The sequence below is a fragment of the Oncorhynchus keta genome, chromosome 25 (genome assembly GCF_023373465.1).
Source record: "Oncorhynchus keta strain PuntledgeMale-10-30-2019 chromosome 25, Oket_V2, whole genome shotgun sequence".
NCBI classification, from domain to species: domain Eukaryota; kingdom Metazoa; phylum Chordata; class Actinopteri; order Salmoniformes; family Salmonidae; genus Oncorhynchus; species Oncorhynchus keta.
In genome coordinates, this window is record NC_068445.1 from 45,315,549 (window position 1) to 45,387,637 (window position 72,089).

The following is a 72,089-nucleotide window of genomic DNA, read 5'->3' on the forward strand; positions in this document are numbered from 1 at the left end:
CCAGTCCCCTCCTTTAACCAGTCTCCTCCTTTAACCAGTCTCCTCCTTTAACCAGTCTCCTTTAACCAGTCTCCTCCTTTAACCAGTCTCCTCCTTTAACCAGTCTCCTCCTTTAACCAGTCTCCTCCTTTAACCAGTCCCCTCCTTTAACCAGTCTCCTTTAACCAGTCCCCTCCTTTAACCAGTCTCCTCCTTTAACCAGTCTCCTCCTTTAACCAGTCCCCTCCTTTAACCAGTCCCCTCCTTTAACCAGTCTCCTCCTTTAACCAGTCTCCTTTAACCAGTCTCCTCCTTTAACCAGTCTCCTCCTTTAACCAGTCTCCTCCTTTAACCAGTCTCCTCCTTTAACCAGTCTCCTCCTTTAACCAGTCCCCTCCTTTAACCAGTCTCCTCCTTTAACCAGTCCCCTCCTTTAACCAGTCCCCTCCTTTAACCAGTCTCCTCCTTTAACCAGTCTCCTTTAACCAGTCTCCTCCTTTAACCAGTCTCCTCCTTTAACCAGTCTCCTCCTTTAACCAGTCCCCTCCTTTAACCAGTCTCCTCCTTTAACCAGTCTCCTTTAACCAGTCTCCTTTAACCAGTCCCCTCCTTTAACCAGTCTCCTCCTTTAACCAGTCTCCTCCTTTAACCAGTCTCCTCCTTTAACCAGTCTCCTTTAACCAGTCTCCTTTAACCAGTCTCCTTTAACCAGTCTCCTTTAACCAGTCTCCTCCTTTAACCAGTCTCCTCCTTTAACCAGTCTCCTTTAACCAGTCTCCTCCTTTAACCAGTCCCCTCCTTTAACCAGTCCCCTCCTTTAACCAGTCTCCTTTAACCAGTCTCTCCAACCATAGGTAATTAATTAATTGTTTATGTGGCTGTAAATCTTTAAAATGTGCCATTAAATCTCCCTGTAAACCAGAGTAGTGTGTTGTGTTTGATGTTGCTGTGTCGGCGTGAGGCCAGAGACTCTGTAGGTGGATTAGTTCATTGAATCCAAACAGTTTACAGTGAAAAGCAACTCTGATGACGACACTATGTGGGCAGCTTGCAGCGCTCAGAACACAAACGTTTCGTGTGAAAAGAGAATGAGAGAAATAAGCAACTGGTTCACAGTCACCTTCTAGTAAACAAATGGGAGAGACATTTTCAGTTCAGCCATGGAACAGGGGTTTGATTTAGAGGAAGGATGTCTGGGCCATATTTGGGCAACAGCAGGAAACAGTTATAGCTGAATATAAAAATTCTGAATCACGAGAGCGAAATCTGTCCATTTATTTTCTACCTCGACTAGAACAATGACAGTTCACACCATGGTGCCATATGACACTGAATAATAAATAAACCAATGATAAATACTCAAATTAAATACAGGGTAACATTTGACATTCTCTTATTTATTTAACCTTTATTTAAATAGGCAAGTCAGTTATAAGAACAAAATATTATTTACACATTTTTTATTTATTTTACTAGGCAAGTCAGTTAAGAAAAAATTCTTATTTTCAATGACAGCCTAGTGGGTTAACTGCCTGTTCAGGGGCAGAGCGACAGATTTGTACCTTGTCAGCTTGGGGATTTGAACTTGCAACCTTCCAGTTACTAGTCCAACAATCTGACCACTAGGCTATCCTGCCGGCCCATGATGACCTACCCCGACCAAACCCTAACGATGCTGGGCCAATTGTGCACCGCCCTATGGGACTCCAAATCACGGCCGGTTGTCATACAGCCTGGAATCGAACCAGGGTCTGTAGTGACGCCTCTGCACTGAGATGCAGTGCCTTAGACCACTGCACCACTCGCGAGCTACTAGGCAACTAGTACTGCAATTACTCATTGTTTTGAAATGGCTGTTCAACTAGTTTTTAGGAATGAAGCCTCATTTACACCTGGTGCTAACATGCATTCTTGGTCCTGATCTTGTCCACATATTGACTATGCCCATATTTGGGTTTCTTATCCCTCCGTTGCGTCTGTATTCAAATCAAAATCAAATCAAATTTATTTATATAGCCCTTCGTACATCAGCTGATATCTCAAAGTGCTGTACAGAAACCCAGCCTAAAACCCCAAACAGCAAACAATGCAGGTGTAAAAGCACCTGTGGCCAGTTTCCTGGCCCCTCTCTGTATGCTCATTATTTGATAGATTGTCTTCCAAAAATAATATGTATTTATTTTAGGACATATATTGATGTCAGAAGTCAATGGTGCCAGCTGTCAATGATTTTAGAAAACAGGATAATGATGATTGAAATGGTTTTACGGTCTACACTTAAATCCAGACATAACTCCAGACATAATGTGTGATCACAATGTGTCTTTTGATCGTCTACACCTGTCTAAAAATGTGGGCACAATCAGAATGTGGGCACAATCAGGACAAAGGGCACATGTTAGCATCAGGTATAAACGGTGCTTTAGTGTGTCGTTCATGGTGATTAGGTGAGGTGGTCCATTTGAAAAACCCAGTGGGGTACTCTACTGGTGAGCGTAGCTATGTTCAAGGGAATAGGGTTAAGGTACTGTATACACAGTGTATAAAACATTAGGAACACCAAAACAGAAAGGTGTTGTCTGCGTAGAAGTGGATCAGCAGCAAGAGCGACATCATTGATATATACAGAGAAGACAGTCAGCCCGTAGAGACTGCCAAAGGTCCAGACAACAGGCCCTCCGTTTGACACACTGAACTCTCTCTGAGAAGTAGTTGGTGAACCAGGCGAGGCAGTCATTTGAGAATCCAAGGCTGTTGAGTCTGCCGATAAGAATGTGGTGATTGACAGAGTCGAAAGGCTTGGCCAGGTCGATGAAGACGGCTGCACAGTGCTGTCTTTTATCGATGGCGGTTATGATATCGTTTAGGACCTTGAGCGTGGCTGAGGTGCACCCGTGACCGGCTCGGAAACCAGATTGCATAGCGGAGAAGGTACGGTGGGATTCGAGATGGTCAGTGATCTGTTTGTTAACTTGGCTTTTGAAAACTTTACAAAAAGGCAGGGCAGGATGGATATAGGTCTGTAACAGTTTGGGTCTAGAGTGTCTCCCCCTTTGAAGAGGGACCGCGGCAGCTTTCCAATCTTTGGGGATCTCAGACGATACGAAAGAGAGTTTGAACAGGCTAGTAATAGGGGTTGCAACAATTGGCGGGGGTATGAGTAGCCAGGTGGAAAGCATGGCCAGCCATAGAAAAATAATTCATTGAAATTCTCGATTATCGTGGATTTATCGGTGGTGACAGTGTTTCCTAGCCTCAGTGCAGTGGGCAGCTGGGCAGAGGTGCTCTTATTCTCCATGGCTTTCCTCTGACACCACCTAGTTTATAGGTCCTGGATGGAAAGAAGCTTGGCCCCAATGAAGTACTGGGCCATACACACTACCCTCTGTAGCGCCTTACGGTCAGCGCCTATGTCTGAGCTCTAGTCAATGAACAGCATTCTCAAATAGGTGTTCCTTTTGTCCAGGTGGGAAAGGGCAGTGCGGAGTGCAATTGAGATTGTGTCATCTGTGGATCTGCTGGGGTGGTTTGCGAATTAGAGTGGGTCTAGGGTTTCCAGGATGATGGTGTTGATGTGAGACATGACCAGCCTTACAAAGCACTTCATGGCTACCAACGTAAGTGCTATGGAGCAGTAATCATTTAGGGAGATTACCTTCGCTTCCTTTGGCACAGGGACTATGGTGGTCTGCTTGAAACATGTAGCTATTGCAGATTTGGTCAGGGAGAGATTGAAAATGTCACTTGCCAGTTGGTCCGTGCATGCTCGGAGTACACATCCTTGTAATCCATCTGGCCCCACGGCTTTGTAAATGTTGACTTGTTTTAAGGTCTAGCTTACATCGGACATCGAGAGTGTTATCACACAGTTGTCCAGAACAGCTGGTGCTCTCGTGCATGCTTCAGTATTGCTTGCCTCGAAGCAAGCATAAAAGGCATTTAGCTCATCTGGTAGGCTTGCGTTACTGGGATCTCGGTATCCCTTTGTAGTCCGTAATAGTTTTCAAGCCCTGCGACATCCGACGAGCATCAGAGCAGAGGTGTAGCCACAGCTTTCTTTCTCCCCTTTCTTTCTTCCTTCTCTCGTAGTTTTGTCTTCCAGGAACAAACAAAAAAGGTTTGAAGTACTGGAGCTGCGGTTGTGGGCAATGTATTCCAGGGTTCTTGCAAAAGTAGGGGACTGTTGCTATGTATAGGCGGACTTGCATTTTTCCGCTGTATGGTAGCAGGGTGGAATAAAAAAAAATTGTGGTAGCAAGGGGGAGGTAACCACTCATGCGTTGGGGAAAGTGGAAGAAGCTTTTCAATCAATCCCTTGAGTGCTGTGGACACCCTTTCCTGCTGTGCACTCAGGTCATTTGTGCCCGTGTGAAATATTAAAGTGGTTGGGTGACCCTAGTTGTTCCTCAGATAGCAGATCTAGGGCGTGCTGGGTATTTGGGCACCAGAGTTTAACCTGTGGTTAGGGTCTAGAATGGGCTGTTCTGCTGGCTTTCCTGGGGGAGTGGCCAGCTCTTTCCTGGGGGAGTGGCCAGCTCTTTCCTGGGGGAGTGGCCAGCTCTTTCCTGGGGGAGTGGCCAGCTCTTTCCTGGGGGAGAGGCCAGCTCTTTCCTGGGGGAGTGGCCAGCTCTTTCCTGGGGGAGTGGCCAGCTCTTTCCTGGGGGAGTGGCCAGCTCTTTCATGGGGGAGTGGCCAGCTCTTTCATGGGGGAGTGGCCAGCTCTTTCATGGGGGAGTGGCCAGCTCTTTCCTGGGGGAGTGGCCAGCTCTTTCCTGGGGGAGTGGCCAGCTCTTTCATGGGGGAGTGGCCAGCTCTTTCATGGGGGAGTGGCCAGCTCTTTCCTGGGGGAGTGGCCAGCTCTTTCATGGGTTTTTCTGTGTCGCATCTCACCTCTCTCAACTCCTCCATCAGCTTTTCTCTCATCTTCCTTTAGTGCTCTAATTTTCTCTTTCAGCCTTCTCTTTTCCTCCATCTAGTGCTCTCATCTTCTCCTGCCACTGGGCCTCCTCCTTCCTCCATCTAGTGCTCTCATCTTCTCCTGCCACTGGGCCTCCTCCTTCCTCCATCTAGTGCTCTCATCTTCTCCTGCCACTGGGCCTCCTCCTTCCTCCATCTAGTGCTCTCATCTTCTCCTGCCACTGGGCCTCCTCCTTCCTCCATCTAGTGCTCTCATCTTCTCCTGCCACTGGGGCCTCCTCCTTTCATTCTTCCTCTTTGTCCCATTGGTGTTGTCTCACCAAAGTCCAGACACGTCTCTCTCCCCCTGCAGTTCTCTCAATCTAGTTGAGAGTGTGTTGTGCTGGACTGTTGTCTAGTTCTAGTTGAGGGGGTGTTGTGCTGGACTGTTGTCTAGTTCTAGTTGAGGGGGTGTTGTGCTGGACTGTTGTCTAGTTCTAGTTGAGGGGGTGTTGTTGTGCTGGACTGTTGTCTAGTTCTAGTTGAGGGGGTGTTGTACTGGACTGTTGTCTAGTTCTAGTTGAGGGGGTGTTGTGCTGGACTGTTGTCTAGTTCTAGTTGAGGGGGTGTTGTGCTAGACTGTTGTCTAGTTCTAGTTGAGGGGGTGTTGTTGTGCTGGACTGTTGTCTAGTTCTAGTTGAGGGGGTGTTGTTGTGCTGGACTGTTATCTAGTTCTAGTTGAGGGGGTGTTGTGCTAGACTGTTGTCTAGTTCTAGTTGAGGGGGTGTTGTTGTGCTGGACTGTTGTCTAGTTCTAGTTGAGGGGGTGTTGTTGTGCTGGACTGTTATCTAGTTCTAGTTGAGGGGGTGTTGTGCTAGACTGTTGTCTAGTTCTAGTTGAGGGGGTGTTGTTGTGCTGGACTGTTGTCTAGTTCTAGTTGAGGGGGTGTTGTGCTGGACTGTTGTCTAGTTCTAGTTGAGGGGGTGTTGTTGTGCTGGACTGTTGTCTAGTTCTAGTTGAGGGGGTGTTGTTGTGCTGGACTGTTGTCTAGTTCTAGTTGAGGGGGTGTTGTGCTGGACTGTTGAGGGTCCTCGTAAGGAAGCCATGGGGCGGAGTGTCTCAGAGACATTCTGCATTTAGGTGGTAGAGTTCCCATTATTGGGTTCAAGGGCTTTCACACCTCTCACTTCACACACTTGAGCTGGGAAGCCTGTCCTGTCCTAGCAAGCTTTGTAGCTCTGTCGCCCTCATTGACAATTTAGTCTTCATAAAGTAAAATATCTTGACTTTTACATGTTGGCTTTAAACATAGTTTCAGATTGAACATTACTCACTCACGTTTCAGGTTGGATGGTATTTTGGTGGCAAGAATCTTTCTGGATAATTTTGTCCAAAACCCAGGTTGTAGCTTTGAAGTTTTGATTTGGAGTGAAGGTTATGTTGTAGAGCGGGCCCTGGGCAAATATTTTCCATGGAGGCCCACATTAGAATATGTTTTTTTGCCATCGCAGGCCAGAATCATATTACAGGATTATACATCATGTGTATGATTGTGTTGACAGATTTATCTACTGCAAATAATGTCCAGATATGCTACTTATTTTACAATGTCCTCAACACACTGTGTCACTGTTCGTCTTGACAGGGAAACATTTTCAAACTCTTTTTTTTTGTCAGGGCAAAGTGTCTCTGAGTCAAATAAACATTCTATAACGAATTCGCCCTCAGCGAATGGCTTGCTATGTTTAGCAATTTTGTGGGACAGTTCATAGCTAGCTCTCGCAATTCCGTTGTTTGCTGAATGCAGTTTGGTGAAAAGTCCTTGCTTGCTTTTGCAACTGAGAAAGCAACTCTTTCAATGCACTTGTCCTCTGCCCAGAAGACATATTCCTGTATTTCTCTGCATGCTTCGTCTGGAAGCGTCGGGACAAGTTGTAGTCTTTCAAGACAGCGATGCTCTCTTTTCACACTAAGCACACAGCTTTCCCTGATACCAATAATAATAATAATCAATAAAGAAATATTTCAATGTCTTGCTGCAACATCCTACATTCCTTGCCTGTTGTAGTGGTTAGTATCCTTTATAGTTCTTTGTGAAAAAGTCTTAGTTTATCTAACTCTAAATCTATCATTTTGCAGAAAAGTTCAGGAAAAGTTCATGACCTCTCTGATCTCTCTTCTCCTCTCCCTCTGCTCCTCCTCCTCTGTTTATCTCCTCCTCCTCCTCCATCTCTCTCCTCCTCTGTCTCTCTCCTCCTCTGTCTCTCTGGTTGATGGTCTATACAGTGGTGGACAGACAGACAACCAGCCCGGCCGGCCTCTCCCAGTGTGGCTGTTTCACATACACAAGATTAAGTAGCAAAAGTGACATCCAAAACCAAATCGGGCCACCCAGGAGAGGCAGGGCCAGTGGAAGACCTGTCAGAGCCCCCCACCCACCCACCCACTCCCCATTAATCTTCAAGCCTCTCCGTCCCTGCCAACTCACATCTCCTTCAAATGGGACAACCAGGCAGAGAGAAGCAAAGTTTACTTTCTCTCCCTCTCCGTTTTTCTCCTTTCACAATCCGTCCCACCTATCAATGAACTCTTAGGGGGACAATTCATTGTCACGGCGACGCCCCTTGTGTGCCGAGACCAGAGCTTTAAAGAAACAACGTGATAGTTTTATGTTTCTGTTCCGTGGCTCTGTTGGTTTGGTTTAGGGATGTGACAAATTTAAAAAAAAATCTTAATGATTTAACTGAAATAGTTTTTACAGTTTAAACCAGGGTTTCCCCAAAACTCGATCCTCGGGACACGTTTTGGTTTTTGCCCTAGCACTATGCAGTGAAATCATCAAGCTTCGATCATTTACCGCTTGCTATAGACCACCTTCTGCCCCCAGCTGTGCCCTGGACACCATATGTGAACTGACTGCCCCGATCTATCTTCAGAGCTCGTGCTGTTAGATGACCTAAACTGGGACATTCTTAGCACCCCAGCCATCCTTCAATCTAAGCTTGATGCCGTCAATCTCACACAAATTATCAATTAACCTACCAGGTACAACCCCAAATCAGTAAACACGGGATCTCAGCGATCACTGCCTCATTGTCTGCGTCCGTAATGGGTCTGCGGTCAAACGTTCCCAAAAACACTTTAGTGAGCATTTTCTAATCGACCTGGCCCGGGTATGCTGGAAGGATATTTACTTCATCCCGTCAGTAGAGGATGCCTGGTCATTCTTTAAAAGTAACTTCCTCACCATTCTAGATAAGCATGCTCCGTTCAAAAAATGTAGAACCAGGAAAAGATACAGCCCTTGGTTCACTCCAGACCTGACTGCCCTCGACCAGCACAAAAACATCCTGTGGCGGACTGCAATAGCATCGAATAGCCCTCGCGATATGCAACTTTTCAGGGAAGTTAAGAACCAATATACAGTCAGTTAGGAAAGCAAAGGGTAGCTTTTTCAAACAGAAATTTGCATCCTGTAGAACAAACTCCAACCATCTCTGCAGCACTCCACCAATCAGGCCTTTACAGTAGAGTGGCCAGACGGAAGTCACTGCACAGTAAAAAGCACAACAGCCTGCTTGGAGTTTGCCAAAAGACACCTAAGGACCATCAGACCATGAGAAACAAGATTCTCTGGTCTGATGAAACCAAGATCAAACTCTTTGGCCTGAATGCCAAGCATCACGTTTAGAGGAAACCTGGCAACCATCCCTACGGTGAAGCATGGTGGTGGCAGCATCATGCTGTAGGGATATTTTTTCAGCGGCAGGGAGTGGGAGACTAGTCAGGATCGAGGGAAAGATGAACAGAGCGAAGCACAGAGAGATCCTTGATGAGGACGCTCAGGACCTGACTGGGGGCGAAGGTTCACCTTCAAACAGGACACCGACCCTAAGTACACAGCCAAGACAAAGCAGGAGTGGATTCAGGACAAGTCTCTGAATGTCCTTGAGTGGCCCAGCCAGAGCCCGGATATGAACCTGATCAAACATCTCTGGAGAGACCTGAAAATAGCTGTGCAGCGACGCTCCCCATCCAACCTGACAGAGCTTGAGAGGATCTGCTGAGAAGAAATGGGAGAAACTCTCCAAATACAGGTGTGCCAAGCTTGTAGCGTCATACCCAAGAAGATTCAAGGCTGTAATTGCTGCCAAAGGTGCTTTAACAAAGTACTGAGTAAAGGGTCTGAATACTACATAAATGTGATATTTCAGTTTAAAAAATGTTATGCATTTGCATAAATGTCTAAAAACCTGTTTTTACTTTCTCATTATGGCGTATATTGTGTGTAGATTGATGAGGGGGGAGAAAAAAAATAGACATTTAAATCAATTTTAGAATAAGGCTGTAACATAACAAAATGTGGAACATGTCAAGGCGTCTGAATAAATTCCGAATGCGCTGTGTCTACCTTAAATACCTCATACCTCCACATTGATCTGGTACTGGTTCTCCCTGTATATAGCTGCACATTGATCTGGTACTTCCTGTATATACCTCCACATTGACTTGATACTGGTTCTCCCTGTATATAGCTCCACATTGATCTGGTACTGGTACTTCCTGTATATACCTCCACATTGACTTGATACTGGTTCTCCCTGTATATAGCTCCACATTGATCTGGTACTGGTACTTCCTGTATATAGCTCCACATTGATCTGGTACTGGTTCTCCCTGTATATAGCTGCACATTGATCTGGTACTTCCTGTATATACCTCCACATTGATTTGATACTGGTTCTCCCTGTATATAGCTCCACATTGATCTGGTACTGGTACTTCCTGTATATAGCTGCACATTGATCTGGTACTGGTTCTCCCTGTATATAGCTGCACATTGATCTGGTACTGGTACTTCCTGTATATAGCTGCACATTGATCTGGTACTGGTTCTCCCTGTATATAGCTCCACATTGATCTGGTACTGGTACTTCCTGTATATACCTCCACATTGATCTGGTACTGGTTCTCCCTGTATATAGCTCCACATTGATCTGGTACTTCCTGTATATAGCTCCACATTGATCTGGTACTGGTACTCCCTGTATATAGCTGCACATTGATCTGGTACTTCCTGTATATACCTCCACATTGATTTGATACTGGTTCTCCCTGTATATAGCTCCACATTGATCTGGTACTGGTTCTCCCTGTATATAGCTGCACATTGATCTGGTACTTCCTGTATATACCTCCACATTGATTTGATACTGGTTCTCCCTGTATATAGCTCCACATTGATCTGGTACTGGTTCTCCCTGTATATAGCTCCACATTGGTACTGGTACTTCCTGTATATAGCTCCACATTGGTACTGGTACTTCCTGTATATAGCTCCACATTGATCTGGTACTGGTACTCCCTGTATATAGCTCCACATTGGTACTGGTACTTCCTGTATATAGCTCCACATTGGTCTGGTACTGGTACTTCCTGTATATAGCTCCACATTGACTTGGTACTCCCTGTATATAGCTCCACATTGATCTGGTACTTCCTGTATATAGCTCCACATTGACTTGGTACTGGTACTCCCTGTATATAGCTCCACATTGGTACTGGTACTTCTTGTATATAGCTCCACATTGATCTGGTACTCCCTGTATATAGCTCCACATTGATCTGGTACTCCCTGTATATAGCTCCACATTGAACCGAATGCGCTGTGTATTCAACCTCATGGAAATATATTAACTTCAAGACATCAAGCATCGCTCTGCTCTACTGTCAGCTCATTTCTACAAGGTGTTGGTGATTGGTGGACTGTTTGGTATAGAGTACAGTGTATGTGGATCTGAAGGTATATATCACAATGGAGCTGTCCCAAATGGCACCCTAGTGAACTACTTTTTAGAGACCTATTCCCTATATAGCGCAATACTTTAGACCAGAGCCCTATTCCCTATATAGTGCACTACTTTAGACCAGAGCCCTATTCCCTATATAGACATTTACATTTAAGTCATTTAGCAGACGCTCTTATCCAGAGCGACTTACAAATTGGTGCATTCGCGCACTACTTTTGACTAGAGCCCTATTCCCTACATAGTGCACTACTTTAGGCCAGAGCCCTATTTCCTACATCGTGCACTACTTTAGGCCAGAGGCCTATTCCCTACATAGTGCACTACTTTTGATTAGAGCCCTATTCCCTACATAGTGCACTACTTTTGACAAGGGTGCAATTTGGAATGCAGACAATGCTAAAATATGGGAATTGAGGTCTAGTGATCCAATTTGTAAGTCGCTCTGGATAAGAGCGTCTGCTAAATGACTTAAATGTTAAATGTAGTGAAAATACGTTGGAATCACCAGACAGTCACATGAAATAGGTCTCTGTAACTGCTGCTAAATGACTTAAATGTAAATGTAACTGAATCAAAGTACTGTTGTTTGGCCGATTACACTCGATCCAACTTTCCCTTCATCGTGACGATTGTAATTCCAAAAACTAATTCCACTGAAGTCATTGATGAAAAGCGTTCAATCTTTATTGTTCCAGTTTAGTATTGACAGTACAACATTTGTGTCAACTCTGCACCAGTTCCTCCCCTCGCCACCCTTAAATCTCCAAAAAGTGAGCCACATCGAAAGCAACAAACGCTGCCTGTTCAGAACATTACGCTCATATCGGAGTGGGTCGTTTGATGTTTTCGGGAGCATTGGGTTTAAATAAAGAGCGAGACACTGAAGGATTTTCAAATGCGTTAATTAGTGCTGGGTTATACCAATTAAGTGGTTTGTTGTGCGAAGAAGACGGAAGGCACAGTCACGCAGCTTAGAGGCCCACTGGACAGCAACACTATTGTTTACCGAAACACAAAAGAGCAACTGTAAAGAAACCCTGGTTGTTGTCATTGTACCCTTCTCACACTATCGTGCCAACGGTACGGCCTACTGCAATGTGTGTGTGTTTCCTGTTTGGCCTTTTCCCGGCACGGTTACAGCAACTGGTGGTGGGTCCTACAAAAGCATTCAGCGTTTAAAAGTGGGTATTGGAGAGGTCTCAGAATTGATGCAAAACTTATGGAAACCACACTATAAATACCTAGCCACAAGAGCATTAGTGAGGTCGGGCACTGATGTTGGGCAATTAGGCTCACAGTCAGTTTTCCAATTCATCGCAAAGGTGATCGATGAGGTTGAGATCAGGGCTCTGTGCAGGCCAGTCAAGTTCGTCCACACGGATCGACAAACCATTTCTGTATGGACCTCGGCTTTGTGCACGGGGGCATTGTCATGCTGAAACAGGAAAGGGCCTTCCCCAAACTGATGGCACAAAGTTGGAAGCACAGAATCATCTAGAATGTCATTGTATGCTGTAGCGTTAAGATTTCCTTTCACTGGAACTAAGGGGTCCGAACCATGAAAAACAGCCCCAGACCATTATTCCTTCTCCACCAAACTTTACAGTTGACACTATGCATTGGGACAAGTAGCGTTCTCCTGGCATCCGCTAAACCCAGATTTATTCGTCGGACTGCCAGATGGTGAAGCGTGATTCATCCCTCCAGAGAACGTGTTTCCAATGCTTTTCCCTAGCCAACGTGCATCAACACCTGCATTGCTTGCTGTTTGGGGGTTTTAGGCTGGGTTTCTGTACAGCACTTTGAAATATCTGCTGATGTAAGAAGGGTTTTATAAATACATTTGATTTGATCTTCAGTCAGGCCATTATACTGCCAATGTTTGTCTATGGAGATTGCATGGCGGTGTGCTCAATTCTATACACCCGTCGGCAACGGGTGTGGCTGAATGTGAAGGGGTGTCCACATATGTATACACACACACACACACACACACACAAAGGTATCTCATTGTTCGTCCTATATAGGGCTTCATAATGTGACCTCTCCATGTCCCTCTAATCTATACTTTCCATAGTTTAACTTAATGGCTAATTAACAATTCTTCCTATCTCCATCACCTGTACTCCAGACGGAACCCTATTCCAGATGTAGTGCACTATATAGGGAACAGGGAGACGATTCGGGTACAATCTATGCTTTCCCGTTTAACTTGATGGTAAATTAACAAGACCTCCTTTCTTTATATGATGAGGACGAGGTTTCCCTGGTTGTCCAGAGAAACCCCACTGAGGTAATGGGATGAGTTTTCCCTGGTTGTCCAGAGAAACCCTACTGAGGTTATGGGATGAGTTTTCCCTGGTTGTCCAGAGAAACCCTACTGAGGTGTTGGGATGAGTTTTCCCTGGTTGTCTAGAGAAACCCTACTGAGGTAATGGGATGAGTTTTCCCTGGTTGTCCAGAGAAACCCTACTGAGGTAATGGAATGAGTTTTCCCTGGTTGTCTAGAGAAACCCTACTGAGGTTATGGGATGAGTTTTCCCTGGTTGTCCAGAGAAACCCTACTGAGGTAATGGAATGAGTTTTCCCTGGTTGTCCAGAGAAACCCTACTGAGGTAATGGGATGAGTTTTCCCTGGTTGTCCAGAGAAACCCTACTGAGGTGTTGGGATGAGTTTTCCCTGGTTGTCCAGAGAAACCCTACTGAGGTAATGGGATGAGTTTTCCCTGGTTGTCCAGAGAAACCCTACTGAGGTAATGGGATGAGTTTTCCCTGGTTGTCCAGAGAAACCCTACTGAGGTAATGGGATGAGTTTTCCCTGGTTGTCCAGAGAAACCCTACTGAGGTAATGGGATGAGTTTTCCCTGGTTGTCCAGAGAAACCCTACTGAGGTAATGGGACGAGTTGGAAGACATCAACTAAAGGAATCCAACTTGATTTAAATAGTGTATTAGTGGTCTGTTACAGGGACGGCCCAACAGATAATGGGTATTTCCCTGAACCTGGGAGACAATGTCTTATTTGAAATGGAGTGTGATGCCGATGGTTTAAAATCCAAGATGGAACTTGTGTGTAAACATTCATTCATTTGGCTGTTGTTGTTGAAATGGTGACGGCTACCACACAATCACACTACAATAGAATTTAGTCCAACTGTAATTAGTCAAAAACAAGAAGTTAAACTTGGAGCTCATTAATTCCTAACAAATAGCTCTCCTCGGGCTACAAGCAATTTCAGGATTTTAGCTTTTTTTTTCGTCTTAAACTACAGCATAAAAAAAGGGACGAAGCAACAAACATAAAAGTACACAAACAAACGTAATACTTGGCAATACTAAAACAGGACAGAAAATCCCTTGGAACACAAATATCCATGTATTATTTATTATTTAATTATTCGAGTAGAGTATTATGGTACAAGCAAACAACAGGTGTGTGTCTTCAGACCAGGGTCAGGACAGTCCAGTTTACTTAGCAGACCTCCTAGTCCTTTTGTCCCAGGAGAAGTTGGCTCCGTACGACTTCGCTCTGGGCTTCTTCTCCATCTTCTCTGTGATGTCGTAGCTCCAACCTGAGAACATAAACAGCTCAGATGAGAGGAAATGAAGCCACGGGGGCCAAGAACAGCTTGTGTATTCGTCTTGGATCAATTCCCATTCACTATTTTTTTTTATTTTTTATAAAGTGTGAGACATAAACACGTGTCGTCAGAAAGCTGTGTATAGACAGAACCGCACTAATCTCTATCCTGCTATGATAAACAAAACACGTGTCCTTGAGTTAAGTGTATCAGCGTCACCCTCAACCAACGACGAGCGGAGGTCGGTAAAAGAGGGATCTTCGGGATCTAACAGTGTGTGATTGTTTACCGTTTTTCTCCGCGAATGCGACAGCGTCATCCTTGGAGGTGAACGTAAGGTTCACGTTGGACATGGGGTCACCCCTGAGAGAACAAATAGAAAGCCATGTGATAACATAACCATTCAAAACTAGCTTGAACGTATCAACATTTCAGGCAGATTTTCTCACAAAATAAAAAAAATATTATTATAATTTTTTTTTAAATGTTAAAATCACATATCACCACCCAGTGACGTTTTTTGGGGTTAGGGTTCTGACTGGAAACAGGTATTTAATATATCTTACGTGGAGGCCCATCCCATCAGAGGATTTTCCCAGCGTTCCCGGGTGTCGAAGTCAATCTTCCACTTCTTGGTTCCGTGGGCTCCTGACTGCATGGCTGTGCGGGCCGGCACAAAGATGTGCACCTTGCGGGTCTTTATGTGTTCGTCGGGAATCCCGGTCAGAGTGGAGATGTCCTGAGGGTGAGAACCACAAACACACGCATTAGTAGGGGGTGTAACGGTAAATCATATTCATGGAAACCAAATGAATACATCAAAAATGCATTTTAAAAAAAATGCCTCAAGTAAATCTGAGCTGATAAATCATTTCATACTATTCCTGCGGACGTTGTAAGCAAAATTCAAATCTTAAAAATTGTTGCATTTCAAAATGTCCTTTTTTGTCAGGTGCAGCTGAGAGCTAGTTCTATACGATGGAGAGTAGTGGGGGGGGGTTGGATAAACCGGGATTGGGGGACATTTTGTCTTCCCAACGGCAACGGACAGAGAGTTGTGGATAAAACATGTCGTCGCCACGCTCAACATTTACACCGGCATCGACACAGTATACCGGACGGAAACGCAAATTAACAACACAACATCATCTCTGGTCTGCATTCAAGCAGCCCTTTGGCAGCTGATTCTGACCGGAAAACAAAGAAATTACAAGAGATCGATAGGTAGGCTACGTTTACAATTTTTAACAGTCATTGGTTTTACACCTGCATTGCTTGCTGTTTGGGGTTTTAGGCTGGGTTTCTGTACAGCACTTTGAGACATCAGCTGATGTACGAAGGGCTTTATAAATACATTTGATTTGATTTGATTGGTTTATAGCCGCAGATATTTCGTCCATTCTAGGTGGGTTTCAGCAACTCATGAAAAAGCCCTTAAGCAACGTAACAAACTTCCCTACTGCGTCCATTTCAGTAACAAAACAAAAACAGGTAGTTTAGACAAGGGAGCACTTACAGATGCTGGTCATTTTTTTTACATTTTCATGAAATTCAGAGAATTTTGGGGAATAACGTTGAGTAAAGGATGTGAAACGTTTATAGCAACAGAGTGGAAAAGGGGCCATGTGTTTGGACAATGAAGACACTGCAGACCAGTACAGCCAATAAGCACCATATTAGGCCTATATGCAAATAAGTAATTTCCCTACACGGGCCCCTAGACAATCTGTACAAATAGTTTTTATGGTGATCTATTTAATAGGCTATACCCTTCCATCATACACTATGAACTGGACTGTGTGTTTACAGGCAGTAGGGCCTGTCATCATTCACTATGAACTGGACTGTGTGTTTACAGGCAGTAGGGCCTGTCATCATTCACTATGAACTGGACTGTGTGTTTACAGGCAGTAGGGCCTGTCATCATTCACTATGAACTGGACTGTGTGTTTACAGGCAGTAGGGCCTGTAATCATTCACTTTGAACTGGACTGTGTGTTTACAGGCAGTAGGGCCTGTCATCATTCACTTTGAACTGGACTGTGTGTTTACAGGCAGTAGGGCCTGTCATCATTCACTATGAACTAGACTGTGTGTTTACAGGAAGTAGGGCCTGTCATCATTCACTATGAACTGGACTGTGTGTTTACAGGCAGTAGGGCCTGTCATCATTCACTATGAACTGGACTGTGTGTTTACAGGCAGTAGGGCCTGTAATCATTCACTTTGAACTGGACTGTGTGTTTACAGGCAGTAGGGCCTGTCATCATTCACTATGAACTGGACTGTGTGTTTACAGGCAGTAGGGCCTGTCAGTCACTATGAACTGGACTGTGTGTTTACAGGCAGTAGGGCCTGTAATCATTCACTTTGAACTGGACTGTGTGTTTACAGACAGTAGGGCCTGTCATCATTCACTATGAACTGGAATGTGTGTTTACAGGCAGTAGGGCCTGTCATCATTCACTATGAACTGGACTGTGTTTACAGGCAGTAGGGCCTGCCATCATTCACTATGAACTGGACTGTGTGTTTACAGGCAGTAGGGCCTGTCATCATTCACTATGAACTGGACTGTGTTTACAGGCAGTAGGGCCTGTCATCATTCACTATGAACTGGACTGTGTGTTTACAGGCAGTAGGGCCTGTCATCATTCACTATGAACTGGACTGTGTGTTTACAGGCAGTAGGGCCTGTCATCATTCACTATGAACTGGACTGTGTGTTTACAGGAAGTAGGGCCTGCCATCATTCACTATGAACTGGACTGTGTGTTTACAGGCAGTAGGGCCTGTCATCATTCACTATGAACTGGACTGTGTGTTTACAGGCAGTAGGGCCTGTCATCATTCACTATGAACTGGACTGTGTTTACAGGAAGTAGGGCCTGCCATCATTCACTATGAACTGGACTGTGTGTTTACAGGCAGTAGGGCCTGTCATCATTCACTATGAACTGGACTGTGTGTTTACAGGCAGTAGGGCCTGTCATCATTCACTATGAACTGGACTGTGTTTACAGGAAGTAGGGCCTGTCAGTCACTCTGGACTGTGTGTTTATTCACTATGAACTGGACTGTGTGTTTACAGGAAGTAGGGCCTGTCATCATTCTGTGTTTACTGGACTATGAACTGGACTGTGTGTTTACAGGAAGTAGGGCCTGTCATCATTCACTATGAACTGGACTGTGTTTACAGGAAGTAGGGCCTGTCAGTCACTATGAACTGGACTGTGTGTTTACAGGAAGTAGGGCCTGTCAGTCACTATGAACTGGACTGTGTGTTTACAGGAAGTAGGGCCTGTCAGTCACTATGAACTGGACTGTGTGTTTACAGGAAGTAGGGCCTGTCAGTCACTATGAACTGGACTGTGTTAACAGGAAGTAGGGCCTGTCAGTCACTCTGAACTGGACTGTGTTTACAGGAAGTAGGGCCTGTCAGTCACTATGAACTGGACTGTGTTAACAGGAAGTAGGGCCTGTCAGTCACTATGAACTGGACTGTGTGTTTACAGGAAGTAGGGCCTGACATTCACTATGAACTGGACTGTGTGTTTACAGGAAGTAGGGCCTGTCAGTCACTATGAACTGGACTGTGTGTTAACAGGAAGTAGGGCCTGTCAGTCACTATGAACTGGACTGTGTGTTTACAGGAAGTAGGGCCTGTCAGTCACTATGAACTGGACTGTGTGTTAACAGGAAGTAGGGCCTGTCAGTCACTATGAACTGGACTGTGTGTTAACAGGAAGTAGGGCCTGTCAGTCACTATGAACTGGACTGTGTGTTAACAGGAAGTAGGGCCTGTCAGTCACTATGAACTGGACTGTGTGTTAACAGGAAGTAGGGCCTGTCAGTCACTATGAACTGGACTGTGTGTTAACAGGAAGTAGGGCCTGTCAGTCACTATGAACTGGACTGTGTTAACAGGAAGTAGGGCCTGTCAGTCACTATGAACTGGACTGTGTTAACAGGAAGTAGGGCCTGTCAGTCACTATGAACTGGACTGTGTTAACAGGAAGTAGGGCCTGTCAGTCACTATGAACTGGACTGTGTGTTAACAGGAAGTAGGGCCTGTCAGTCACTATGAACTGGACTGTGTGTTAACAGGAAGTAGGGCCTGTCAGTCACTATGAACTGGACTGTGTTAACAGGAAGTAGGGCCTGTCAGTCACTATGAACTGGACTGTGTTAACAGGAAGTAGGGCCTGTCAGTCACTATGAACTGGACTGTGTTAACAGGAAGTAGGGCCTGTCAGTCACTATGAACTGGACTGTGTTAACAGGAAGTAGGGCCTGTCAGTCACTATGAACTGGACTGTGTTAACAGGAAGTAGGGCCTGTCAGTCACTATGAACTGGACTGTGTTAACAGGAAGTAGGGCCTGTCAGTCACTATGAACTGGACTGTGTGTTTACAGGAAGTAGGGCCTGTCAGTCACTATGAACTGGACTGTGTTAACAGGAAGTAGGGCCTGTCAGTCACTATGAACTGGACTGTGTTAACAGGAAGTTAACAGGAAGTAGGGCCTGTCAGTCACTATGAACTGGACTGTGTTAACAGGAAGTAGGGCCTGTCAGTCACTATGAACTGGACTGTGTTAACAGGAAGTAGGGCCTGTCAGTCACTATGAACTGGACTGTGTTAACAGGAAGTAGGGCCTGTCAGTCACTATGAACTGGACTGGACTGTGTTAACAGGAAGTAGGGCCTGTCAGTCACTATGAACTGGACTGTGTTAACAGGAAGTAGGGCCTGTCAGTCACTATGAACTGGACTGTGTTAACAGGAAGTAGGGCCTGTCAGTCACTATGAACTGGACTGTGTTAACAGGAAGTAGGGCCTGTCAGTCACTATGAACTGGACTGTGTTTTAACAGGAAGTAGGGCCTGTCAGTCACTATGAACTGGACTGTGTTAACAGGAAGTAGGGCCTGTCAGTCACTATGAACTGGAACTGGTACTGTGTTAACTGGAGGAAGTAGGGCCTGTCAGTCACTATGAACTGGACTGTGTTAACAGGAAGTAGGGCCTGTCAGTCACTATGAACTGGACTGTGTGTTTACAGGAAGTAGGGCCTGTCAGTCACTATGAACTGGACTGTGTGTTTACAGGAAGTAGGGCCTGTCAGTCACTATGAACTGGACTGTGTTAACAGGAAGTAGGGCCTGTCAGTCACTATGAACTGGACTGTGTTAACAGGAAGTAGGGCCTGTCAGTCACTATGAACTGGACTGTGTTAACAGGAAGTAGGGCCTGTCAGTCACTATGAACTGGACTGTGTTAACAGGAAGTAGGGCCTGTCAGTCACTATGAACTGGACTGTGTTTACAGGAAGTAGGGCCTGTCAGTCACTATGAACTGGACTGTGTTAACAGGAAGTAGGGCCTGTCAGTCACTATGAACTGGACTGTGTTAACAGGAAGTAGGGCCTGTCAGTCACTATGAACTGGACTGTGTTAACAGGAAGTAGGGCCTGTCAGTCACTATGAACTGGACTGTGTTAACAGGAAGTAGGGCCTGTCAGTCACTATGAACTGGACTGTGTTAACAGGAAGTAGGGCCTGTCAGTCACTATGAACTGGACTGTGTTAACAGGAAGTAGGGCCTGTCAGTCACTATGAACTGGACTGTGTGTTTAACAGGAAGTAGGGCCTGTCAGTCACTATGAACTGGACTGTGTTAACAGGAAGTAGGGCCTGTCAGTCACTATGAACTGGACTGTGTTAACAGGTAGTAGGGACTGTCAGTCACTATGAACTGGACTGTGTTAACAGGAAGTAGGGCCTGTCAGTCACTATGAACTGGACTGTGTTAACAGGAAGTAGGGCCTGTCAGTCACTATGAACTGGACTGTGTGTTTACAGGAAGTAGGGCCTGTCAGTCACTATGAACTGGACTGTGTTAACAGGAAGTAGGGCCTGTCAGTCACTATGAACTGGACTGTGTTTACAGGAAGTAGGGCCTGTGGACAGTCACTATGAACTGGACTGTGTTAACAGGAAGTAGGGCCTGTCAGTCACTATGAACTGGACTGTGTTAACAGGAAGTAGGGCCTGTCAGTCACTATGAACTGGACTGTGTTAACAGGAAGTAGGGCCTGTCAGTCACTATGAACTGGACTGTGTTAACAGGAAGTAGGGCCTGTCAGTCACTATGAACTGGACTGTGTTAACAGGAAGTAGGGCCTGTCAGTCACTATGAACTGGACTGTGTTAACAGGAAGTAGGGCCTGTCAGTCACATTGAAAGGGAGTAGCAACAGTGTGACTTTAGATCATTAGAACACATTCACCTGAATGGATTTCTGTGAATATGTAAAACACCACGGGGAGTCCGCTTACATTTGGGAACATTTACAGTCCTATTGAACAAACCACCATGAAAAAGGTAGTCTCCCTCTCTCTCTCAGTTATGTACATCAACAAGATCAACAACTAATGTTAGCCAGAGCAAGATAATCTAACGAGGGTACATCAGATAAACCCTCTCCAACTCTTTCAGCTGGTTCTAAACAATCTGTACATATTAGTAAAGACTAGATAACATTGAGAATAGTCTGAGGGGTGTGCAGCTTGAGGCAAAGGACAGGGCACAAGAGACAGGGCACAAGCCCCCCCCCGACTTTTCACAAATAGTCCATAAGTGGCATCATGCAGCCCAGATAGGTTTTGAATTAAGACAAGGGTTTGCATCATTCACAACTACACTTGTTAACTGGTAAATTCCCATCTCCCACATGGTCAGAGACGTAGCAGAGTGGAAACTGGAGAGGCCCAACATAACAATCCTGTCACAATAGACGATGGCCAATAACACTGTGAATGATGTCACAATAGACGATGGCCAATAACATTGTGAATGATGTCACAACAGACGATGGCCAAGAACACTGTGAATGATGTCACAATAGACGATGGCCAAGAACACTGTGAATGATGTCACAATAGACGATGGCCAAGAACACTGAATGATGTCACAACAGACGATGGCCAAGAACACTGTGAATGATGTCACAATAGACGATGGCCAAGAACACTGAATGATGTCACAACAGACGATGGCCAAGAACACTGTGAATGATGTCACAATAGACGATGGCCAATAACACTGTGAATGATGTCACAATAGACGATGGCCAAGAACATTGTGAATGATGTCACAATAGACGATGGCCAAGAACACTGTGAATGATGTCACAATAGACGATGGCCAAGAACACTGTGAATGATGTCACAACAGACGATGGCCAAGAACACTGTGAATGACGAATATTGTAAATGGCATGTCATTTTCCCGGTGTACCGAAACCTAACAGTGACCACAAAAACCACAAAACGTCAGTCACTATGAACATTGTTACAGGATTTGAAGAACACTGTGAATGTGTACAGAAGTATGGCCTGTCAGAACACTATGAACATTAACAGGGTTGTATTCATTAGTGAAAAAAACCACAAAACGTAGCAAAATGTTGTTAACAGGAAGTAGGTTGTAAAAAAACTGAGAAAAAAACCGAACGAGCTGTAGTCCCTCCTGGTTTCACAAGTTGTTTTTTTTGTGCCTTATTAATAAGGACTAGAATTATTTGGATATACAAGATCTGTGTGGTTGAGATAATTAAAAGTTAGGCCTAAATTGTAAATAATGTAAATGGATGACTGATTATCACTTATTTTTGTGGTTATAACATTTCAAAAATGTTACCTAATACAGTTTTCAAAAACGTTGACCAACACTTGACTTTATGACCGACTAGTTTGTGACAACTGAAAAAGAATGTGGATGTAAAAATAAAAATAAAATAAAAAATAAACAAATAAAAAAATCTAGAGATGTAAATTCCTATTTTGTTTACATATTACAGAGTCCATGACATGCACATTTTATAACAATATTCAACTAATTAAGCGGCTTAATTTCCCCATGTGTGTGTTTTTCTCCCCTTTCCCAGACGGCGATTTAAAGAGCTGGCTCCTTGGCTGCTAACTGTCGTCAGGATCCTGCCTGGAGTTCCTTCGAACATATTCTGTCAAGTGGACCCATAACCAGGTTTCCAGCCAACCTTTTTTATGGGAGTAAAGAACGTATTAAAAAAAAAAACATTAAAAATGTCATGAGGAGGCCTGATGGAAACAGGAAACAGAAAACTTCTCAGTCGACTTTCCAAATGTCGACAAAACAAAAATACTCTCGACAAGGTGGGATCTTTTGGTTTCTGTAAAGAGAAATGTATTTATACAGGAAAAATGGAAGGTGGAAAGTGATAATAAATATTGATTATAATGACCATTATATGGAAGTAAACTTTGGAGTCACATTAAATGTTTTGCGGTCCTCCCTCCACGACTCATGAAACCATGCAGTTTATGAGGCTACAGATGAAATAAGTTATGAACTTCAGGGTGGTGAAAGTGCAATGTGAATGAGCTCGATTCTCCTTTCCAATAAATATTGACCGTTTTTATTCGGTCGACATGATCAACGCCATTTGACAAATACAAAACAATGTTGCTGTCCTGTCTATGATAATCTCATCATTAAGTAGGCTATACTATAGTGGAAACGGTTGGCTAGAGCGCAAGTGCCAATACAACAGAACACCTTCCTAATATTGAGTTTCACCCTCAGAACCACCTCTATTCATCTGGACATGGACTCTACAAGGTGTGGAAAGCGTTCCACAGGGATACTGGCCCATGTTGACTCCAATGCTTCCCACAGTTGTGTCAAGTTGGCTGGATGTCCTTTGGGTGGTGGACCATTCTTGATCCACACAGGAAACTGTTGAGTGTGAAAAACCCAGCAGCGTTGCAGTTCTTGACACAAACTGGTGCGCCTGGCACCTACTACCATACCCTGTTCAAAGAGACTTAAATCTGCTGTCTTGCCCTATTCACCCTCTGAATGGCTCACACACACAATCCAGGTTTCAAAGGCTTAAAAAGTCCTCCATCTACACGTCTCCTCCCCTCCATCTACACGTCTCCTCCCCTCCATCTACACGTCTCCTCCCCTCCATCTACACGTCTCCTCCCCTCCATCTACACGTCTCCTCCCCTCCATCTACACGTCTCCTCCCCTCCATCTACACGTCTCCTCCCCTCCATCTACACGTCTCCTCCCCTCCATCTACACGTCTCCTCCCCTCCATCTACACGTCTCCTCCCCTCCATCTACACGTCTCCTCCCCTCCATCTACACGTCTCCTCCCCTCCATCTACACGTCTCCTCCCCTCCATCTACACGTCTCCTCCCCTCCATCTACACGTCTCCTCCCCTCCATCTACACGTCTCCTCCCCTTCATCTACACGTCTCCTCCCCTTCATCTACACGTCTCCTCCCCTTCATCTACACGTCTCCTCCCCTCCATCTACAAATAAAAAAATCGCCTCCTCCCCTTCATCTACACGTCTCCTCCCCTCCATCTACACGTCTCCTCCCCTCCATCTACACGTCTCCTCCCCTTCATCTACAACTTCCTCCCCTCCATCTACAGTGGATCTTCCCCTCCATCAACAAGGATCATAGAAATCCCTGGGGGAGTCACATCCATCTACAGTGTCATGGAAAGAAACTTCAGGGTGCATCTAATGTTTCCTCCCCTCCATGTATAAAATACAAACATTTCTGTCCCCTCCATCTAGAGTTGAAAATGCAATGGAAACCCATTATTAATCTACAGTCTTTTCCCCTTACATCTTTAACGCAAACAACAGAACACTTTAATATTCATCTACACGTCTCCTCCCCTTCATCTACACGTTCAAAGAGATCTCCTCCCCTTCATCAACACGTCTCTGGAAACACGTCCTCCCCTTCATCAACACGTATCCTCCCCTCCATCTACACAGATGTCTCCTCCCCTCCATCTAAATCTGTCTCCTCCCCTCCATCTACACGAACCTCCTCCCCTTCATCAACACGCTCTCCCCTCCATCTACACGTCCCTCCTCCCCTCCATCTACACGAACCCTCCCCTCCATCTACACGCTACTCCCCTCCATCTACACGAACCTCCCCTCCATCTAACACGTCTCTCCCCTCCATCTACTGTCCTCCCCTCCATCTAACCCTCCATCTACACGCTCCTCCCCTCCATCTACACGTCTCCTCCCCTCCATCTACACGAACCCCTCCCCCTCCATCTACATCAGAGATCTCCTCCCCTTCATCTACACGCCTCCTCCCCTTCATCTACACGTCTCCTCCCCTTCATCTACACGTCTCCTCCCCTTCATCAACACGTCTCCTCCCCTTCATCAACACGTCTCCTCCCCTTCATCAACACTGATTGAAGTGGATTTAACAAGTGACATCAACAAGGACCAGATTTCACCTGGGGATTCACCTGGTCAGTGTCATGGAAAGAAAAGGTGCATTTAATGTTTTCTACACTCTGTGTATAACAAACATTTCTGTGACAAAACCATCGGTAGAGTTGAAAATGCAATGGAAACCCAATTAACTTTAAGTGTTTTATCTGGTACATGGGAATTTAACCGCAAAAGGTATTTTTATGTGATTTACATAAAACGCAGCTTTTTATGAACAAGTCAATTTGATGGAAACACGTCTCTGGTGGGAAAATGCACATATTGTTTATATATGCAGATGTTAGAATATTTGCATGAAAATCTGTTGCCAATTGGATGGAAACCTAGCTACTGAACCCCTAGCTACTGAACCCTAGCTACTGAACCCTAGCTACTGAACCCTAGCTACTGAACCCTAGCTACTGAACCCCTAGCTACTGAACCCTAGCTACTGAACCCTAGCTACTGAACCCTAGCTACTGAAACCTAGCTATTGGTGGAGATTGGGGGAATGGGTCACTGCAGTTCCTTACTGATAAACATGAACATGTTTAAGTAATGAGATGGGGGGAAAGAGAGATGGGGGGGATTAAAGAGAGATGGGGGGGGATTAAAGATAGATGGGGGATTAAAGAGAGATGGGGGGGGATTATTAAAGAGAGATGGGGGGGGGATTAAAGAGAGATGGGGGGGATTAAAGAGAGATGGGGGGATGGGGAAAGAGAGATTAAAGAGAGATGGGGGATTAAAGAGAGATGGGGGAAAAGAGAGATGGGGGGAGAGAGATGGGGATAAAAGAGAGAGATGGGGGATGGGGGGGAAAGAGAGAGATGGGGGAAAGAGAGAGATGGGGGGATTAAAGAGAGATGGGGGGATTAAAGAGAGATGGGGGGGATTAAAGAGAGATGGGGGGGATTAAAGAGAGATGGGGGATTAAAGAGAGATGGGGGATTAAGAGAGAGATGGGGGGATTAAAGAGAGATGGGGGAAAGAGAGAGATGGGGGATAAAAGAGAGAGATGGGGGATAAAATGGGGGGAGAGAGATGGGGGATAAAAGAGAGATGGGGGGGAAAGAGAGATGGGGGGAGGAAAGAGAGATGGGGGAGGAAAGAGAGATGGGGGAAAGAGAGAGATGGGGGAAAGAGAGAGATGGGGGAAAGAGAGAGATGGGGGGAAGAGAGAGATGGGGGATAAAAGAGAGAGATGGGGGATAAAAGAGAGAGATGGGGGGATAAAAGAGAGATGGGGGAGGAAGAGAGAGATGGGGGGGAAAGAGAGATGGGGGAGGAAAGAGAGATGGGGGAGGAAAGAGGGGGAGATGGGGGAGGAAAGAGAGATGGGGGGAGGAAAGAGAGATGGGGGGAGGAAAGAGAGATGGGGGAGGAAAGAGATGGGGGAGGAAAGAGATGGGGGGGAGAAGAGAGAGATGGGGGGGAAAAGAGAGAGATGGGGGAAGTTACACATTTTCTAAACTTGATTTCTGCCAAGGAAAACATTTTGGGACTATGTCCAACAATGGACTAATGAAACAAACGTCATAAAATAGTTTGGAATTTTTATTTTTCAGTTTTTTATTTTTTTACATGGGGGAGGGGGACTAGTAACTTTATGACCAAACTTCATCAATGACGAAGTAACAGCCATTTTTCATACTTTGATCTGGTTTAATCCAAATATCATCACATTTCCTGAAAAAAAAAACAGGAAAAAAAAACATGATTTTGACTTTTCATGACATTTAATAAAGTTTGATGTTTTGAAGTAATGGGTATTTATTAAAAAAAAAAAAAAAATGTATTCTTTGGTCGGCAGAGTTTTTCCCCCCCCACCACTCAACTCTTATGGTTGGTCGCGACGTCAGACACCTCAATTAGTGGGTCACAAAGCAGAACGTTTTGAGGACCTGCGGACTAGGATACTCCCTCCGAGAGACACCGAGTTAAACTGTGTGACTGGATGAGTCCTTCCTGTATTTTCCATTGGGAGATTAGGCGAGGTGAGCAAGCCGACAAAAACACTTTAGTCTGCAGACTGGAAATAACTATTTCAGCAAAGTGTGTTTTAAAGTTAACTACTTGCGAAAAATGAATCACTTAATTTTTTTTTTTTTAAACTGGCATCCGTCATATATTTCAGACATGAACAGCATGAAGCCCAAATATGTCACTATTAAAAACAGACTTGAAGTCTTGTTGAGACTTTGATTCCTCAAAACTCTGAAATGCTTGGCAACAAATGTTATGTTAGAATTATGATCCTATCAGGAACACAGCCAATGGACTCCCAGCAATGGCTCAAGTTACAAAAACAACCATTTCTTATTCAACAAGAAATAGCACCTCCCCTGTTTCAATCAGTTTTCAGATTATTTTTATTTATGTTCATTTGAAAATGGAACATAATACCCCAGAGGTGAACAAACTTATCAAAAATCTGCAAATAGCAGTTGCATGTTGCATAGCTCAAAAATTGATCAAATAAATCCAAATTTAAATAGATAACTTAGCCTAGTCAATAAACCTTGACCTAAGTGGAACACAAAGACCCTGAGCACCACTAGCCTGGTCCCTGGTGGTGCAGGAGAAAAAAGGGGAAGGAAACCCCAACCTTTGGCTATATAATATATGCATATTCCTGGTTCAACTGAAGCCCATTCAGAGCCCTATAGAGAACCTGGTCCAATTCTTCTGGGAATTAGCAAACAAAAGCAATGGGGAAGTCGGCTACCAAACCCAGACCAACCTCCCAGCACACCAGGCCACAGCCACCCAGGACTGGAGGGCATTCCCCTTTCAATACTTGGATTTCACACATTTTGATGGCCATTACAACTTCAAAAGAATGACATTTTCATCAGTGTCTGTCATCTGCCAGTTGATTTGTATAAAAGGCGGTCTTTTGGCACGAACTCCACACAAGAGCCAGCAGCAGAGCTTTTTCAACTGGCCCGCCCGCACAGGGCCAACTGGCCCGCCCGCACAGGGCCAACTGGCCCGCCCGCACAGGGCCAACTGGCCCGCCCGCACAGGGCCGCCCGCACAGGGCCGCCCGCACAGGGCCGCCCGCACAGGGCCAACTGGGCCAAAGACGATCAATTATATTGACAAGATATTCAAGTAACCGCTCTAACAACAGAGTACATGTCCTCAAAGATGGAAGGCAGGTGAGATCAGGTTGGACCATTCTAATGTGGACACAATGAACAACTGGTACAACTAAGGACAAACACACACACAAATCTTTGAAAAAAACTGTACATATAGTTGAGTGAAGACTGATCAATTACAGGGCGACGACTCCTAAAATGGTATACTACACTCTTTATAGTGCACTACTTTTGACCAGGGATAAAGGGGACTAGGGTGCCATTTTGGACACAACCTTAGGCTGTGGTTGGACAGGGACACTGGGCGGTTGTTCTGTGGTCTCTTTGTGGTCAAAGTGGAAAAAGGAAAGAGCCCTGGTCCACATGGTGTTCATATTTAAAAGTTGAGTGGAGACAATTACAACTGTGGTTGGACCAGGGGTAGGGGGAATTCATTACGGAAAACTTTTTTGTTTTGTTTTACCAAGCAGAAGGAAACAGGGAGGAACCTCAGTTTGGAGAAAATGGTTTGTAAGCCACTCCAGGACACTGACAGTGGTTGTTCTGTGGTCTTGTTGTGGCCCAAGAGGATGAGAGCGGAATGACTAGTGCTCCTGGTCCATCTGACAAAACATCACCCTCAAGAGATGAGGGCATGACGATCTGTCTCCCAGACATGTATACGAGACTTGCAACTTTCACAAAATTCCATGGATTTCCAGGAATCGCAGTTGGAAGATTCTCACATTTCCTTGTAATTCCAAGGAATGTCTTTGAGAAGCCCAGCCAATGTGATATTTCAGTTGTTTTCTTCTTCTGAAAACCTGTTGTCACTGTCATTATGGGGTATTGTGATGTCATTATGGGGTATTGTGTGTAGATTGATGAGGGGGGAACTATTTCAATACATTTTAGTAATTATTTTACCTTTATTTAACTAGGCAAGTCAGTTATGAACAAATTCTTATTTTCAATGACTGCCTATGAACAGTGGGTTAACTGCCTTGTTCAGGGGCAGAACGACAGATTTTTACCTTGTCACCTCAGGGATTCGATCTAGCAACCTTCCGGTTACTCGTCCAACGCTCTAACCACGAGGCTACCTGCCGCCAAGGACAGTATAAGGCTGAATAAAGTAACAAAATGTGAAAAAAAGTCCAGGGGTTTGAATTAGTGCTGGGCGATACAGCCAAAATATCATATCAAGGTATAAAGAAGACGACTATTTTATGTTTTTAAATAATAACATCTCTAAATTTGCTTTATACGAAGGGCAACACATACAGGTGAAGTCAGAAGTTTACATACACTTCGGTCGGAGTCATAAAAACTTGTTTTTCAACCACTCCACAAATTTCTTGTTAACAAACTATAGTTTTGGCAAGTCGGTTAGGAGATCTACTTTGTGCATAACACAAGCTATTTTTCCAACAATTGTTTAGAGACAGATTATTTCACTGTATCACAATTCCAGTGGGTCAGAAGTGTACATACACCAAGTTGACTGTGCCTTTAAACTGCTTGGAAAATTCCTTCTGATAGGCTAATTGACATCATTAGAGTCAATTGGAGGTGTACTTGTGGATGTATTTCAAGGCCTACCTTCAAACTCGGTGCCTCTTTGCTTGACATCATGGGAAAATCAAAAGAAATCAGCCAAGACCTCAGAAAAAAAGTCTGAGTTCATCCTTGGGAGCAATTTCCAAATGCCTGAAATGCCACGTTCATCTGTACAAACAATAGTATGCGAGTATAAACACCACAGGACCACGCAGCCTCCATACAGCTCAGGAAGGAGACGCGTTCTGTCTCCTAGAGATGAAAGTACTTTGGTGCAAAAGTAGCCCATACATGGATCCTCCAGTAGCCCCAACAGGGATCCTCCAGTAGCCCCAACAGGGATCCTCCAGTAGCCCCAACAGGGATCCTCCAGTAGCCCCAACAGGGATCCTCCAGTAGCCCCAACAGGGATCCTCCAGGGATCATCCAGTAGCCCCAACAGGGATCATCCAGTAGCCCCAGGGATCCCCCCCAACAGGGATCCTCCAGTAGCCCCAACAGGGATCCTCCAGTAGCCCCAACAGGGATCCTCCAGTAGCCCCAACAGGGATCCTCCAGTAGCCCCAACAGGGATCCTCCAGTAGCCCCAACAGGGATCCTCCAGTAGCCCCAACAGGGATCCTCCAGTAGCCCCAACAGGGATCCTCCAGCAGCCCCAACAGGGATCCTCCAGCAGCCCCAACAGGGATCCTCCAGCAGCCCCAACAGGGATCCTCCAGCAGCCCCAACAGGGATCCTCCAGCAGCCCCAACAGGGATCCTCCAGCAGCCCCAACAGGGATCCTCCAGCAGCCCCAACAGGGATCCTCCAGCAGCCCCAACAGGGATCCTCCAGCAGCCCCAACAGGGATCCTCCAGCAGCCCCAACAGGGATCCTCCAGCAGCCCCAACAGTACACGTTGTTGTTGTTGTTGTTGTTAAGGTATCCCTGGACCAACACATCTCAGGGTTGGGTACCTCAAGTACCCCCAGGGTTGGGGGTACTGGAGGACCAGGGTTGGGGGTACTGGAGGACCAGGGTTGGGGGTACTGGAGGACCAGGGTTGGGGGTACTGGAGGACCAGGGTTGGGGGTACTGGAGGACCAGGGTTGGGGGTACTGGAGGACCAGGGTTGGGGGTACTGGAGGACCAGGGTTGGGGGTACTGGAGGACCAGGGTTGGGGGTACTGGAGGACCAGGGTTGGGGGTACTGGAGGACCAGGGTTGGGGGTACTGGAGGACCAGGGTTGGGGAAACAGTGGCCTAGGCCAAGCATACACTCCTAATGTTATGCTTTTGCAATAAGGTTGTATGGGTTGTATCCCGTCATTTTAAAAGGTAGTCCTTCATTCAAAATAAAATAAAAAGTTGTCCTCTTCCTGGTCCAAGTCCATCATCTAGGAAACCTAATATTACCCTCCATTCTCAGGTTCCAATGACAATATCATCTGAAAGGCTTTCAGGACAAGGTCTGAATGACTGACTGATGAGGAAAACATGAAAAGTAACAAGTAGAAACTAAAGACCTCTTCTCCACAGCATGCACATTCACTTACTGGAGAGAACAACAACAAAACTATTATAGCGAATCACTTTCAGGCATAACGCTCAATAGTCTTAAATAATTTCACCCCCCCCCCGCCCCCCCCCAATATAGACTGATCCTCAGTGACGGGGAAACCAGTATCTTTAAACTTAAAAGAAAAAATATATATACTATAGCATGCAGGAAGCTCGTCTATATAACAGAGTCTTCAAGGTGGCGGATGGCAGGATGTTTTGACTGGGGGGCTGGTTTGTCAAGCTGCAGACCCGGTGACAAACGTACTGACTGAGAGGCCCATGGACATGATACACTATCCCTATAGCTCCACACGTGTACGACCAGACCAGACTCCCTATGCCAAATCACTACTACCACAACTCAGCAGCTCCAAGGAGGTCAGCAGGTCAGCCAAAACAAGGCCGATCACAGTGAACCGCCTTGGGCTGGGAGGAGAAATATATGTCCCCCTTAACCTCCAGAGGGAGGGTCCAAACCAGGCCCCACCCCCCAGTGTCTGGACCAGGGCAGCTGGCCTCACTTTTCACCCTGGCGGGTAGGGTTCAGCTTTGAAGTGTAAAAGAGGAGTCTCGTGCTAATTATGGACTGGATGTAGATGGCGTCCGTCACTAATAGCAACAAAAGACTGTGCGCTTGCGTGTGTGGTTTTAGAGGGCGGGAGGGCGAGGAGCAGCCGGTGCTAAGGGTTGTCTTAGTTCTCCGGTTACCAGACCGACAGTGTCCGTTCCACATCCTATTGGCCAGGACATCATATACAATAATTCATCATTTGGTGGGTGATAATCTTTGTCCTGTTATATAAATAAAAGTGGGTATTAGGTGTTGATTTGGAAATGGGATATGTAAAAATAAGAAAACACAACTCCCCCTGAGACAGCCTGGGAGAGTGGGGTCACAGCCTGGGAGAGTGGGGTCACAGCCTGGGAGAGTGGGGTCACAGCCTGGGAGAGTGGGGTCACAGCCTGGGAGAGTGGGGTCACAGCCTGGGAGAGTGGGGTCACAGCCTGGGAGAGTGGGGTCACAGCCTGGGAGAGTGGGGTCACAGCCTGGGAGAGTGGGGTCACAGCCTGGGAGAGTGGGGTCACAGCCTGGGAGAGTGGGGTCACAGCCTGGGAGAGTGGGGTCACAGCCTGGGAGAGTGGGGTCACAGCCTGGGAGAGTGGGGTCACAGCCTGGGAGAGTGGGGTCACAGCCTGGGAGAGTGGGGTCACAGCCTGGGAGAGTGGGGTCACAGCCTGGGAGAGTGGGGTCACAGCCTGGGAGAGTGGGGTCACAGCCTGGGAGAGTCGACAGATCTCAACCTTGTCGGCTCAGTGGTTTTCGAAACCAACAACCTTTCTTTCGGCTACTGGCCCAGCTACCTGCAGCCCCCGGAAATCATGACAGGCTTTGTTTATATGTGCCTCTCTACGACAGTCACTACGACAGTCACTACGACAGATACACTACGATACAGATCTTCTTCAACCCCCCTAAAGGTAGACTGAAAACACCCGCTGGCCATTTAGGGGACACATGCCAAAACAACACTCATTGTCACTTCGTTATATTGTTAGTACTCAGCTGAAGCTGAAGTCCACAACATCTAGCTAGTCAAGTATTACATCCTGAAGGAGAAAAAAAACATTTGTTTAATTTAAAAATTAAATTGGGTCATGTGGAATGGACCGATTTTTACAAACAAACTTTTTTTTTAAAGGTCCAAAATCACAGAACAAAAAGAAAACCTGCAAAGACAGGAGACAACAGACAGCCTGGCTACGTGACTACTACCACAGACAGCCTGGCTACGTGACTACTACCACAGACAGCCTGGCTACGTGACTACTACCACAGGCAGCCTGGCTACGTGACTACTACCACAGGCAGCCTGGCTACGTGACTACTACCACAGGCAGCCTGGCTACGTGACTACTACCACAGGCAGCCTGGCTACGTGACTACTACCACAGGCAGCCTGGCTACGTGACTACTACCACAGGCAGCCTGGCTACGTGACTACTACCACAGGCAGCCTGGCTACGTGACTACTACCACAGGCAGCCTGGCTACGTGACTACTACCACAGACAGCCTGGCTACGTGACTACTACCACAGACAGCCTGGCTACGTGACTACTACCACAGACAGCCTGGCTACGTGACTACTACCACAGACAGCCTGGCTACGTGACTACTACCACAGACAGCCTGGCTACGTGACTACTACCACAGACAGCCTGGCTACGTGACTACTACCACAGACAGCCTGGCTACGTGACTACTACCACAGACAGCCTGGCTACGTGACTACTACCACAGACAGCCTGGCTACGTGACTACTACCACAGACACAGACAGCCTGGCTACGTGACTACTACCACAGACAGCCTGGCTACGTGACTACTACCACAGACAGCCTGGCTACGTGACTACTACCACAGACAGCCTGGCTACGTGACTACTACCACAGACAGCCTGGCTACGTGACTACTACCACAGACAGCCTGGCTACGTGACTACTACCACAGACAGCCTGGCTACGTGACTACTACCACAGACAGCCTGGCCTGGCTACTACGTGACGTGACTACTACACAGACAGCCTGGCTACGTGACTACTACCACAGACAGCCTGGCTACGTGGCTACTACTACCACAGACAGCCTGGCTACGTGACTACTACCACAGACAGCCTGGCTACGTGACTACTACCACAGACAGCCTGGCTACGTGACTACTACCACAGACAGCCTGGCTACGTGACTACTACCACAGACAGCCTGGCTACGTGACTACTACCACAGACAGCCTGGCTACGTGACTACTACCACAGACAGCCTGGCTACGTGACTACTACCACAGACAGCCTGGCTACGTGACTACTACCACAGGCAGCCTGGCTACGTGACTACTACCACAGACAGCCTGGCTACGTGACTACTACCACAGACAGCCTGGCTACGTGACTACTACCACAGACAGCCTGGCTACGTGACTACTACCACAGACAGCCTGGCTACGTGACTACTACCACAGACAGCCTGGCTACGTGACTACTACCACAGGCAGCCTGGCTACGTGACTACTACCACAGGCAGCCTGGCTACGTGACTACTACCACAGGCAGCCTGGCTACGTGACTACTACCACAGGCAGCCTGGCTACGTGACTACTACCACAGGCAGCCTGGCTACGTGACTACTACCACAGACAGCCTGGCTACGTGACCACAGGCAGCCTGGCTACGTGACTACTACCACAGGCATCCTGGCTACGTGACTACCACAGACAGCCTGGCTACGTGACTACTACCACAGACAGCCTGGCTACGTGACTACTACTACACAGACAGCCTGGCTACGTGACTACTACCACAGACAGCCTGGCTACGTGACTACTACCACAGACAGCCTGGCTACGTGACTACTACCACAGACAGCCTGGCTACGTGACTACTACCACAGACAGCCTGGCTACGTGACTACTACCACAGACAGCCTGGCTACGTGACTACTACCACAGACAAGGGGTGACTAGCGCTACCACAGACAAGGGGTGACTAGCGCTACCACAGACAAGGGGTGACTAGCGCTACCACAGACAAGGGGTGACTAGCGCTACCACAGACAAGGGGTGACTAGCGCCACCACAGACAAGGGGTGACTAGCGCTACCGCAGACAAGGGGTGACTAGCGCTACCGCAGACAAGGGGTGACTAGCGCTACCGCAGACAAGGGGTGACTAGCGCTACCGCAGACAAGGGGTGACTAGCGCCACCGCAGACAAGGGGTGACTAGCGCCACCGCAGACAAGGGGTGACTAGCGCCACCGCAGACAAGGGGTGACTAGCGCTACCGCAGACAAGGGGTGACTAGCGCTACCGCAGACAAGGGGTGACTAGCGCTACCGCAGACAAGGGGTGACTAGCGCTACCGCAGACAAGGGGTGACTAGCGCTACCGCAGACAAGGGGTTGGGGAGATTTCCTGTTTTCCACAGACCGTATGCTCCAGCGAGCCACGGTCTGTCATTTCCTCCAACCCTTCACAGCTCAGACAACACTCCTCTCTCTGTGTAGAAAGTGTGTTAACTAAATGAAATCCTTATTTAGTGGAGCATACATAAACCTCTTGTCCCAGGGCCCCATCAAAGAGGCCTCTCCTCTGACCTGCTAGGCTACTCTACACACCAGCCGGTAGATTCCCACACACACTACAAGGAGGCAACCAGACAAAACAGACACTTGATATGTCTAGAGAGCGAGCGAGAGCGAGAGAGGGGAGAATCAATGCAATATGCTCCAGTGAATGTCATCCTACCCCAGAGCGAGGCAGGCTCGGCAGGCCCTGGCCGGCTTAGAGAATTCAAACCCTGATCTTAACTCATCACTCTAAAAAATACCCTCGACAGGACAGTGTTCCTCTGGTAGTCACGCTTCTATGTCCACATTGTCAGTCACACACACAGAGAGACACACAGGCAGAGAGAGACACACAGGCAGAGAGAGACACACAGGCAGAGAGAGACACACAGGCAGAGAGAGACACACAGGCAGAGAGAGACACACAGGCAGAGAGAGACACACAGGCAGAGAGAGACACACAGGCAGAGAGAGACACACAGGCAGAGAGAGACACACAGGCAGAGAGAGACACACAGGCAGAGAGAGACACAGACAGAGAGAGACACAGACAGGGAGAGACACAGACAGGGAGACACAGACAGAGATAGCGAAGACCGTTGTGTCAGAGTATTCATAACTGCAGAGAGGCTTCAGAGCTCAGACTCATCCACTTCATTAACCTGTTGGTGTTAGGGGGCAGTATTTTCATTTTTGGATAAAAAACGTTCTTGTTTTAAACGGGATATTTTGTCAGGAAAAGATGCTAGAATATGCATATAATTGACAGCTTTGGATAGAAAACACTCTAAAGTTTCCAAAACTGTAAAGATATTGTCTGTAAGTATAACAGAACTGATGTTGCAGGTGAAACCCTAAAAAAAATCCAATCCGGAAATGCCCCAGGTTTTGAAAGCGCCGCGTTCCAATGACTCCCTATTCAGCTGTGAATGTTTTAGTTTAGTTTAGTTTATTTTAGTTTTACAGGGACAGTGCACATTAATCAACGTTTCAGCTGTGAATGTACCATCAACGAGCTTATGCTTTCTACGTATTCCCCAAGGTGTCTACAGCATTGTGATGTAGTTTTACGCATTTCTATTGAAGAATAGCCGTAGGCGGCCACATTGCGTAAGTGGTCACATGGTGGCTCCGAGAGAGATTCTCGTGTAAAATACAGGAGGTAGCCATTACTCCAATCGGTCCGAGTGAAAACCAAATTGTCCCGACGGATATATTATCGAATAGATATTAGAAAAACACCTTGAGGATTGATTATAAACAACGTTTGCCATGTTTCTGTCGATATTATGGAGCTAATTTGGAAGATTTTTCGGCGTTGTGGTGACCCCAATTTCCGGACGATTTCTCAGCCAAACGTGAAGAACAAACGGAGCTATTTTGCCTACAAAAATAATATTTTGTGAAAAATTGAACTTTGGCTGTCTACCTGGGAGTCTCGTGAGTGAAAACATCCGAAGTTCATCAAAGGTAAACGATTTAATTTGATTGCTTTTCTGATTTCTGTGACAAGTTTGCCTGCTGCTAGCAAGGCATAATGCTATGCTAGGCTATGATAAACTTACACAAATGCTTGTTTAGCGTTGGCTGTAAAGCATATTTTGAAAATCTGAGATGACAGGGTGATTAACAAAAGGCTAAGCTGTGTTCCAATATATTTCACTTGTGATTTTCATGAATAGGAAGATTTTCTAGGAAGATTTATGTCCGTTGCGTTATGCTAATTAGTGTCAGATGATGATAACGGTCCCGTTCACGGGCTGGGGTGTCACTAGAGGTTTTATGTTCTGAGATATGGCTGGACATTTTCATCTTCTTAACATGCTAGTATAACCATATCACTTGGTAAATGGTTAGGGCATTAAAGCCCACCTTCTTATGGACACTGCCGAGTGGAGATTGCGGACACTGCTGAGTGGACATTGCTAAGTGGACATTGTGGACACTGCTGAGTGGACATTGCTAAAAGAGGTAGGTTTTGAGCCATGAATCAAATGAAAAAAAATTAAGTTGTGAGCAGAGCAGCAGCAGAGGATGCAGACTAGAGATGCCCTGCTCAGTTCAGACAGACATTTTACTCCTCCTGTCTAGAGGTCGACCGATTAATCGGAATGGCCGATTAATTAGGGCTGACTTCAAGTTCTCAGAACAATCTGTAATCAGCATTATTTGGAGACTGCGTGGCAGGCTGACCGACTACCTACCTGTTATGTGAGTGCAGCAAGGAGCCAAGGTAAGGTGCTAGCTAGCATTAAAACTTATCTTATAAAAAAAAACTATCAATCTTAACATAATCACTAGTTTTAACTACACATGGTTGATGATATTACAAATTTAACTTAGCTTGTCCTGCGTCGCATATAAATCGATGCAGTGTCTGTTAATGTTTGAATCACAGCCTACCTTGCCAAACGGGTGATTTAACGAGCGCTTTCGCAAAAAAAAACGCACTGTGTGTACCTAGCCATAAACATCAATGCCTTTCTTAAAATAAAATAAAGTATATATTTTTAAACCTGCATATTTAGTTCATATTGCCTACCCGTTAGATAAAATACAGAACGGTTCCGTATTTCACTGAAAGAATAAAGTTTTGTTTTCTAAATGTCGTAGTAGTATGAAAGGTGTTGTTTTACAGGCTCACCAATCGTAATACGGCACACCTGGAGCAAATTAGGGTTAAGTGCCTTGCTCAAGGGCACAGCCGACAATTTAACCTTGTCGACTCAGCTATTCGAACCAGCAACGTTTCAGTTACTGGCCCGACACTAACCACTGCCGCCTCACATGCTGTCTACGTAAATAATAAATCATCATCTTTTGGACAAGGTTAAAAAGGGGGAAAAGAAATCAGTGTCTCTCCATAAATATGTGGCAAAGGCACTTCAAAGATAACCGGATGAAATAATGATAAAATGTCACCAAACAGACAGGACACTAGTCACAGCTGCCAACTGATGCCAAACAAACCAGCTGGAACTGAAGGACCATGTCCTAAATACCTAGTCAATGTTACATCCTCCACTCCTCTCCCACAAGCCTCTCCTCCCATAAAACCATAGTTTACTTTAGAAGACTAGAACAAAGCTTCACAAGCGCTTTAAGGTTATTGGTTTGTCTTTATGTGAACGGAGAAGGGAGGAGGGTGCTAGCTCGCTAACAGAGATAGAAAAAGAGAGAGAGAGAGAGAGATCAAGCAGAGTGCTTCTGCCTCTCCTTTACGCCTAGCTGAGCTGACCAGGCCTGTGTCTGTAAGCTACTAGCTGGTTGAGTAGAGGGGGCTGCAGGGCCAGTCAGCCTGCTTGTAGAGAGAGCAGACATTTCATGTCAAGCTGTGTATCAGTGGCCAGCCTGTCAGCCGGGTCCTGGAGTACCACAGCATGCTAAATCAAACAGTAATTACTAACAAAAGTGGGTCGGCGGAGGGCAGAGCAGGGGAAGGGAGGGCGGGGGAGAGCAGGGGTGGGGGGGGGGGCAGGGGAGGGAAGGGCAAGGGGGCAGGATGGTAATTCTCCCTCCCTCTGCCTAACAGGATTTTTGATAAAAAATAAATAAAAAACAGAACCGGTTTAAGTTTTGTTATTTTGAACTTTACCTTCTACAACGGTATTTCAATGGTTTGGTTTGTTAAAATGTGATACGCCACCCCGGGGAGCATAGATCACTTCTTATAGGTTGAATTTCTGTAGCTCAGTTGGTAGAGCATCGCGCTTGTAACGCCAGGGTAGTGGGTTCGATTCCCGGGACCACCCATAGAATGTATGCACACATGACTGTTAGTCGCTTTGGATAAAAGCGTCTGCTAAATGGCATATTATTATTATTATTATTATAGTTTGCTACTCGAGTTCTTTCTGTCCCTCTCCTGCTACATGCCTCTAATCACACCAAGCCCCACGGGCCCTGTCACTGAAGGAGAGAGCCAAGGTGTCATGAGCATTTCCTTTACCGCTCACCTCTTCGTGGTCAGATGGATGCAACAACGTTGGTGAGATGATGCTCTGCTCTGGCGTTCTAGAATGTAATGTAACATCTAGTTAGGGTCACCTGGAAACGTTGGTGAGATGATGCTCTGCTCTGGCGTTCTAGAATGTAATGTAACATCTAGTTAGGGTCACCTGGAAACGTTGGTGAGATGATGCTCTGCTCTGGCGTTCTAGAATGTAATGTAACATCTAGTTAGGGTCACCTGGAAACGTTGGTGAGATGATGCTCTGCTCTGGCGTTCTAGAATGTAATGTAACATCTAGTTAGGGTCACCTGGAAACGTTGGTGAGATGATGCTCTGCTCTGGCGTTCTAGAATGTAATGTAACATCTAGTTAGGGTCACCTGGAAACGTTGGTGAGATGATGCTCTGCTCTGGCGTTCTAGAATGTAATGTAACATCTAGTTAGGGTCACCTGGAAACGTTGGTGAGATGATGCTCTGCTCTGGCGTTCTAGAATGTAATGTAACATCTAGTTAGGGTCACCTGGAAACGTTGGTGAGATGATGCTCTGCTCTGGCGTTCTAGAATGTAATGTAACATCTAGTTAGGGTCACCTGGAAACGTTGGTGAGATGATGCTCTGCTCTGGCGTTCTAGAATGTAATGTAACATCTAGATAGGGTCACCTGGAAATACTGACAAACTTTTGGTTCCTACCGTGGAAATAATTATTCCCTGGTTTATTAATTCGTTGTCATGTTAAACAACGTATTCGAAGTGCTATCCACTATATTCCAACTATAGAGTTAATATAATGGAAATGTAATGATTATTCTAACCGTTCATTTAACTAGTAGTATATTCTCCTGTCTGTCTGACAAGTCCCAGTAAGGTCCCGTGTCTGTCTGACTAGTCCCAGTAAGGCCCCCTGTCTGTCTGACTAGTCCCAGTAAGGTCCCCTGTCTGTCTGACTAGTCCCAGTAAGGTCCCATGTCTGTCTGACTAGTCCCAGTAAGGTCCCCTGTCTGTCTGACTAGTCCCAGTAAGGCCCCCTGTCTGTCTGACTAGTCCCAGTAAGGCCCCTGTCTGTCTGACTAGTCCCAGTAAGGCCCCCTGTCTGTCTGACTAGTCCCAGTAAGGCCCCCTGTCTGTCTGACTAGTCCCAGTAAGGCCCTCTGTCTGTCTGACTAGTCCCAGTAAGGCCCTCTGTCTGTCTGTCTGTCCGTCTGTCTGTCTGTCTGTCTGTCTGTCTGTCTGTCTGTCTGTCTGTCTGTCTGTCTGTCTGTCTGTCTAACCAGTCCCAGTATAGCGTATAGCCGCCTGTCTGTCTGGGAGGTGTGTACTTCACCTCTGCTAGGCAACTGGCAAACAGTGTTCTCTCAGCGGCAGTCGTGTCAGTGGAGGTCTCGTTGGAAAAACTAAAGACTGCCGCCAAAACAAAGACTGTTCTGCCGAGTTGTTGCAGGAAGAAAAGAGAGGAAGGTTCCACTCGGACTTCAGTATCTTACCTAGTTATCTACAGATTGTCATTTTTGATCTTTTGCCGCTTTGGCAACTAGGTGTGTGTTTGGTAACCTATTTGCGCCTCCTCTCCCTGTAGGCTTTACAGACACTCCACACCCCTTTGGCTGCAACCCTTATAAATTTAGTGTACCCTGAGAGCACAACCCATGTGCAATTCCTGGTCTCTGGCAGCGCTCGGGAAGTGCTGGTCTGCGCTCAACACCGCAGATTTCATCTCAGCCAATGCTGACCTTCGGTCCCTAGACTTTTTGGCCATGATGGGAGACATGGATCACCCCAGAGAACACTTACTCCAGCTGCTCTTTCTTAATCCGACGACGTTTTCCCTCATAGTCCGAGAGCATCTGGTCGTCGTCGGGGGTGGTGACACAGGGCTAATCATTTCTCCTAACTGGAGATTGTCTTTTCACCCTCTCTCACATGTCCATCTCCTCATTTGAATTCCATGCTGTCCCTTGTCCACTCAAGCTTAACAGTGTTGTCATCTATCACCCACGTCGGAGAGTTCCTCAATGAGCTTGATACCTTGATAAGCTCATTTCCTGACGATGGCTCACTGCTCTTCGTACTTGGCAACTTCAACCTCCCGACGTCTGCCTTCGATTCACTTCTTTCCAGCTCTCGCTTTCGCGTCCTTGCCTCTTAACCTCACCGTTTCCTAATCCCCTCACAAGGCAATACGCTTGACCTCGTCTTTACTGTAACCAAAAGGTCACTCATCCTGTAACCGAAAGGTTGCTAGATCGAATCCCCGAGCTGACACGGTAAAAATATGTCGTTCTGCCCCTGGACAAGGCAGTTAACCCACTGTTCCCCTGAACCAGGCAGTTAACCCACTGTTCCCCGGTAGGCCGTCATTGTAAATAAGGACTTGTTCTTAACGGACTTGCCTCGTTAAATAAAGGTTCAATAAATCTAAATAAAACCTCTCTCTCCAGATGAAATCCTGTGACTAGTGAGGTCTGGCTGCCTGACAACCTGCCCACTCTACCCAGTCCCCTCCTCCAGACCATCTCTGGAGACTTTTTTTTTCAAAACACTTGAGCATGCCGTCTCTCTTTCAGAACGATCTTGACCCTAACCAGTTAGGTTCCAAAAACGGGTCACTGAACGGAGACTGTTCTTCTCTGTGTCACATAAGTCTCTCTGCTCTGCCAAAGCTGACTCTCTCTCCTCTGTTCTCATTCTCCTAGATCTACCGGCTGCCTTCAGACACCATGAACCATCAGATACTCCTCTCCACCCTCTCAGGGCTCGGTGTCTCAGACTATCAGATCCTCCTCTCCACCCTCTCAGGGCTGGGTGTCTCAGGCTCTATCAGATCCTCCTCTCCACCCTCTCAGGGCTGGGTGTCTCAGGCTCTATCAGATCCTCCTCTCCACCCTCTCAGGGCTGGGTGTCTCACCCTCTCAGGGCTGGGTGTCTCACTATCAGATCCTCCTCTCCATCAGATCCTCCTCTCTCACCCTCTCAGGGCTGGGTGTCTCAGGCTCTATCAGATCCTCCTCTCCACCCTCTCAGGGCTGGGTGTCTCAGGCTCTATCAGATCCTCCTCTCCACCCTCTCAGGGCTGGGTGTCTCAGGCTCTATCAGATCCTCCTCTCCACCCTCTCAGGGCTGGGTGTCTCAGGCTCTATCAGATCCTCCTCTCCACCCTCTCAGGGCTGGGTGTCTCAGGCTCTATCAGATCCTCTTCTCCACCCTCTCAGGGCTGGGTGTCTCAGGCTCTATCAGATCCTCTTCTCCACCCTCTCAGGGCTGGGTGTCTCAGGCTCTATCAAATCCTCCTCTCCACCCTCTCAGGGCTGGGTGTCTCAGGCTCTATCAGATCCTCCTCTCCACCCTCTCAGGGCTGGGTGTCTCAGGCTCTATCAGATCCTCCTCTCCACCCTCTCAGGGCTGGGCGTCTCAGGCTCTGCACACTCCTGGATTGCATCCTACCTGGCAGGCCGCTCCTACCAGGTGATGTGGGGAGGATCTGTGTCTGCACCACGTACTCTCACTACTGGTGTCCCCCAGGGTTCAGTTCTAGGCCCTGTCCTCTTCTCTCTATAGACCAAGTCACTCAGCTCTGTCATATCCTCACATGGTCTCTCCTATCACTGCTATGAGGATGGACCTATCCTCTCCTATCTTAAGACGAATGAACTAGCTGCAAGTCACTCTGCATAAGAGCGTCTGCTAAATTACTTAACATTTACATTTAAGTCATTTAGCAGACGCTCTTATCCAGAGCGACTTACAAATTGGTGCATTCACCTTATACATTTTCATGTCTGATTGGCCAGTCCCATTATATCCTCCTGTCCTCTCTGGTCAGTCTGACTGAGCATTAAATGGTCAATCTGCAGTTTCTACAACAATTTATTGACTTATAAAATGAATGAAATCTACAAAACGATTCTTAAAAGAATATAACTTAAACAAATGCATCATGATCTTAGTTCAACTGTCGCATCACGTCACTACCCAAAATATAAGCTTGTTTTATTCCAACGTTTGTAAACACATTAAATGTAAACAAACATTCTATAGCCTCAAAACATGGTTGAAACTATAATGTTGATATCATGGATGGTCAGTCCTTGCATCCACAGCTCTATGAATTTGAGAGCGGTTACATTTCTCCAGCCTCATCTCTCCCGCTTTTTAAAATGTGAAACTGTTGGGGGACATTTTTATTTGCGGATTGCCCCTTTAAGCTTCTCTCTCCACCACAGTGAAAAATCTCTGTGGCCCACAATGCTGAAGCACCGTCATCCGCGTGAGAATGAATGCAAGTGGCTGAATGAGTCCCCCGTTCATTCTTTGGTCCCCTTTTCTCTTCACCGTCTCCTGCTGTGAGGACTGAGGAGAGAGACAGACAGACGGAGAGGCCGCTTCTCTAAATGGGACCCAAGTCCTTATAGAATGCCACTACATTTGACCAGGCGGCCCATTGGGAACAAGGTATCATTTGGATGTAGCCGGGCCTTGAGCCGGTCAAAGGCTTTCTCTGTCTGTGCCAGGGTGGCCAGCTCAGGGTCTGGGAAGAACACAACGACCACAACATCCATCCACTTACACCAGCTTCCCATCTTATCTCCCCATTACTTCACCTACAGTGTTAAATAAAAATGTTCTTATAAGAACACAGCCAGCCTTGGTACAGTGTGTTCAAAGCCTGAGGCTTATCGCTGTTTATGTTACACAACGGATGAGAAGGACGACTGTGACGACCTTGGCTTTCTGGAAACATGAAATTAGCCTTTGACTTGAGAGCTCTGTATGATCTAATGTGTTGGGGGGAGACAACCTTCTGGGGGGGATGATATTTCTAATCTGTTGGATGACATTTACAATTATATTTATAAAACAACTTGTCTGTTCCATTCATGTGTGGAACAAGGCTAACACAACTGATTTCGTGAGACGAGGATGGCGTGACACATGGTGGGGGACACCGTGAGAGCAGAGTTGGACGCCGTCACACCAGATACGAGAGATACTGTCATGTGACAGACACGTTGAGCAGGAAGTAAGTGTGTGTGTGTGTGTGTGTGTGTGTGTAGCCTATTACTCACCAGCTTCTCGTCCACGGTGATCAGTTGCGTCTCTTGTCCTGCTTTCTCTGCCAGCCTACATCCCGACAGGCTCACCGACCTGCAACGGCAACGCAGGAAGTTAGAAGACTGTTCATGACAAATAATCACACACACACACACACACACACACACACACACACACAACGCAAACAAGTGAGGAACTTCCATGACAATTAACTGTCTTGGAGGACTCAGCGGAGGAGAAGAAAGGAGGGGAGGAAGGAAACAGTGAAAGGAGACAGACGGGGGGGGGGGGATTATTTTCCTTCCCCATTAGTTCTGTCTGGTGAGTTTCTGGCTCCTGCTTGCCTGTTAACCAGACGGACCTGCTGGGTTCAACCCATATTTGACATATTTCAAAACACAGCATTTGCTCCAAGCCTGCCTGGAATGCCAAAATGGGAGGAGTCTGGGCTGGTCAAATTATTCAATTGGTTCCATCGCACCATCAATCAAGCCCAGCAAAAGTATCTGAACAATGTCAAATAACCTTTGAAACCAGGTCTGCTGATGAGTTGACGACAGAACACACTTTATGTCGGCTCACCGTCCAACTGTCCCCGGCTCACCGCCACCGAGTGCCTAAGGAAGGACTGGGATGGCTCTGTGTGGAGTAGTGAACATGCTGGCTTGTCATGAAACAACCAGGAAGCCTAGCCAGCCAACAATGTCCTGGTCAAACCATGGCGACTGAGTCAGTGGGGCAAAAACTGGGGCGGTTCTGTGAGAAGTGAACAACGTGGCCTACTGGCTATTAGCTTGTCACAAAAACAGCCCAGTGGCCAGCCAGGGACTGGAGCAGGCCAGGGAGGTAGATTGCCCGTCTGTGTTAGTCCATGGAAGACCAGCCCGTTGATAGCCTGGTTAAATAAGACTATTTAACGGGTCATATTCATTGGTGCACACTGTAGCAAAAATGTTTTGTTTACGGAAGAAAAAAAAGTTTATTGGACAAAGTCAGGTAGGGCCCTTGCCCTTTCAGCCCGTTTACTTCCTAGTGAATAAGACCCAGCTGAATTGGCAGGGAACGCTCCCAAAATCCAGGGGCCAACGTACAGGCTACGGATGACCAATCAGATGTAAAGGCTACAGACGACCAATCAGATGTACAGGCTATAGGCTACGGACGACCAATCAGATGTACAGGCTATAGGCTACGGACGACCAATCAGATGTACAGGCTGTAGGCTACGGACGACTAATCAGATGTACAGGCTATAGGCTACGTATGACTAATCAGATGTACAGGCTGTAGGCTACGGACGACTAATCAGATGTACAGGCTATAGGCTACGTATGACTAATCAGATGTACTGGCTATAGGCTGCAGATGACCAATCAGATGTACAGGCAATAGGCTACAGATGACCAATCAGATGTACAGGCAATAGGCTACAGATGACCAATCAGATGTACAGGCAATAGGCTACAGATGACCAATCAGATGTACAGGCAATAGGCTACAGATGACCAATCAGATGTACAGGCAATAGGCTACAGATGACCAATCAGATGTACAGGCAATAGGCTACAGATGACCAATCAGATGTACAGGCTATAGGCTACGTATGACTAATCAGATGTACTGGCTATAGGCTGCAGATGACCAATCAGACATGGATAATCACACTACGGGTTCTTTGAATTTAGAAAAGAATAGAGAATAGGCCTACCATAAATGTTTTACAGGTACGTTTCCATGGCAAGGCTAGACGTGAATCACCCTTTTCATATGTAGGGTGAAACGGGAAACATTTGAGTATGTTTACATGCACATTAATAACTAGATAAACTCATTATGACAGTAGGCAGGTGGAAAGCACATCTCTGGAGTCACACCTCCCCCTCCCCTCTCTAACTGACCAGTCTCAAGAGGAAAGTCAAATGGCCGGACCTGATGGTTGACGACCTACACAACCTGGGACGGAATAGGACAGCACAGAGATCCAGATGTCACAGCACTGCGCTCCAAGGAGATGGCAGAGACGAGTGAGACTATAACACAATCAAGTTAACTTAGCAAAAGCTTTAGCTAGCCCACCCATTTTTACCTACCTCATCCCCATTTTTTTATTTATTTTATTTTCTGCTCTTTTGCACACCAATATCTCTACCTGTACATGACCATCTGATCATTTATCACTCCAGTGTTAATCTGAAAAATGTATAATTATTCGCCAACCTCCTCATGTCTTTTGCACACAATGTATATAGACTCTTTTTTTCTACTGTATTATTGACTTGTTAATTGTTTACTCCATGTGTAACTCTGTGTTGTCTGTTCACACTGTTATGCTTTATCTTGGCCAGGTCGCAGTTGCAAATGAGAACTTGTTCTCAACTAGCATACCTGGTTAAATAAAGGTGAAATAAAAAAATAAAAAATTGTTAACGGCCATAATTCACTTTACACCCCCCCCCCATACAATAATTAGTCGTCCACATGTGCGAATCTGATTAGTCACTTTTTTTAGCTGTAAAAATGTAGATGGATACCATGTCATTATGTCATAACCTTTATCACAAAATGTTGTGCATATTTATTTAAAAAAAATAAAAAAATAAAAAAAAATAAGTTATCAGCACTGTTGTTACCACAGCCAAAGTCAAAATTGGCCAAATCGAAAAAAATAATGAAAGAAATATATGTTTTTGTTCTTAAATTAAAAGGTTCAGTAACAGGTTAGGCTTAAGGTTTTTTTAAATCAGATTTTAAAGTAGAGAAAATGTAGAAATAGGCCGGGATGTAAAACTTTGTGGCTGTGGTAACTAGTGACGACAGCTCTGACGTCATTTACCGGCATGAATCACGCATCCAGGTCGAGGATCGCTATCAGCAGGAACATGAAGCACTCCGTGCTGTCAGCAGGAACATGAAGCACTCCGTGCTATCAGCAGGAACATGGACCACTCCGTGCTATCAGCAGGAACATGGACCACTCCGAGCTATCAGCAGGAACATGGACCACTCCGTGCTATCAGCAGGAACATGGACCACTCCGTGCTATCAGCAGGAACATGGACCACTCCGTGCTATCAGCAGGAACATGGACCACTCCGTGCTATCAGCAGGAACATGGACCACTCCGTGCTATCAGCAGGAACATGGACCACTCCGTGCTATCAGCAGGAACATGGACCACTCCGTGCTATCAGCAGGAACATGGACCACTCCGTGCTATCAGCAGGAACATGGACCACTCCGTGCTATCAGCAGGAACATGGACCACTCCGTGCTATCAGCAGGAACATGGACCACTCCGTGCTATCAGCAGGAACATGGACCACTCCGTGCTATCAGCAGGAACATGGACCACTCCGTGCTCAGCAGGAACATGGACCACTCCGTGCTGTCAGCAGGAACATGGACCACTCCGTGCTATCAGCAGGAACATGGACCACCCGTGCTATCAGCAGGAACATGGACCACTCCGTGCTGTCAGCAGGAACATGGACCACTCCGTGCTATCAGCAGGAACATGGACCACTCCGTGCTATCAGCAGGAACATGGACCACTCCGTGCTGTCAGCAGGAACATGGACCACTCCGTGCTATCAGTGGACTGTCAGCAGGAACATGGACCACTCCGTGCTATCAGCAGGAACATGGACCACTCCGTGCTATCAGCAGGAACATGGACCACTCCGTGCTATCAGCAGGAACATGGACCACTCCGTGCTGTCAGCAGGAACATGGACCACTCCGTGCTGTCAGCAGGAACATGGACCACTCCGTGCTGTCAGCAGGAACATGGACCACTCCGTGCTATCAGCAGGAACATGGACCACTCCGTGCTACAGCAGGAACATGGACCACTCCGTGCTATCAGCAGGAACATGGACCACTCCGTGCCATCAGCGTGCTATCAGCAGGAACATGGACCACTCCGTGCTATCAGCAGGAACATGGACCACTCCGTGCTATCAGCAGGAACATGGACCACTCCGTGCTATCAGCAGGAACATGGACCACTCCGTGCTATCAGCAGGAACATGGACCACTCCGTGCTATCAGCAGGAACATGGACCACTCCGTGCTATCAGCAGGAACATGGACCACTCCGTGCTATCAGCAGGAACATGGACCACTCCGTGCCACTACGTCATGTTTCCTTCCCATTATCCAAGCTGTATCACAACCGGACGTGATTGAGAGTCCTTTAGGGCGGCCCAGTGTCGTCTGGGTTTGGCCCAGTGTCGTCTGGGTTTGGCCCAGTGTCGTCTGGGTTTGGCCCAGTGTCGTCTGGGTTTGGCCCAGTGTCGTCTGGGTTTGGCCCAGTGTCGTCTGGGTTTGGCCCAGTGTCGTCTGGGTTTGGCCCAGTGTCGTCTGGGTTTGGCGGTCATTGTAAATAAGAATTTGACGTCATCTGACCTGCCTACATACATACATAAAAATTATACAAATTTCAAGAGTTAATAATAAGAAGTGGAGAAGCCCTAGAACCCATACAACATTCTACTCCTGGAGTAAATTCCTGTCAGAGAGACCAATTAGAAGGTTAGACAGGAGGCCCTGGGCCAGTGGAGACCAATTAGAGGGTTAGGCAGGAGGCCCTGAGCCAGTGGAGACCAATTAGAGGATTAGACAGGAGGCCCTGGGCCAGTGGACACCAATTAGAGGGTTAGGCAGGAGGCCCTGAGCCAGTGGAGACCAATTAGAGGGTTAGCCAGGAGACCCTGAGCCAGTGGAGACCAATTAGAGGGTTAGCCAGGAGACCCTGAGCCAGTGGTAGGTGAGAGCTCTCTTTCAAGCACACTCCATACCTCTATCCATCTCTCTCCAGGTGCTACAGAGAGTGACTGGTCCAATGACTTCTAAAGCCTTCTGACCCACTACCTGTGATCTCTCCAGAGCACAGAGAAGTAAGCTGCACTCATAATAGTATAGTTGACGCACTGGGTAAACCTCCTCCTCCTTCACTGGGTAAACCTCCTCCTCCTCCTTCACTGGGTAAACCTCCTCCTCCTCCTTCACTGGGTAAACCTCCTCCTCCTCCTCCTCCTCCTTCACTGGGTAAACCTCCTCCTCCTCCTTCACTGGGTAAACCTCCTCCTCCTCCTTCACTGGGTAAACCTCCTCCTCCTCCTTCACTGGGTAAACCTCCTCCTTCACTATGGCAGTCTGCTTGTGTGATGTCAGCATATTATCCAGGGCCAATGGTTAGACAGGATTTACTGTAGTCACTCCATCTCATGCTCAATTCTCCCTGGTCTGTCTGCATTGCTGCAGAATTGACAGATTTGTACCTTGTCAGCTCAGGGGTTTGAACTTGCAACCTTCCGGTTACTAGTCCAACGCTCTAACCACTAGGCTACCCTGCCGCCCCAGTATGTTCTACTGTATGTTCTGTTATATGTGGGGATTCGAACTTCAACATGTTATTACTCCAACCACGTGAAAGTCCTTAGGTGTGTTTGAATACTAACAACACTAACATACTATTTGTGACAGAAATGGAATATGTAGAATACAAGCAGTGGACACTATTTCTGTGCTTTTAGGGCCCATAATGCAATTCTTCCCGAAAATGGGCATGGCTGCACTAAATGTTCAGATTTTGTCTGATACAAAATCGTTGCTTTAACTAATTATGACAAATGTTAAAATGTTGAGCAATGTAATAAAGTAATGACTTTTCAGATAACGTGTAACTTATGTTGGCTGACAATTTGTTAGCTACGCTGTCCTTACGAATCGCATATCATAACAGCAGTATGTACCGGTATGTTAGCTAGCTACCTAACGTTAGTTGGCTACTGATACATCGAACTTGCCAGTATATTAACTATATGCTATCTAACGACACAAAACGTGTATTGAATCGATTATTCAAGTCATTCTTAGCTTAGCGGCATAGTCGTAATGCATTCGTAATTTCGCTCTGGCTATCTACACCGATTTCAGGGCACTCTCATCTGAGTGTGCCAGAGAGCAGAATAACTAATGAATTTATGAGCGCTCAACACCAGTTGAATATGGCCGGTGAATGTAAATTAGCCAAATACATTTAAACTCAGTTTCACAATTCCCTGTCCTTAGGTCAGGTAGGATCACCACTTTATATTAAGAATGTGAAATGTCAGAATAATAGTAGAGAGAATGATTTATTTCAGCTTTTATTTCTTTCATCACATTCACAGTGGGTCAGAAGTTTACATACACTCAATTAGTATTTGGTAGCATTGCCTTTTAAATTGTTTAACTTGGGTCAAACATTTCGGGTAGCCTTCCACAAGCTTCCCACAATAAATTAGGTGAATTTTGGCCCATTCCTCCTGACAGAGCTGGTGTAACTGAGTCAGGTTTGTAGGCCTCCTTGCTCGCATACGCCTTTTCAGTTCTGTCCACACATTTTCAAAAGGATTGAGGTCAGGGCTTTGTGATGGCCACTCCAATACCTTGAATTTGTTGTCCTTAAGCCATTTTGCCACAACTTTGGAAGTATGCTTGGGGTCATTGTCCATTTGGAAGACCCATTTTCAATCAAGATGTAACTTGTCTTGAGATGTTGCTTCAATATATCCACATAATTTTCCTTCCTCATGATGCCATCGATTTTGTGAAGTGGACCAGTCCCTCCTGCAGCAAAGCACCCCCACAACATGATGCTGCCACCCGGGTGCTTCACGGTTGGTCTTCAGCTTGCAAATGGATCTTCAGCTTGCAAGCCTCACCCTTTTTCCTCCAAACATAATGATGGTCATTATGGCCAAACAGTTCCCTTTTCGTTTCATCAGACCAGAGCACATTTCTCCAAAAAGTACTATCTGTGTCCCCATGTGCAGTTGCAAACCGTAGTCTGGCTTTTTTAATGGTGATTTTGGAACAGTGGCTTCTTCCTTGCTGAGCAGTATTTCAGGTAATGTTGATTGAGGACTCGTTTTACTGTGGATAAAGATACTTGTTTCCTCCAGCATCTTCACAAGGTCCTTTGCTGTTGTTCTGGGATTGATTTGCACTTTTCGCACCAAAGTACATTCATCTCCAGGAGACAGAACGCGTCTCCTTCCTGAGCAGTATGGAGGCTGCGTGATCACATGGTGTTTATAGTTGCGTACTCTTATTTGTACAGATGAACGTGGTACCTTCAGGTATTTGGGGCGGCAGGGTAGCCTAGTGGTTAAAGCATTGGACTAGTAACCGGAAGGTTGCAAGTTCAAACCCCCGAGCTGACAAGGTACAAATCTGTTGTTCTGCCCCTGAACAGGCAGTTAACCCACTGTTCCTAGGCAGTCATTGAAAATAAGAATTTGTTCTTAACTGACTTGCCTAGTTACATAAATAAAAGTAATTTTATTTTTTTTATCTTTAATGGATGAACCAGGCTTGTGGAGGTCTACAAAAAAAATTCTGAGGTCTTGGCTGATTTCTTTTGATTTTCCCATGATATCAAGCTAAGCGGCACTGCGTTTGAAGGTAGGCCTTGACATACATCCACAGGTACCCCTCCAATTGACTCAAATGATGTCAATTAGCCTATCAGAAGCTTCTAAAGCCATGACACTTTTCTGGAATTTCCCAAGCCGTTTAAAAGGCACAGTCAACTTAGTGTATGTAAACTTCTGACCCACTGGAATTGTAATAGTGAGTTATAAGTGAAAAACAATGTGTATGTAAACTTCTGACCCACTGGAATTGTAATAGTGAGTTATAAGTGAAAAACAATGTGTAAACTATTGTTGGAAAAAGTATGTGTCACGCACAAAGTAGATGTCCTAACAGACTTACAACAAGCAACCTCTGACAAACGTCTACATCTATTCAAGGTGAAAATTATGAATCAGACATCTTATCTTAACTATTTATCTGTACATGGAATGGTATTTTTTTTTAGTTTTTTTTTTTTTTAACTCATTTTGTACTAATATTTACAGGAAAATGCCACAGGCACTATCTGATGTGTGGAGACATGTCACTGCAGCTAATGTAGAAGGAAAAGCTGTGTACATTTGCAAATAATGTACCAAATCATATGTGAAGAATACAACAAAGATGCAGAATCATCTGGCCAAGTGCATAAAGTTCCCTCAACAGCTCATGGTCCTCCTGGAATCAAGTTCTTGTCTCAATGGAGGAACATAGTCAGAGAAATACTGATGAATGTCTTACTGCTCGAGCTGTATATGGAACTGGTTCACCTCTGATGCTCACAGGCAATGTGTATTGGAAGAGATTTATGAATGTTCTTCACCCAGCATACACCCATCCAACCAGACATGCTTTATCTACTCATTTGCTGGATGCAGAGTTCAACAGAGTTCAAGTGAAGGTCAAGCAAATCATAGAGAAAGCAGACTGTATTGCAATCATCTCTGATGGGTGGTTGAATGTTCGTGGGCAAGGAATAATTAACTACATCATCTCCACCCCTCAACCAGTATTCTACAAGAGCACAGACAAAGGACAACAGACACACCGGTCTCTACATTGCAAATGAGCTGAAGGCAGTCATCAATGACCTTGGACCATAGAAGGTATTTGCACTGGTGACAGACAATGCTGTGAACATGAAGGCTGCTTGGTTTTAAAGTGGGAGGAGTCCTACCCTCACATCACACCCATTGGCTGTACTGCTCATGCATTGAATCTGCTCCTCAAGGACATCATGGCACTGAAAACATTTCCCCAACTCTACAAGAGAGCCAAGGAAATGGTTAGGTATGTGAAGGGTCATCAAGTTATAGCAGCAATCTACCTCACCAGAGAAAGTGAGAAGAATAAGATCACCACATTAAATCTGCCCAGCAACACCTGTTGGAGGGATGTTGTTATCATGTTTAATAGTCTCCTGGAGGGGAAGGAGTCTCCAAGACATGGCCATATCTCAGTCTGCCGATATGGACAGCAACATCAAGAGGATCCTCCAGGATGATGTATTTTGGGAGAGAGTGGTAAGCAGCCTGAAACCTATAGCAGTAGCCAGTGGACGGATTGAGGGAGACAATGCCATCCAGTCTGATGTTCAGACTCTGCTTGCAGATGTAAGATAATAACTCTGTACTGCCCTGCCCACTTCACTGTTGCTCCAAGCAGAGGAAACTGCAGTTCTGAAATACATCAAAAAGCGTGAAGACTTCTGCCTGAAGCCCAAACACAGCATACATGTTGGACCCCAAGTCTGCTGGCAAGAGCATCCTGTCTGGTGCAGAGATCAACAAGGCCTATGGTGTCATCGCTACCGTGTCTCATAAATTTGAGGCTTTTTGAGCCTGACAACTAGCCATCCTCAACTAGGTTGGAAAGTGACAGTGAAGATGAGGCCTCAGAGTCTGATGTTCAAGAGGTGGACATAGAGGTGGTCAGAGTAAAATGGTCAGAGTGAGATGATCCCTCATTTGTGTCTGGAAGTAGATAGTAAGTTAGCTTGACAATTTACAAACACCCAGAACGCACTCTGGCAATCCAGATTGAATTGACAAACCCACACAAAGTCAAAATGTCTAGATATTAATTTGCTATGCTAACAGGCGGTTGCATAGCAACAGCATCCACTTCCAGTGGACAGGCAAAGTGCTAAGGACAGTCAACTGAAAGAATACCGCTCATTTACTCTATACTAAAATGAACTAATAGTAGAAAGTATGTAGCATACAGTATGTTATTATGGGTATTCGAACGCAGCTCTTGTGAAAAGTTACAAACTGACAGGTTTTCATTTTCGTCAAACTAATTTTGGTGCTTTCAAGACAAGTGGGAAGTCTGAAAAATAAAGAGGTAAAGTAATTACTTCCGGTAAAAAAAAAAAAATAAAGTAGGAGCTCTATATATAAAGAGGCCCGAGTTCCCGACTTGGATAACCATTCAAAGCAATTTTTTCCCAGTCGGAACTCGTTTTTATTTTGAGTTCCCAATTGTCGAGAACCCATTGAAGTAAGAAGTTGAAGATTTCCGAGTTCAGTTGTTTCTGAACGCGGCATTGATATGTAACGAGTGACATTGATTTTTGACGGACTGCACAGCTCGGTGTGAGACCTACCTTATTCTGCGTATGAATTTAGCCAGCCGACGACATGACATCGCATACAAGCATGATCGCGGATTTTTTTTATATTTTTTTATAGTTGAAGCAATTTCTGCCCATCTTCATACTGTACTGTCTTTGCTGCTAACTAGCTAGTTAACACATTTAAAGGACACACGCAGCTAGCTAACGTTAACACTAGCGATTAACTCCTTAAACTAGCTATGACTTACTTACACTGCCTTTCACAAAAACCAGTACAACCATCCATACTCATTATCACCTAGAAATATCCCAAGAACACATCGTGAAACGTAACTTTTGTGTTGTTGTCATGTGCTAAGCTAAATAGCTAGCTAAAGTAAACCAATGACACAGGCATAAACTAGCTGACAATGGCATGTTATGACGAATAGGAGGTTAGAAACTCGTTGTGCGACAGAAATATGACTATAGCAATGTAGCAAAATAAAAACATCATTACCTGACAGGATTCAGGATTACTTTAGTGGCTGTATTTAGCAGGGAACACCGTCCCAAACCTAGAAGTGACATTGAGGACGCCATGATTCTGTCAACAGCTAATATGTACGGAGTACGGGAAGGTTCAAAACTAAACAAAAAGAGCTGCTTGATGGGCTTCTTCTTCTTCTAAGAATCGCAACCAACAGACAGGTGCATACAGCGCCACCTATTGTTCTGGAGAGTGGGGCCGGTCGAGATATTTCTATACCACTATATTGTTTTGTTTTTTTAACATTTTATTTAACCAGGCCAGTCAGTCAGTCAGTCAGTTAAGAACAAATTCTTATTTACATTAACGACCTAGGAACAGTGCCACTAAAAGTGCCTAGTTCAGGGACAGCAACCTAGCATCCTTTTGGTTACTGGCCCAATGCTCTAACCATGAGACTACCTGCTGGCCTTACTACTTTCCTGCCATCGTCTCTGCCACCAATCTAACCACATTTTTCGGAATCCATGTTTTGATTTCCCCATCTACGTGTATATCCATAATATAATTTTGCCTTGCTCTTTTTTGCTATTATATCTACTATATAATATATAATATCTACTATATAATATATAATATATACTATATAATATATAATATCTACTACATAATATATAATATCTGCTATATAATATATAATATCTACGACATAATATATAATATCTGCTATATGATATATAATATCCGCTATATAATATATAATATCTACTATATAATATATAATATCTACTACATAATATATAATATCTGCTATATAATATATATTATCCACTATATAATATATAATATCTACTATATAATATATAATATCTACTGTATAATATATAATATCTACTATATAATATATATATCTACTACATAATATATAATATATGCTATATAATATATAATATCTGCTACATAATATATAATATCTACTACATAATATATAATATCTGCTATATAATATATAATATCTACTACATAATATATAATATCTGCTACATAATACATAATATCCACTATATAATATATAATATCTACTACATAATATATAATATCTGCTATATAATATATAATATCCACTATATCATATATAATATCTACTATATAATATGTAATATCTACTATATAATATATAATATCTGCTATATAATATATAATATCTGCTACATAATATATAATATCTACTACATAATATATAATATCTGCTATATAATATATAATATCTACTACATAATATATAATATCTACTACATTATATATAATATCTATTATATAATATATAATATCTATTATATAATATATAATATCTACTATATAATATATAATATCTACTATATAATATATAATATCTACTATATAATATCGACTATATAATATATAATATCTACTATATAATATATAATATCTACTATATAATATATAATATCCATTAACTCCTGTATGAGCTGGTATCCAACAGAACTGAATTTCAATACCATGTCTTTGTAGCACCAAGAACATCATAATTATTTCTACCCATAAATCCTCACGTTCTGATTTTCCAGATCTTAAAACTACACAAAAAAACTGATGCAGAGTCTGAACATATTCCTGCTCTTCTTGGTTGCTCCTTCCTCTATCCATTGCAATACGACAATTATCACAAGCAATTCTGTTGAATATGCAGATAAATCATTAGTCACTCTTATGCATAGATTAACGTCAAACTCAGGAATAAACACACCTTGCTCTTGTCTTCCCATTCATGGGATCATTTGAACCGTCTGTATACACTGCAAGACAAGAATACAACTGATTACTAATATCTTGATCCACTATTGTTTCTACATCATCTTCTTCACACAACTGTTTGTTTTCTTCTATCAGGCTAAGACCAACATGAGGGTCTTGTATAAAACTACAGTGGCACATTTCCTATCACCACAGATGGTCCTATAACAACATCTCTGAGTCCATATTCATCAACGTTTCATTCAAACTCTCGCCCAAAACACTTCTTTTGATATCGTTTACATTCCCAACAGTCTTCCAGTAGTGTCAGTGTAGGATGATCTACCGTACAACTCTTACATTCAACTCTTACATTCAACTCTTACATTCAACTCTTACATTCAGTCTCTTACATTCAACTCTTACATTCAACTCTTACATTCAACTCTTACATTCAACTCTTACATTCAGTCTCTTACATTCAACTCTTACATTCAACTTTTACATTCAACTCTTACATTCAACTCTTACATTCAGTCTCTTACATTCAACTCTTACATTCAACTCTTACATTCAGTCTCTTACATTCAACTCTTACATTCAACTCTTACATTCAACTCTTACATTCAACTCTTACATTCAACTCTTACATTCAGTCTCTTACATTCAACTCTTACATTCAACTCTTACATTCAACTCTTACATTCAACTCTTACATTCAGTCTCTTACATTCAACTCTTACATTCAACTCTTACATTCAACTCTTACATTCAGTCTCTTACATTCAACTCTTACATTCAACTCTTACATTCAACTCTTACATTCAGTCTCTTATATTCAACTCTTACATTCAACTCTTACATTCAACTCTTACATTCAACTCTTACATTCAGTCTCAATAAATGTCATATGTCTCCAGCTTTTCATCAAACCATAGGCCCCAAAATACTCACAATTCTGTTACCCTTTCCAGTCGTTCTCCATTTAATTTAACACTGACATTTTCCTTAAACTTTTTGTTAGTGAACAACATATGGCAATATTTAACTAAAGATAACTTGAAAGCCCGTGATAAGGACCATTCCTCTACTGCTACAACTGCACCTTGTATTTCCTTCGATGACATAAGGAATATTCCTTCCCCTTTTCCAAATGGCACCTTCATCGGCATATAACTCCGCCCCCTCTATACCCTGTCCGATATCCCCGAAGATATCGTCACTCATCAACGTGAATAAGATAGGACTAATAGCACTACCCTGTGGAGTTCCATTTTCCACTTCGTATTCTCTTGATAACTCCAATCCCACCCTTACCTGGAAGGTTTGGTCAAACATAAAATCCACAATCCGATCAGTAGACCGTCTTGCCACATTGTATCACATGCTTTATCAATATCAAAATATACTTTTGACATCACTTCCTTCATTGCCAAAGCTCTGGTCACCTCAGCATTACAGGTGAAGCTGGTTGAGAGAATGCTAAGATTGTGCAAAGCTGTCATCAAGGCAAAAGGTGGCTAATTTGAAGAATCTAAAATATATTCTGATTTGTTTAACAATTTTTTTGGTTACTACATGATTCCATATGTGTTATTTCATAGTTTTGATGTCTTCGCTATTATTCTACAATGTAGAAAATAGTACAAATTAAAAGATTAACTAGAATTTGCAGCTGTGTCCAAACTTTTGACTGGTACTGTATGTTGGTACATGAATGGGAAATGATCACTACCTATCGTGGATTATATTTTCACATCCCACTCACATATTCCAGCAATGGAGGAGGACAGTAATGTAAGATCTAAACATGACGATATACTTCTAGTCACATTTACCCGTGTCCCCTGACCGTCATTTATACAAACTGGTCCCCTCCGCTCCATAAAGTCTTCAGCCACATTGGTATCTGTGGTATTGCTGCCCCACAGGCTGTTATGTGCATTCATATGTCAAATCAAATCAAATTTTATTTGTCACATACGCATGGTTAGCAGAGATTAACGCGAGTGTAGCGAAATGCTTGTGCTTCTAGTTCCGACCATGCAGTAATATCTAACAAGTAATCTAACCTAACAATTTCACAACTACCTTATACACACACAAGTGTAAAGGGATAAAGAATATGTACATAAAGATATATGAATGAGCGATGGCCGAACGGCGTAGGCAGGATGCAGTAGATGGTATAGAGTACAGTGTCTACATATGAGATGAGTAATGTAGGGTATGTAAACATTATATAAAGTGGCATTGTTAAAAGTGGCTAGTGATAAATTGGATGTAATAAATGTTTCCATTATTAAAGTGAGCTGGAGATTTGAGTCAGTATGTTGGCAGCAGTCACTCAATGTTAGTGGTGGCTGTTTAACAGTCTGATGGCCTTGAGATAGAAGCTGTTTAACAGTCTGATGGCCTTGAGATAGAAGCTGTTTAACAGTCTGATGGCCTTGAGATAGAAGCTGTTTTTCAGTCTGATGGCCTTGAGATAGAAGCTGTTTAACAGTCTGATGGCCTTGAGATAGAAGCTGTTTAACAGTCTGATGGCCTTGAGATAGAAGCTGTTTAACAGTCTGATGGCCTTGAGATAGAAGCTGTTTATCAGTCTGATGGCCTTGAGATAGAAGCTGTTTAACAGTCTGATGGCCTTGAGATAGAAGCTGTTTAACAGTCTGATGGCCTTGAGATAGAAGCTGTTTAACAGTCTGATGGCCTTGAGATAGAAGCTGTTTATCAGTCTGATGGCCTTGAGATAGAAGCTGTTTAACAGTCTGATGGCCTTGAGATAGAAGCTGTTTAACAGTCTGATGGCCTTGAGATAGAAGCTGTTTAACAGTCTGATGGCCTTGAGATAGAAGCTGTTTTTCAGTCTGATGGCCTTGAGATAGAAGCTGTTTTTCAGTCTGATGGCCTTGAGATAGAAGCTGTTTAACAGTCTGATGGCCTTGAGATAGAAGCTGTTTTTCAGTCTGATGGCCTTGAGATAGAAGCTGTTTTTCAGTCTGATGGCCTTGAGATAGAAGCTGTTTTTCAGTCTCTCGGTCCCCACTGTATCTCCTTATCCCCTGAACTGGAAGAAGTGGACCAAGGTGCAGCGTGGGTACGCGTTCATGATTCTTTATTTAATCCAAACAAAACAACTTCACGTCCTGAAGAAAAAAATACAAAAATAAAAACATAAGGTAGCAAAACATGCTGCCTAAGTATGATTCCCAATCAGAGACAACGATAGACAGCTACATAGAAACACACAAAACATTAGAAATAAAGAACATAGAATGCCCACCCAAATCACACCCTAGACCAAACCAAAATAAAGAGACAGAAAAAGGCTCTCTAAGGTCAGGGCGTGACATGGATTTTGCAACGATGTCTAATTCAGATACAGAGATGGGCTTACAAGGACTGTAGTAATCAAACAATGTGATTACCCCCCTCCCCCCCCTTCTCTACAAATCTCCACTGCCACACATTCATGTTCTTTGAAATCATGAATCTCTCTATGTGCTACACCTTCTTTGATAAATATAGCACACCCATCACCCCGAACACTCCCTTCTATCACTTCACACAGAGATAAACCCAGGTATGATATAATCCATCTGAGGTTTAAACCATGTTTCTTGTATACACGCCACGTCCGGTAAGGAACACCACAATACTATTTATTATCCTGATCATCATTTGAATTCTGGTTCAGCATCCCGTGTTTGTATATCTGATTAATTTGATGGTATTTTAAAGGACCCCCCAAAAATGTGCTTTTCTTTCAAAGACAAGGACATTTCTAAGTGACCCCAACCCCGTTCAAAAGTTTAGAATTGTCCTTATTTTTTGAAAGAAAAGCAACTTTTTTTTAACATGAAATTGATCAGAAATACAGATTAATGGTAATTTTACATTCCTTTGTATGGGAATTTACCTTTCTTTTGTAAATGTTTTACCCCCTCCCCCCTCCCCTCCCCCACACACCTTTTCACCATAAAACTCAAAAAAGAAGAAGAACGTACAGAAGGTTTTGCATGCTGAAGCAAAGAGAGTGATAGGGGAAGATGGATACAGGGTGAGGGATCCTCTTGAGGATTCCTGTGAGGAGGCAGAGACCAGAGAGAGTGATAGAGGAAGATGGATACAGGGTGAGAGATCATCTTGAGGATTCCTGTGAGGAGGCAGAGACCAGAGAGAGTGATAGAGGAAGATGGATACAGGGTGAGGGATCATGTTGAGGATTCCTGTGAGGAGGCAGAGACCAGATAGTGATAGAGGAAGATGGATACAGGGTGAGAGATCATGTTGAGGATTATGATTCCTGTGAGTAGGCAGAGACCAGATAGAGTGATAGAGGAAGATGGATACAGGGTGAGGGATCATGTTGAGGATTCCTGTGAGGAGGCAGAGACCAGAGAGAGTGATAGAGGAAGATGGATACAGGGTGAGAGATCATCTTGAGGATTCCTGTGAGTAGGCAGAGACCAGATAGAGTGATAGGGGAAGATGGATACAGGGTGAGGGATCCTCTTGAGGATTCCTGTGAGGAGGCAGAGACCAGAGAGAGTGATAGAGGAAGATGGATACAGGGTGAGAGATCATCTTGAGGATTCCTGTGAGGAGGCAGAGACCAGAGAGAGTGATAGAGGAAGATGGATACAGGGTGAGAGATCATCTTGAGGATTCCTGTGAGTAGGCAGAGACCAGATAGAGTGATAGAGGAAGATGGATACAGGGTGAGAGATCATCTTGAGGATTCCTGTGAGGAGGCAGAGACCAGAGAGAGTGATAGGGAGAATATGTTCTTCAGTAAGGTGAGCTTTTTAGCGTTTATAGCCATGGTTGTCAATTATACTGAAGAAATGGATTGGAATTAAAAAGAAAATAGAGGTTGAGATGGAAGCGGCAGAGAAGTACTTCTGATTGAGGGGATTTACTGCAGAACAGTTGCAGGGGGTAGTTTTCTGTCCTCTCAGATCGATGGTCTGCAGTAGTCAGGGTTACATAGGGGACAAGGTGGTGTTGAGTGGTAGTTTTCTGTCCTCTCAGACCGATGGTCTGCAGTAGACAGGGTTACATAGGGGACAAGGTGGTGTTGAGTGGTAGTTTTCTGTCCTCTCAGACCGATGGTCTGCAGTAGACAGGGTTACATAGGGGACAAGGTGGTGTTGAGTGGTAGTTTTCTGTCCTCTCAGACCGATGGTCTGCAGTAGTCAGGGTTACATAGGGGACAAGGTGGTGTTGAGTGGTAGTTTTCTGTCCTCTCAGACCGATGGTCTGCAGTAGACAGGGTTACATAGGGGACAAGGTGGTGTTGAGTGGTAGTTTTCTGTCCTCTCAGACCGATGGTCTGCAGTAGACAGGGTTACATAGGGGACAAGGTGGTGTTGAGTGGTAGTTTTCCTCTCAGATGTTGATGGTCTGCAGTAGACAGGGTTACAGACAAGGTGATGGTCTGCCTCTCAGACCGATGGTCTGCAGAGACAGGGTTACATAGGGGACAAGGTGGTGTTGAGTGGTAGTTTTCTGTCCTCTCAGACCGATGGTCTGCAGTAGACAGGGTTACATAGGGGACAAGGTGGTGTTGAGTGGTAGTTTTCTGTCCTCTCAGACCGATGGTCTGCAGTAGACAGGGTTACATAGGGGACAAGGTGGTGTTGAGTGGTAGTTTTCTGTCCTCTCAGACCGATGGTCTGCAGTAGACAGGGTTACATAGGGGACAAGGTGGTGTTGAGTGGTAGTTTTCTGTCCTCTCAGATCGATGGTCTGCAGTAGACAGGGTTACATAGGGACAAGGTGGTGTTGAGTGGTAGTTTTCTGTCCTCTCAGATCGATGGTCTGCAGTAGACAGGGTTACATAGGGGACAAGGTGGTGTTGAGTGGTAGTTTTCTGTCCTCTCAGACCGATGGTCTGCAGTAGACAGGGTTACATAGGGGACAAGGTGGTGTTGAGTGGTAGTTTTCTGTCCTCTCAGACCGATGGTCTGCAGTAGACAGGGTTACATAGGGGGTGGTGTTGACAAGGTGGTGTTGACAAGTGGTTGAGTAGTTTTCTGTCCTCTCAGACCGATGGTCTGCAGTAGACAGGGTTACATAGGGGACAAGGTGGTGTTGAGTGGTAGTTTTCTGTCCTCTCAGACCGATGGTCTGCAGTAGACAGGGTTACATAGGGACAAGGTGGTGTTGAGTGGTAGTTTTCTGTCCTCTCAGACCGATGGTCTGCAAGGTAGACAGGGTTACATAGGGGACAAGGTGGTGTTGAGTGGTAGTTTTCTGTCCTCTCAGATCGATGGTCTGCAGTAGACAGGGTTACATAGGGGACAAGGTGGTGTTGAGTGGTAGTTTTCTGTCCTCTCAGACCGATGGTCTGCAGTAGACAGGGTTACATAGGGGACAAGGTGGTGTTGAGTGGTAGTTTTCTGTCCTCTCAGACCGATGGTCTGCAGTAGACAGGGTTACATAGGGGACAAGGTGGTGTTGAGTGGTAGTTTTCTGTCCTCTCAGACCGATGGTCTGCAGTAGACAGGGTTACATAGGGGACAAGGTGGTGTTGAGTGGTAGTTTTCTGTCCTCTCAGACCGATGGTCTGCAGTAGACAGGGTTACATAGGGGACAAGGTGGTGTTGAGTGGTAGTTTTCTGTCCTCTCAGACCGATGGTCTGTCCTCTCAGATATGGTCTGCAGTAGACAGGGTTACATAGGGGACAAGGTGGTGTTGAGTGGTAGTTTTCTGTCCTCTCAGACCGATGGTCTGCAGTAGACAGGGTTACATAGGGGACAAGGTGGTGTTGAGTGGTAGTTTTCTGTCCTCTCAGACCGATGGTCTGCAGTAGACAGGGTTACATAGGGGACAAGGTGGTGTTGAGTGGTAGTTTTCTGTCCTCTCAGACCGATGGTCTGCAGTAGACAGGGTTACATAGGGGACAAGGTGGTGTTGAGTGGTAGTTTTCTGTCCTCTCAGACCGATGGTCTGCAGTAGACAGGGTTACATAGGGGACAAGGTGGTGTTGAGTGGTAGTTTTCTGTCCTCTCAGATCGATGGTCTGCAGTAGACAGGGTTACATAGGGGACAAGGTGGTGTTGAGTGGTAGTTTTCTGTCCTCTCAGACCGATGGTCTGCAGTAGACAGGGTTACATAGGGGACAAGGTGGTGTTGAGTGGTAGTTTTCTGTCCTCTCAGACCGATGGTCTGCAGTAGACAGGGTTACATAGGGGACAAGGTGGTGTTGAGTGGTAGTTTTCTGTCCTCTCAGACCGATGGTCTGCAGTAGACAGGGTTACATAGGGGACAAGGTGGTGTTGAGTGGTAGTTTTCTGTCCTCTCAGACCGATGGTCTGCAGTAGACAGGGTTACATAGGGGACAAGGTGGTGTTGAGTGGTAGTTTTCTGTCCTCTCAGACCGATGGTCTGCAGTAGACAGGGTTACATAGGGGACAAGGTGGTGTTGAGTGGTAGTTTTCTGTCCTCTCAGACCGATGGTCTGCAGTAGACAGGGTTAGTGGTAGTTTTCATAGGGGTTACATTAGGGACAGGGACAAGGTGGTGTTGAGTGGTAGTTTTCTGTCCTCTCAGACCGATGGTCTGCAGTAGACAGGGTTACATAGGGGACAAGGTGGTGTTGAGTGGTAGTTTTCTGTCCTCTCAGACCGATGGTCTGCAGTAGACAGGGTTACATAGGGACAAGGTGGTGTTGAGTGGTAGTTTTCTGTCCTCTCAGACCGATGGTCTGCAGTAGACAGGGTTACATAGGGGACAAGGTGGTGTTGAGTGGTAGTTTTCTGTCCTCTCAGACCGATGGTCTGCAGTAGACAGGGTTACATAGGGGACAAGGTGGTGTTGAGTGGTAGTTTTCTGTCCTCTCAGACCGATGGTCTGCAGTAGACAGGGTTACATAGGGGACAAGGTGGTGTTGAGTGGTAGTTTTCTGTCCTCAGATCGATGGTCTGCAGACAGGGTTACATAGGGGATGGTGTTGAGTCTGTCCTCTCAGACCGATGGTCTGCAGACAGGGTTACATAGGGGACAAGGTGGTGTTGAGTGGTAGTTTTCTGTCCTCTCAGACCGATGGTCTGCAGTAGACAGGGTTACATAGGGACAAGGTGGTGTTGAGTGGTAGTTTTCTGTCCTCTCAGACCGATGGTCTGCAGTAGACAGGGTTACATAGGGGACAAGGTGGTGTTGAGTGGTAGTTTTCTGTCCTCTCAGACCGATGGTCTGCAGTAGACAGGGTTACATAGGGGACAAGGTGGTGTTGAGTGGTAGTTTTCTGTCCTCTCAGACCGATGGTCTGCAGTAGACAGGGTTACATAGGGGACAAGGTGGTGTTGAGTGGTAGTTTTCTGTCCTCTCAGACCGATGGTCTGCAGTAGACAGGGTTACATAGGGGACAAGGTGGTGTTGAGTGGTAGTTTTCTGTCCTCTCAGACCGATGGTCTGCAGTAGACAGGGTTACATAGGGACAAGGTGGTGTTGAGTGGTAGTTTTCTGTCCTCTCAGACCGATGGTCTGCAGTAGACAGGGTTACATAGGGGACAAGGTGGTGTTGAGTGGTAGTTTTCTGTCCTCTCAGACCGATGGTCTGCAGTAGACAGGGTTACATAGGGGACAAGGTGGTGTTGAGTGGTAGTTTTCTGTCCTCTCAGACCGATGGTCTGCAGTAGACAGGGTTACATAGGGGACAAGGTGGTGTTGAGTGGTAGTTTTCTGTCCTCTCAGACCGATGGTCTGCAGTTAGACAGGGTTACAGACCGATGGTCTGCAGGGGACAAGGTGGTGTTGAGTGGTAGTTTTCTGTCCTCTCAGACCGATGGTCTGCAGTAGACAGGGTTACATAGGGGACAAGGTGGTGTTGAGTGGTAGTTTTCTGTCCTCTCAGACCGATGGTCTGCAGTAGACAGGGTTACATAGGGGACAAGGTGGTGTTGAGTGGTAGTTTTCTGTCCTCTCAGACCGATGGTCTGCAGTAGACAGGGTTACATAGGGGACAAGGTGGTGTTGAGTGGTAGTTTTCTGTCCTCTCAGACCGATGGTCTGCAGTAGACAGGGTTACATAGGGGACAAGGTGGTGTTGAGTGGTAGTTTTCTGTCCTCTCAGACCGATGGTCTGCAGTAGACAGGGTTACATAGGGGACAAGGTGGTGTTGAGTGGTAGTTTTCTGTCCTCTCAGACCGATGGTCTGCAGTAGACAGGGTTACATAGGGGACAAGGTGGTGTTGAGTGGTAGTTTTCTGTCCTCTCAGACCGATGGTCTGCAGTAGACAGGGTTACATAGGGACAAGGTGGTGTTGAGTGGTAGTTTTCTGTCCTCTCAGACCGATGGTCTGCAGTAGACATAGGGGACAAGGTGGTGTTGAGTGGTAGTTACATAGGGGGGGACAAGGTGGTGTTGAGTGGTAGTTTTCTGTCCTCTCAGACCGATGGTCTGCAGTAGACAGGGTTACATAGGGGACAAGGTGGTGTTGAGTGGTAGTTTTCTGTCCTCTCAGACCGATGGTCTGCAGTAGACAGGGTTACATAGGGGACAAGGTGGTGTTGAGTGGTAGTTTTCTGTCCTCTCAGACCGATGGTCTGCAGTAGACAGGGTTACATAGGGGACAAGGTGGTGTTGAGTGGTAGTTTTCTGTCCTCTCAGACCGATGGTCTGCAGTAGACAGGGTTACATAGGGGACAAGGTGGTGTTGAGTGGTAGTTTTCTGTCCTCTCAGACCGATGGTCTGCAGTAGACAGGGTTACATAGGGGACAAGGTGGTGTTGAGTGGTAGTTTTCTGTCCTCTCAGACCGATGGTCTGCAGTAGACAGGGTTACATAGGGGACAAGGTGGTGTTGAGTGGTAGTTTTCTGTCCTCTCAGACCGATGGTCTGCAGTAGACAGGGTTACATAGGGGACAAGGTGGTGTTGAGTGGTAGTTTTCTGTCCTCTCAGACCGATGGTCTGCAGTAGACAGGGTTACATAGGGGACAAGGTGGTGTTGAGTGGTAGTTTTCTGTCCTCTCAGACCGATGGTCTGCAGTAGACAGGGTTACATAGGGGACAAGGTGGTGTTGAGTGGTAGTTTTCTGTCCTCTCAGACCGATGGTCTGCAGTAGACAGGGTTACATAGGGGACAAGGTGGTGTTGAGTGGTAGTTTTCTGTCCTCTCAGACCGATGGTCTGCAGTAGACAGGGTTACATAGGGGACAAGGTGGTGTTGAGTGGTAGTTTTCTGTCCTCTCAGACCGATGGTCTGCAGTAGACAGGGTTACATAGGGGACAAGGTGGTGTTGAGTGGTAGTTTTCTGTCCTCTCAGACCGATGGTCTGCAGTAGACAAGGGGTTACATAGGACAGGGTTACATAGGGGACAAGGTGGTGTTGAGTGGTAGTTTTCTGTCCTCTCAGACCGATGGTCTGCAGTAGACAGGGTTACATAGGGGACAAGGTGGTGTTGAGTGGTAGTTTTCTGTCCTCTCAGACCGATGGTCTGCAGTAGACAGGGTTACATAGGGGACAAGGTGGTGTTGAGTGGTAGTTTTCTGTCCTCTCAGACCGATGGTCTGCAGTAGACAGGGTTACATAGGGGACAAGGTGGTGTTGAGTGGTAGTTTTCTGTCCTCTCAGACCGATGGTCTGCAGTAGACAGGGTTACATAGGGGACAAGGTGGTGTTGAGTGGTAGTTTTCTGTCCTCTCAGACCGATGGTCTGCAGTAGACAGGGTTACATAGGGGACAAGGTGGTGTTGAGTGGTAGTTTTCCTGTCCTCTCAGGGTTACGGGATGGTCTGCAGACCGATGACAGGGTTACATAGGGGACAAGGTGGTGTTGAGTGGTAGTTTTCTGTCCTCTCAGACCGATGGTCTGCAGTAGACAGGGTTACATAGGGGACAAGGTGGTGTTGAGTGGTAGTTTTCTGTCCTCTCAGACCGATGGTCTGCAGTAGACAGGGTTACATAGGGGACAAGGTGGTGTTGAGTGGTAGTTTTCTGTCCTCTCAGACCGATGGTCTGCAGTAGACAGGGTTACATAGGGGACAAGGTGGTGTTGAGTGGTAGTTTTCTGTCCTCTCAGACCGATGGTCTGCAGTAGACAGGGTTACATAGGGGACAAGGTGGTGTTGAGTGGTAGTTTTCTGTCCTCTCAGACCGATGGTCTGCAGTAGACAGGGTTACATAGGGGACAAGGTGGTGTTGAGTGGTAGTTTTCTGTCCTCTCAGACCGATGGTCTGCAGTAGACAGGGTTACATAGGGGACAAGGTGGTGTTGAGTGGTAGTTTTCTGTCCTCTCAGACCGATGGTCTGCAGTAGACAGGGTTACATAGGGGACAAGGTGGTGTTGAGTGGTAGTTTTGCAGTATACAGGGTGTCCTCTCAGACCGATGGTCTGCAGTAGACAGGGTTACATAGGGGACAAGGTGGTGTTGAGTGGTAGTTTTCTGTCCTCTCAGACCGATGGTCTGCAGTAGACAGGGTTACATAGGGACAAGGTGGTGTTGAGTGGTAGTTTTCTGTCCTCTCAGACCGATGGTCTGCAGTAGACAGGGTTACATAGGGGACAAGGTGGTGTTGAGTGGTAGTTTTCTGTCCTCTCAGACCGATGGTCTGCAGTAGACAGGGTTACATAGGGGACAAGGTGGTGTTGAGTGGTAGTTTTCTGTCCTCTCAGACCGATGGTCTCAGGGTTACATAGGGACAAGATGGTCTGCAGTATGGTCTGCAGTAGACAGGGTTACATAGGGGACAAGGTGGTGTTGAGTGGTAGTTTTCTGTTAACCTCTCAGTTTTCTGTCCTCTCAGACCGATGGTCTGCAGTAGACAGGGTTACATAGGGGACAAGGTGGTGTTGAGTGGTAGTTTTCTGTCCTCTCAGACCGATGGTCTGCAGTAGACAGGGTTACATAGGGGACAAGGTGGTGTTGAGTGGTAGTTTTCTGTCCTCTCAGACCGATGGTCTGCAGTAGACAGGGTTACATAGGGGACAAGGTGGTGTTGAGTGGTAGTTTTCTGTCCTCTCAGACCGATGGTCTGCAGTAGACAGGGTTACATAGGGACAAGGTGGTGTTGAGTGGTAGTTTTCTGTCCTCTCAGACCGATGGTCTGCAGTAGACAGGGTTACATAGGGGACAAGGTGGTGTCTGAGTGGTAGTTTTCTGTCCTCTCAGACCGATGGTCTGCAGTAGACAGGGTTACATAGGGGACAAGGTGGTGTTGAGTGGTAGTTTTCTGTCCTCTCAGACCGATGGTCTGCAGTAGACAGGGTTACATAGTGGTAGTTTTCTGTCCTCTCACAAGGTGGTGTACATGACAAGTGGTAGTTTTTTCTGTCCTCTCAGACCGATGGTCTGCAGTAGACAGGGTTACATAGGGGACAAGGTGGTGTTGAGTGGTAGTTTTCTGTCCTCTCAGACCGATGGTCTGCAGTAGACAGGGTTAGGGACATAGGGGACAAGGTGGTGTTGAGTGGTAGTTTTCTGTCCTCTCAGACCGATGGTCTGCAGTAGACAGGGTTACATAGGGGACAAGGTGGTGTTGAGTGGTAGTTTTCTGTCCTCTCAGACCGATGGTCTGCAGTAGACAGGGTTACATAGGGGACAAGGTGGTGTTGAGTGGTAGTTTTCTGTCCTCTCAGACCGATGGTCTGCAGTAGACAGGGTTACATAGGGGACAAGGTGGTGTTGAGTGGTAGTTTTCTGTCCTCTCAGACCGATGGTCTGCAGTAGACAGGGTTACATAGGGGACAAGGTGGTGTTGAGTGGTAGTTTTCTGTCCTCTCAGACCGATGGTCTGCAGTAGACAGGGTTACATAGGGGACAAGGTGGTGTTGAGTGGTAGTTTTCTGTCCTCTCAGACCGATGGTCTGCAGTAGACAGGGTTACATAGGGGACAAGGTGGTGTTGAGTGGTAGTTTTCTGTCCTCTCAGACCGATGGTCTGCAGTAGACAGGGTTACATAGGGACAAGGTGGTGTTGAGTGGTAGTTTTCTGTCCTCTCAGACCGATGGTCTGCAGTAGACAGGGTTACATAGGGGACAAGGTGGTGTTGAGTGGTAGTTTTCTGTCCTCTCAGACCGATGGTCTGCAGTAGACAGGGTTACATAGGGGACAAGGTGGTGTTGAGTGGTAGTTTTCTGTCCTCTCAGACCGATGGTCTGCAGTAGACAGGGTTACATAGGGGACAAGGTGGTGTTGAGTGGTAGTTTTCTGTCCTCTCAGACCGATGGTCTGCAGTAGACAGGGTTACATAGGGGACAAGGTGGTGTTGAGTGGTAGTTTTCTGTCCTCTCAGACCGATGGTCTGCAGTAGACAGGGTTACATTACATGGTAGTTTTCTGTCCTCTCAGGGGTCTGCACAGGGTTAGGTGGTGTTGAGTGGTAGTTTTCTGTCCTCTCAGACCGATGGTCTGCAGTAGACAGGGTTACATAGGGGACAAGGTGGTGTTGAGTGGTAGTTTTCTGTCCTCTCAGACCGATGGTCTGCAGTAGACAGGGTTACATAGGGGACAAGGTGGTGTTGAGTGGTAGTTTTCTGTCCTCTCAGACCGATGGTCTGCAGTAGACAGGGTTACATAGGGGACAAGGTGGTGTTGAGTGGTAGTTTTCTGTCCTCTCAGACCGATGGTCTGCAGTAGACAGGGTTACATAGGGGACAAGGTGGTGTTGAGTGGTAGTTTTCTGTCCTCTCAGACCGATGGTCTGCAGTAGACAGGGTTACATAGGGGACAAGGTGGTGTTGAGTGGTAGTTTTTCTGTCCTCTCAGACCGATGGTCTGCAGTAGACAGGGTTACATAGGGGACAAGGTGGTGTTGAGTGGTAGTTTTCTGTCCTCTCAGACCGATGGTCTGCAGTAGACAGGGTTACATAGGGGACAAGGTGGTGTTGAGTGGTAGTTTTCTGTCCTCTCAGACCGATGGTCTGCAGTAGACAGGGTTACATAGGGGACAAGGTGGTGTTGAGTGGTAGTTTTCTGTCCTCTCAGACCGATGGTCTGCAGTAGACAGGGTTACATAGGGGACAAGGTGGTGTTGGTAGTTTTCTGTCCTCTCAGTGGTAGTTTTCTGTCCTCTCAGACCGATGGTCTGCAGTAGACAGGGTTACATAGGGGACAAGGTGGTGTTGAGTGGTAGTTTTCTGTCCTCTCAGACCGATGGTCTGCAGTAGACAGGGTTACATAGGGGACAAGGTGGTGTTGAGTGGTAGTTTTCTGTCCTCTCAGACCGATGGTCTGCAGTAGACAGGGTTACATAGGGGACAAGGTGGTGTTGAGTGGTAGTTTTCTGTCCTCTCAGACCGATGGTCTGCAGTAGACAGGGTTACATAGGGGACAAGGTGGTGTTGAGTGGTAGTTTTCTGTCCTCTCAGACCGATGGTCTGCAGTAGACAGGGTTACATAGGGGACAAGGTGGTGTTGAGTGGTAGTTTTCTGTCCTCTCAGACCGATGGTCTGCAGTAGACAGGGTTACATAGGGGACAAGGTGGTGTTGAGTGGTAGTTTTCTGTCCTCTCAGACCGATGGTCTGCAGTAGACAGGGTTACATAGGGGACAAGGTGGTGTTGAGTGGTAGTTTTCTGTCCTCTCAGACCGATGGTCTGCAGTATAGACAGGGGTGTAGTTTTCTGTCCTCTCAGACCGATGGTCTGCAGTAGACAGGGTTACATTGTGTTGAGTAGTTTTCTGTCCTCTCAGACCGATGGTCTGCAGTAGACAGGGTTACATAGGGGACAAGGTGGTGTTGAGTGGTAGTTTTCTGTCCTCTCAGACCGATGGTCTGCAGTAGACAGGGTTACATAGGGGACAAGGTGGTGTTGAGTGGTAGTTTTCTGTCCTCTCAGACCGATGGTCTGCAGTAGACAGGGTTACATAGGGGACAAGGTGGTGTTGAGTGGTAGTTTTCTGTCCTCTCAGACCGATGGTCTGCAGTAGACAGGGTTACATAGGGGACAAGGTGGTGTTGAGTGGTAGTTTTCTGTCCTCTCAGACCGATGGTCTGCAGTAGACAGGGTTACATAGGGGACAAGGTGGTGTTGAGTGGTAGTTTTCTGTCCTCTCAGACCGATGGTCTGCAGTAGACAGGGTTACATAGGGGACAAGGTGGTGTTGAGTGGTAGTTTTCTGTCCTCTCAGACCGATGGTCTGCAGTAGACAGGGTTACATAGGGGACAAGGTGGTGTTGAGTGGTAGTTTTCTGTCCTCTCAGACCGATGGTCTGCAGTAGACAGGGTTACATAGGGGACAAGGTGGTGTTGAGTGGTAGTTTTCTGTCCTCTCAGACCGATGGTCTGCAGTAGACAGGGTTACATAGGGGACAAGGTGGTGTTGAGTGGTAGTTTTCTGTCCTCTCAGACCGATGGTCTGCAGTAGACAGGGTTACATAGGGGACAAGGTGGTGTTGAGTGGTAGTTTTCTGTCCTCTCAGATCGATGGTCTGCAGTAGACAGGGTTACATAGGGGACAAGGTGGTGTTGAGTGGTAGTTTTCTGTCCTCTCAGACCGATGGTCTGCAGTAGACAGGGTTACATAGGGGACAAGGTGGTGTTGAGTGGTAGTTTTCTGTCCTCTCAGATCGATGGTCTGCAGTAGACAGGGTTACATAGGGGACAAGGTGGTGTTGAGTGGTAGTTTTCTGTCCTCTCAGACCGAGAGTAGACAGGGTTACATAGATGGTGTTGAGTGGTAGTCTGCAGTAGACAGGGTTACATAGGGGACAAGGTGGTGTTGAGTGGTAGTTTTCTGTCCTCTCAGACCGATGGTCTGCAGTAGACAGGGTTACATAGGGGACAAGGTGGTGTTGAGTGGTAGTTTTCTGTCCTCTCAGACCGATGGTCTGCAGTAGACAGGGTTACATAGGGGACAAGGTGGTGTTGAGTGGTAGTTTTCTGTCCTCTCAGACCGATGGTCTGCAGTAGACAGGGTTACATAGGGGACAAGGTGGTGTTGAGTGGTAGTTTTCTGTCCTCTCAGACCGATGGTCTGCAGTAGACAGGGTTACATAGGGGACAAGGTGGTGTTGAGTGGTAGTTTTCTGTCCTCTC

The 72,089-nt window shown here is 45.8% G+C and overlaps 1 protein-coding gene and 1 long non-coding RNA gene across 5 annotated transcripts; one reads left to right on the forward strand and one right to left on the reverse strand.

Moving 5' to 3' along the window:
- The first annotated feature begins 12,729 nt into the window (after positions 1 to 12,729).
- LOC127911847 (uncharacterized) lies at positions 12,730 to 13,898 on the forward strand. Of its 4 annotated transcripts, none has more exons than XR_008079621.1 (4): positions 12,730 to 12,945; positions 12,992 to 13,162; positions 13,209 to 13,392; positions 13,577 to 13,898. It is a non-coding gene; the product is annotated as an uncharacterized LOC127911847 (long non-coding RNA). The 4 variants fall into 4 exon arrangements; XR_008079619.1 differs by having other exon boundaries at positions 13,301 to 13,392; XR_008079620.1 differs by lacking the exon at positions 13,577 to 13,898 and adding an exon at positions 13,393 to 13,537 and having other exon boundaries at positions 13,209 to 13,346.
- Positions 13,899 to 14,053: 155 nt separating this feature from the next.
- On the reverse strand, positions 14,054 to 54,532 carry ndufs4 (NADH:ubiquinone oxidoreductase subunit S4). Its single transcript, XM_052479731.1, has 5 exons — positions 54,370 to 54,532; positions 43,903 to 43,981; positions 14,832 to 15,004; positions 14,555 to 14,628; positions 14,054 to 14,256 (listed from the first exon to the last, which is right to left on the reverse strand). Exons 1-5 carry the CDS (start codon positions 54,450 to 54,452, stop codon positions 14,153 to 14,155), a joined length of 513 nt encoding a protein of 170 aa, XP_052335691.1. The 5' UTR covers positions 54,453 to 54,532; the 3' UTR covers positions 14,054 to 14,152.
- Between the last annotated feature and the right edge of the window lie 17,557 nt (positions 54,533 to 72,089).

Bases quoted from the DNA above. Each gene is read 5' to 3' on its own strand.
- ndufs4 (XM_052479731.1), bottom strand. From the start codon at position 54,452: ATGGCGTCCTCAATGTCACTTCTAGGTTTGGGACGGTGTTCCCTGCTA. The intron at 15,005-43,902 runs GTGAGTAATAGG...TCTCACCCTCAG, and splicing joins TCACCGTGGACGAGAAGCTG to GACATCTCCACTCTGACCGG. The intron at 14,257-14,554 runs GTAAACAATCAC...TTATGTTCTCAG, and splicing joins CGCATTCGCGGAGAAAAACG to GTTGGAGCTACGACATCACA.